Raw genomic sequence first — 72089 nt, forward strand, 5'->3', positions numbered from 1 at the left:
TTTGTTTAGTTTGCTGTCCTTCGACCGCACCTCCGTTAGCAGTTATTTTCACCCACGTGACTTTACCGAAAGAACCAAAGAGTATGGATCCTTGCAGTCACGAAAACTTCAAATCTAGAACAAAATCTTTGTAATTCCGACAACTCTCAGTAGGTGTCTCTTTGGAGCAAGCACAGTCAGCGATGCGTGGCATTCCCGCGAGACGCTGTCGGGCCCATGGGTGGGTGACCACCGTGCCATCGGGACAGGCGCTCTCTGTAGGGGGCATTGCTGTCCCTCGCTCCCTCCAACGCACCCTCAGAAAGTTGATCGATAAGCTGGCCGTGCGAAATTCGCCAGAATAATTCGTTGTTTTTTTTCAATTAATAATATTTGATTCGTGATTCTTGAGGTTATTAAAAAAAATAACTAAAGGGGAACGTGCAAGGGTTGGTGGGTCAGTACAGCAGCAACACCTGACGTTGTACTGCACTCCTGTGGTCGCGCCCGTCTAATATGCTCCGAGTTGCTGTGTGATTACCTTCATTAGGTGCTCGCTAACAGCACTTTCCCCGACAGACTGTTCATGCTATAAGGGCAGTGGGGGCGGGGTGGGGGGCTATTTGTATGATGACCACATCTCACAAAAAGCCACTGTGTGCCACTGTGAGCGTGGGAACAAACCGGCAGGACCTGCAGTGGTTCCCGGCATCATCATCGCTGCGTCCGTGCGGAGTAGCACGGAGCGGGGCTACGTCACCGCCCTGGGATTCCCCCCCCACACCCCCTGTGATGTCACCCAGTGACGAGACTCTCTCCCATATTTGGACATAACAACTTCAGGGTCCCCCACTCCTCCAGCACCACCACCTCCCTGCGAATTTGAAGCGATGTTATAAACAATCGGTCGGATGAATCGATTATTTACGCACCTGCGACGCGTGCGTTTGCCATCGTCATCATCATCAGCAGCAATGGTCTTATCCACTGCTGGATGAAGGCATGCCCTCGCCAAATCCCTTCACGGTTTCGCGATGCAACGCCAATGATCCAACATCACTGGCTCCTGCAGGCACACGAGCTGAATCCACTGCTCCATCTCCGGAGGGGTGGACGTTCTCCGGCGTCTTCCGTGCCGCGAGATCTCAGGCTATTATCTTACAGAGTCTTTGCAGAGCAGCAATGTTTGTGTGACGCCACGATACGGTACTTTAACCCCCCGGCTCTTGAACAACAACCACAACAAAAAACAGACTCCAGCTCCCAAAGCAAACACATCTATGTGTGTGTTGAACTTCTTTCGCACCGCACGTAGCCAAGCGTGCTATAATCGGAGGTGCGAGTGGGGGGCATGACAACAAAATAAACACAAACAGCAATTCTAAAGGCGCGAGTTCTCAATATAGGTGATTTTAAAGTGCATAGCTCCCAGTGGCTTCCGAGTATCGGAAGGAAGAGCATTCCAGACGGCCGCAGAGGAAGCGCATCTGAAAGAGCACGATGTAGTGACCGCCTTTGTTCAATGGCGTAGTAACTACATCATCAGTGGCGTAGTAACTACATTATTAGTGGTATAGTAACTACATTATTAGTGGCGTAGTGACTACATTACCAGTGGTGTAGGGACTATATTATCAGTGGTGTAGTAACTACATTATCAGTGGTGTAGTAACTACATTATCAGTGGTGTAGTAACTACATTATCAGTGGTGTAGTAACTACATTATCAGTGGTGTAGTAACTACATTATCAGTGGTGTAGTAACTACATTATCAGTGGTGTAGTAACTACATTATCAGTGGTGTAGTAACTACATTATCAGTGGTGTAGTAACTACATTATCAGTGGCGTAGTAACTACATTATCAGTGGTGTAGTAACTACATTATCAGTGGCGTAGTAACTACATTATCAGTGGTGTAGTAACTACATTATCAGTGGTGTAGCAACTACATTATCAGTGGCGTAGTAACTACATTATCAGTGGCGTAGTAACACATTATCAGTGGTGTAGTAACTACATTATCAGTGGTGTAGCAACTACATTATCAGTGGCGTAGTAACTACATTATCAGTGGTGTAGTAACTACATTATCAGTGGTGTAGTAACTACATTATCAGTGGTGTAGTAACTACATTATCAGTGGTGTAGTAACTACATTATCAGTGGTGTAGTAACTACATTATCAGTGGTGTAGTAACTACATTATCAGTGGTGTAGTAACTACATTATCAGTGGTGTAGTAACTACATTATCAGTGGTGTAGTAACTACATTATCAGTGGTGTAGTAACTACATTATCAGTGGCGTAGTAACTACATTATCAGTGGTGTAGTAACTACATTATCAGTAGTGTAGTAACTACATCATCAGTGATGTAGTAACTACATTATCAGTGGTGTAGTAACTACATTATCAGTGGCGTAGTAACTACATTATCAGTAGTGTAGTAACTACATCATCAGTGATGTAGTAACTACATTATCAGTAGTGTAGTAACTACATTATCAGTGATGTAGTAACTACATTATCAGTGGTGTAGTAACTACATTATCAGTAGTGTAGTAACTACATTATCAGTGGTGTAGTAACTACATTATCAGTGGCGTAGTAACTACATTATCAGTGGCGTAGTAACTACATTATCAGTGGTGTAGTAACTACATTATCAGTGGTGTAGTAACTACATTATCAGTGGCGTAGTAACTACATCATCAGTGATGTAGTAACTACATTATCAGTGGTGTAGTAACTACATTATCAGTAGTGTAGTAACTACATTATCAGTGATGTAGTAACTACATTATCAGTGGCGTAGTAACTACATCATCAGTGATGTAGTAACTACATTATCAGTGGTGTAGTAACTACATTATCAGTGATGTAGTAACTACATCATCAGTGATGTAGTAACTACATTATCAGTGATGTAGTAACTACATTATCAGTGGTGTAGTAACTACATTATCAGTAGTGTAGTAACTACATCATCAGTGATGTAGTAACTACATTATCAGTGGCGTAGTAACTACATTATCAGTGGCGTAGTAACTACATTATCAGTGGTGTAGTAACTACATTATCAGTGGTGTAGTAACTACATTATCAGTGGCATAGTAACTACATCATCAGTGGTGTAGTAACTACATTATCAGTGGCGTAGTGACTACATTATCAGTGGTGTAGTAACTACATTATCAGTGGCATAGTAACTACATTATCAGTGGCGTAGTAACTACATTATCAGTGGCGTAGTAACTACATTATCAGTGGTGTAGTAACTACATTATCAGTGGCATAGTAACTACATTATCAGTGGTGTAGTAACTACATTATCAGTGGCGTAGTAACTACATCATCAGTGATGTAGTAACTACATTATCAGTGGTGTAGTAACTACATTATCAGTGGCGTAGTAACTACATCATCAGTGGCGTAGTAACTACATTATCAGTGGCGTAGTAACTACATTATCAGTGGTGTAGTAACTACATTATCAGTGGCATAGTAACTACATTATCAGTGGTGTAGTAACTACATTACCAGTGGCGTAGTAACTACATTATCAGTGGCGTAGTAACTACATTATCAGTGGTGTAGTAACTACATTATCAGTGGCGTAGCAACTACATTATCAGTGGCATAGTAACTACATTATCAGTTGTGTAGTAACTACATCATCAGTGATGTAGTAACTACATTATCAGTGGTGTAGTAACTACATTATCAGTGGCGTAGTAACTACATTATCAGTGGTGTAGTAACTACATCATCAGTGATGTAGTAACTACATTATCAGTGGTCTAGTAACTACATTATCAGTGGTGTAGTAACTACATTATCAGTGGCGTAGTAACTACATTATCAGTGGTGTAGTAACTACATTATCAGTGGTGTAGTAACTACATTATCAGTGGTGTAGTAACTACATTATCAGTGGTGTAGTAACTACATTATCAGTGGCGTAGTAACTACATTATCAGTGGTGTAGTAACTACATTATCAGTGGTGTAGTAACTACATTATCAGTGGCGTAGTAACTACATTACCACGTGTTTTCTGAGAATGTTAATGGGGAGTCGCGAGACATCTGCACCACCCCGGAACATTAGAATTATTAACATTTCTCTCCATCCCTCACCCCACTCCCACATCCGCCCAAGGGCCTGGCTTGGAGTTGGACCACAGCTCCGTACGAGACGAGCTTCAAACGCTCCGAGGAATTTAGGGAGGGGGGTGTCTGCCGCGTCTGCTGTGGTTTTTTTTTACATTTCAACTCTCTTGGCATCCACCTTACGGGAAAGTGGAGCGGGAATTCCCGACAGACTTTGCGAAAAGTACATGTAATAATACACCTACGGGGATTATTACCTCTAAAAAAAAAAGTTAGCCACTTTATTATTTACAATTGCAATGGCACGATACTCATTTAATTTGCGGTGACGCAGAGGTTTGAATCGAGTGAGCCGAGTTGGATTTCCCGACCACAGCTAACAGCAGTGGAAAGTGGTGACCGGAACGGTCCCGGGGTTACTCCCTTCATCGTCTCGCGCTCACCGCAGGGTGCTGATGCACGGTGGAGCGAACACAAAACGCCTTCACCAAGCAGTGGAGTGACAATGGGATATAAATTGCGATTGTTAACAACAATCATAATCAGTGCCGGATTATCCTAGTAGCAAAAGTAGCTACATATGCCTCGGGCCCCGCACTTTCAAGGGCCCTGCCCTAAATGCTTTCAAGTTTTCAATTCGGGTTCAGTGATTCTGCACTTGCTCTATTACTATAGTACTATACTGCCTTCAACTTTCATGAACGACTGGGTGTTTAAGGTTAGCGATTTGTCGTATTATCTGGCTCTGCTTAGCCTTTTGGAGATCTGACAAGATTGGCTCATTTTGGATAATGAACGAGCCAATCTCGTACATCGCCAAGCGTAATAATCCGAGATGCGGGGTGAAGGAGATCAAACTAAACACAAAAATATATTTTTGATAGACGATGTCACCCCGTGATTACACGAAAAGACAAACACGTGCCTTTGAACAATGTAATTACGCTAAGTGGCTTTGAAATCCAACGACATATTCTCGAGACACGGGAGCAATAACATAATGTCAGAATTAAAGTTGCCATGAAGAACGAGTGAATGCAACAGACTGTGAAGGTACCTGCAATTGAGGCCACACACAGGACGCATTGATTATTGATCGATAATCAGAGTTCTTCATAAATATGGTAAGAACATCAATAACCTGGGTAATATCATTATATCATCAAGCTTATTGATCATAAAACTTCGTTTTTGTGCGTAGTTCGTTATCCTTCCCCCGCACCTCCGATTAGCACGGTCGGCTACGTATGGCGCGGAAGAAGTTCAACACGCACGTACACGCACGTACACGCACGTACACGCACAAAGATCCCCCATATAGCCTTAGCAGACTGTAGGGGCAAGTGCTGTTAGCGAGCACCTATGAAGGCCGCAACGGTACACGAGGGGGTGGGTGGCCAGCACCACGCCCGACCGCTACACTACCGCTTCCCCACACGTGCACACGCTCGTACACACACGCGACTAATCATCGGCTGTGATGCATCCACTGCTGGGCGAAGGTCTCCCGAAGCTGTTCGCCATCCCCGCACTCGAGACAGCTGGTTTTGGTGCGAGTTGCGTTGACGGTCGGTCCTCGCCGAACGCGGCGTGTGCACACGCTGCGTTGATTTCCACCGTGCCGGGATCGCCACCCCCCACGCCCGCGCCGTCAGCCGGTTTACCCGTCCAAATACGACGCCAGGCGCAGGGCCATGCGACGCTGGTCCGTTGGCACAAATGTAGGGGGCGTAGACGTGGAAGCATAGAAGTACAGGACAACAATGGGTTTGTGCTGCGCTGCCTTCTGCTGCCAACCACGTAACCCCACATGAGCTATGACAACCTGATGTGCATTTTGGTTTCCCATCCGAGCCCTATCCAGGCTTAAGCCTTCTTAGCTTGCTATAACCCACAAGATCGAGCACATTGTGAGTGACATAGTCAAAGCCACGCCTTGGCGCGTAGAACACGTACAAGTTATTTCCCAATCAGTAATTAGGAAGTGCGTCTCTCCTGGCGTAATGCAAGCTGGCTATCGCTGATTCATAATGCACAATTGTAACTTTTAGTTCCAATTAGCAAATGCAAAACTTTCCAATATGAATTCGACCAGCACTGAGCACACGTGGTTGCCTTTGCCTCCCAGCGTTGATGTTTATCTACCGCACCACGTAACCCATCGACGAATGAGTTGATCTAGGGGTGATGCCAAGCAGGTTCAGATTCAGTGTGCCACTGATGTTATCCGGGGCCGGGAATCGAACTCGGATCGTCGAGTTCAAAGCGTTGTGCACGAACCACTGTGACACGAGCCCCAACAACGACTACAGCCGCCGTTTGCCACTAATTGCTTGTGATGTCACCACAGCTTCTTGTGCCAGGCGAGGTGCACCTTGAGGCTATATGAGGTGTGCAAGGCTCGCTGGCAGTAGGTCACAGGGCAGAGCCAGGTGTTACGGGTTAACTGACTGAGATGGCTAACAAATGCACCTGCTCACACACGATGCATTCTGATGAGACTCAAGGACTGATCATAGGCAGGCGAGCCTGAATGCTTCAAGCCGGCTCAGGTTTCCCTACATATGGATCAATATTTTGCAAGCATAGAAAAGAGAAGGCATGCATGTGGTCCAGAAAACTCGGAGCTTCGTGCAGAGCACCTCCGATGAGCACGGTGGGTTACGTAGGGTGCGAACATACAAAGACAAAGATCCCCCGTATAGCCTTAACAGACTGTAGGGGCAAGTGCTGTTAGCGAACATACACACACACATACGGAATCCAGGTTGTTTACATCCGGTGTTACTCAGCTCATGAGAAGATGACGCCTCTCGACTGATTCCCGCTGGGACCAAACTGCAGCTGGCCATGAGCCAACTAACCCAGTATGTCACACCGACGCCGTCTGCACAAGCACTCCATTACTCATGAAGGTTTGAATGAGTGTGCGGAGTGTTTTATAACACGACGTATCCAGGCAGGAGTCTTGTATTTCGTGGTGTTGAAAGGAAGGTCCCACCCCTCTTTGTGACATACTCCACGTGCAGCAGCGGAGTTGCTGACGCCTCTCAGAGTGAGCTACAATTGTATTGCAATGGCTGACCACTCAGAAGCATTGATGAGTCTCACATTTGAACTGAACCAGATGCAAATTAGATTGGTACAGGCGTGGAAGACTTTTTTTTATAAAGATGTTAAAATAGGGAAGGAGCAGGAATACAGCCCGGTGGCACCCCAAGATGAACAGAGAATGCTTCTACCTGCTAGCCACACGAACTTCCTTCGCACCGTACATAACCAACCGTGCTAACCGGAGGTGTGGAAAGGCCATTAACGGTCGTGAACAGGTTCAGGGATCACGAAAGAACGAAGAACAATCCAAACATCTGGCTTCTTGATGACATTGGAGGCTTTAATCGGGTAAACAAAGCGGAATTGCAGGTCATAATCACATCTGACGAACGGCTGCTGTAGCAGACACACCGAGAACGGCATGGCGTCTGTGCATGGCCACTCCTGGCCTTAAACCACACCGAAGCCCTTCTTTCATCATACCCGGTAAAGCGATGTGGCAGAATTGTTGCCAGAACCTTTCCCGGCAATCTTAGAAGAGTATATGATAATCAACGGGGGGCATCTCTCTCCTTATATTAAGAAGAGGCACGCACACAGAGCCGTGCGTGTACGTTGCACGTGCAATACATACACATTAGATGTGAGTGCGCTTCCTGGCCACGGCCTTCCTTTGCGACCGTGGGTGACGGCCATGGACCGCGTCAGAACACCGCACTGATGCTGTGGGATGGCTTCCGCACGCACGGGCACTCAAGGACGCTCCGCCTTTGCCAACGTGGTGGTGACCAACTTCAAACAAAGGAATGACTGACCAGACAAATTGCTCACTGCTACTCATTCCCGGATGTTTACTGCATCTCCCGAAGCTCTTGACTGGATATCAACACTTCACACGACACCGTGAGATGCTTCGATTCCTCCAAACAAGATCATCATCATTTAAGGTCGAGATGTCATCATGGCCAAAAGCTGCTGATGACACTCAACCCCATCGCCAACGCCAAGTCTCGTGGCGGTCGCACAGACGACACGGGATCTGCACGTTCCAACGATCTGCTCTAAAGTCCTCCCCTTGATGACCGGAGGAGTCTCAGAGACGACGCCAATACCTGTCGCGGCTGTCAGCCAAACTCTACGCGTCACGCCGACCACAACATCCCTTCCCGAATCATATCCGATGCAGCATCATCATTGCCGATGCATAAACGAGGCCTGTTCAGAGAGAGCGTTTGGAGCACCGGGTGACTAAATCACGCGTCGAAAGTTTTCTGGATGGGGGATGAGGATTGTATCGGAGTTGAACTTTCTTCAAAAATCCGAGAGTAGTCTACACACGGCGAGTGGGAGCGTTGAGTCCAGCCGTCCCTATGGTAACGGCGAATCGGGGAGACCGCCCGAAGCCCCGCGCTTGGGGGGGGGGGGGCAACGCGCTTCGACGTCACGGCGTGAGAGGTGATAGTCCCGGTTTAGTTTGAAGGCGTCGGTGGGGGTTGGGGGGTGTGCACAGTGGGATTCGCCCCGGGCTCCGTAACCCACCTGGACGTGAGCATCTAACAGGCAATGGTTGACGGCTTGCTACCTGTTACACCACAGACACAAACACCCTTGCACTAGGCCAGCGGTCGACAACCTGCGGCTCCGCAGGACCGCGTGCGGCTCTTTGAGGACTGCCGCTTTGTGACGTCATCGTTTATTCAGGCCCACCGCCGTCTCGAACTCGGCACGCGCATTGCGGCTCTTGAAATGTTGAGGGAGGGTGGGGGGCGGTTTAACCGAATTCCAAATAAATATCTCTTCTTGTTATTGTGTTTCGCCAACCCCTGCCCTAGGCATTGCGAGATTTTTTGAAAAACAAATATAGTATTGAAAAAAAACGTTTTATTTTATTATTTGCATCGTATTGCGCAAAGCAGACTCGTGACGTAATGGAACTTTGGATATAAATAATGAAACACGCTTTAAACAATGATTGGTATGCCTAACGCGTGCTTGTGATAGTTGGCACGTACACAAGTCGGCAGTTGGTGTTGTCGTGGGCTTTTTTGTTTGCATCAGATGGGGCAACACCATCTCTGGGCACCTCCAGTTCCACGTGATTGTCGTCGTTGTTTTGTTATTGTTTAGTGTCCGATATGATGGAGTGGTGGCACAGTGGTGAGCGCAATGCATTACAAAAGCTGAGATGGATTCCCGTATCATGGCTAACATCAGTGGCGAGCGATGTCTGAACCGGTTCTGGTCCTCTCCTTGCCACCACTCCATGCTATCAGATATAAAACCAAGAACAAAACCACAACAACAACAACAACAATTAAACCACGTGGAACTGCACGTGACCAGAGATGTCGTCACCCCATGTGATGCAAACAAAGAGCCCACGGCAACACCAGCTGGTGTACGTGCCAACTTACACGACCACCTACACCGACCGGTGAAGTATGGTCAAACAGCCCCCCCCCCCCCCCCCCACATTGCCCAACACGGTGTGAGGGAGGCTTTCATCTCTAGGTAACTATTTGTACTACTACTAGAAGTACAGGTATTTTAATAAGTCAATATATTACTCTTGAAGTAACCAGCTACCGCTGCAATGCAGGCACACACACAATGATCCAAACACAAAGACCGAAGCTGATATTTCCACACTCCACCAGATACTCATTTAAGGCTGAGCAGATCTATGCCTGACTACTGATGTCACCACATTGCATGACATGCAAACACACACAGAGCCTCACACGGTGAATACAATTCTAAAGATGTTGTAAAGAAATAAGTAATATAAAAAAAAAACTTTTTTTTAAACACGCTTTCATGAAATGTACTAGTAATGGAAAAACTCCACCACTCCAGGAAGTGGCCCCGAAGCTTGCCATAACGTGAGGGACCGTGGCCAATCACAGCCAACGTCAGTTGGCCGTGGACAATTAGACCCAAGCCGAAACATAACATATAAAAAATAATGTTTAAAAATAGATATTTTATATATTTTTATGATATAATATAGTATTGTCATCAGTATGACATAAGTATACCAAGTTTGCAGTCGATATCACATTGGGAAGTGGGTTCAAATTGAGTTACAAGATTTGAAAGAAATGTCTCACTTTGAACTCATCACGTGCCCGAGTCACCTCGAAACCCACCATAATCGCACTTGGATATCAGCGTGAGTCAGTCAGTCGTATTCGTTGTTTGGCCAAGGGTTGATGATGTAAACCCGCTGAGCCCCGCGAAACGACAACGGCAACCTGGGTTACGTCCGGTAAGTTTTAGTACACGTTACGGCTGAAAACATTGTACATTTAACGTTTAAGCCAAATAATCCCCACGCAATGTTTAGGTGCTCGTTTTAGGTGTATTTTAGGTTACAGCGGGAAAAAAAACCCACTTGTAAACAATCCACAAACAACCGCACGCGATCAAGTCCCGAATGGCAAAGTCGGCGCGTCGACTCGGTACGACGAGCACGCGATAATACAAGGCGCGCGGAACGCGTCACATACAGACAGACATACAGACAGACACACAGACATACAGACATACACGCAGACAGACAGACAGGCATACAAATAGACAGATATACAGACAGACATACATACAGACAGGCAGACAGACAGGCAGACAGACAGACAGACATGCAGACAAACAGACAGACAGGCAGACAGACAGGCAGACAGAAATACAGACAGACAGACATGCAGACAGATAGACATACAGACAGAAATACAGACAGACAGGCAGACAGACAGACAGGCAGACCGACAGCCATACAGACAGACATACATACAGACAGGCAGACAGGCAGACAGACATGCAGACAGACAGACATGCAGACAAACAGACAGACAGGCAGACAGACAGACAGACAGACAGACAGACATGCAGACAGACAGACAGGCAGACAGGCAGACAGGCAGACAGACATGCAGACAGGCAGACAGACAGACATACATACAGACAGACGTACAGATATACAGACAGACACACGAACAAAACAAAACATTGATAACGCAAAGTCTGCAAAAAGGCCGAGCGACAAATTCCACGTGCGCTTGAACGGACGCGTTCGAGAAGCGAAAGTGTCGTCGTGGTTGAGGTGCATTGCTCAATTCTGGTAGTACCAGCGGAAGGCAAATCTCGAGAAAACTTTTGCGAGGCGTTCCAATTTGCGTATCACGAACTAATAACTCCGCGCTCGCTTGTTCCCCTAAGTGCAGACATCTGCTGTGAATATTTCGATGTCATTAAGGTCACCCAAGGCTGTTGGATGGTGTTGCACAAGTGTGCGTGAGTGACACATCGTTGTGGAGTGTTTTGAGTGGCCGCTGATGTAATTGCGAAGCATTTCCAGTATTGCTCCGAACGTTGCTTCATTTTACAGTTTAAGTACGCTTGAATGATAATAATTCTTGTTATTTTTATTGTTTTTGCATAGATTGCATGCCCATGGTCCGCGTGTGCGGCAAGACGAGTATTTCCGTGTTGATTTGTCATCTTAGTTTACGACTTCAAGCAGTTTTTTTAATGCAATTAAAGCTTTTTTTGGTCTAATATCATTAGCAGCCGTGAACTATCCACTGTTTTTTTTTGTCTTTTGCGATGTAACGATTCATCTCGGTCAGGGGTCCGCAACCTGTGGCCCCGCAGCCGTATGTGCCTCTTTAACGGCTGCTGCTATTTATTCGGAAGGACCGTCTCGTATCCATCACACCCATTGCGGCTCTTTAAAATTTGAGTTTTACCGAATTCCAATTTTGTTGTTGTTTTGATTGCCGGCCCCTTATCTCGGTCATGCTTGTTCCTTCATTTGGCTTGCCGTTCTATCTATAACCGCTGCTTGCTGACCATCGTTACTTGTAAATGGGCTCTGCCCAAGTCCTCTTCATTAACATGCGTCGACTCTTCCTGCATACGGCGTTTAAATCCGCGTGTTCCTAATTCCTATCTCTCCGTGTTAAATTCCAATGCTAATTCGCAAACATTCTCTTTGTTTTTTTTCAGTAAAGTCACGTAGGTACAAAATTTAAATAAATTAAATCACGACGTTTCGGGCTCAACACAAGCGTCATTCTTCAGGTGGGGACAACTTAGTGAAAGCACAATTGCACGTGCGCTTAAGCGGTTGTGCTTTCGCTAAGTGGTCCCCACCTGAAGAAGGACGCTTGTGTTACGCCCGAAACGTCGTGATTTAATTTAATTAAAAAATTTTACCTACGTGACTTCACCGAAAAAACCAAAGAGTGTGAATCCTTGCAGTCACGAAAACTTAAAATCTAGAACTAATTCGCAAAGCTAATACCTCGCCGCTGAGATCGCACTGCTGCTGCTGCTGTTGCCACACCCGTGGCATCTCACCCAGATCCAGAAGAACGCTGGCCTACAGTGGAACAACGAGGACGTCCAGAATAGACATCTCGTTCGAGACCCAAATATTGCACCTCCGGGCTTAGACATTCCTCCTCGAAGACACCGGTGGTGTGTCCATCAACTGCATCGGAACATCAACAAGACGATAAGAGCATCTCCTGCATGAATGGGCCATTAAAAGTGACGGGTTTGCTCTCCAACACACCATGTGCTGAAGTAGTTCCTCATTGGCACGTTCACAACCAATTAAAAAACAACACGGTATTGGGCCTCCCCTAGGCCGACTCAGCCTTAAGTGAGTACAGTACCTGGTGGGGTGTGTAAACATCGGCACTGGGGAGACAAAGGCGGTCCGGCCTGGTGCCGTATCGGCCTTCATAAGCGATGGCTAACAGCACTTGCTCAGACAGTCTGTTAAAGACGATACACAGTGCACGGGGACGGGAGAGGGATCGAGCAAGAGGGGAAGGCGAGAATGTGAAGCTGAAAAACGACCCCGGACAATGTTACCCTGCTGATATAAAAAAAAAACATCAATTGCCTCCGACCGAGGCGCGTGCGCTTGCTTGTGTGCTTAGCCTGCGTGCACCTGCAGGACGACGTTTTATGGCCAGACCTTTGCTAGCAGTGCCCCCGACGTTAACTGTGTCGCCCAGCGGGGCATTTATTTCCAAGTATGCGTGTTGACCTATGCCCACACCCCGGGAGGCGGGGGTCTTTAATGGCATCGCCGTGCACGCGTGTGGTATGGCTTGCAGGTTATAAAGTGACGCATGCACATTTTTTATTGGAATAGTCGTCTGTGTGTTTGTTCGTGGGGAACGGTGGCGCAGCGGTTAGCACGCTGCTGCGCTACCAACCCGGCGACCCGAGTTCGATTCCAGCTCACGGCCAACACCAGTGGCGGTTATCTGAACCAGTTCTGGGCCTCCTCTAGGTCGACTCAGCCTCAAATGAGTGCCTGGTGAGATGTGTGAACATCTCGATTTAAAGCTTTCGTGACTGCAGGGATTCATCTTCTTGGTTCTTTCGGTATAAAGTCACGTAGAAGGGAAATAATAAAATAATAAAAATACAACTTAATAAAATACAATTCTCATGACGTTTCGGCCACAACGCAAGCAGCCGTCCTCAGCTCAGATGAAGAACAGGTCTGTCGGAAAGACAGCATCAGAGACGCTATCTGCTGCTTGCGTTGTGGCCGAAACGTCGTGAGAATTGTATTTTATTATGTTTTATTTTTATTCTTTTATTATTTCCCTTCTACGTGACTTTACCGAAAGAACCAAGAAGATGTGTGAACATCGCCACGACAAAGACGACCGGGCGTGGTACTGACCACCCCGTGTGCCGTACCGGCATTCACTTGCGCTCGCTGACAGCACTCGTCCCGAGGAGTCTATGAAGGCTCTAAGGGGGAGGACGCGTTTGTTCGTGGGGAGCGGTGGCGCAGTGGTTATCACACGCATCTACACAACTTGGGCCACCCGATTTCGATTGCCGGCCACGGCTAACACGAGTGATGGTCGCGTCATTGACCTGTGGGTGTTCTCTAATCCACGTGTTCCTATTTTATGTTTCTCGGTGTAACTGCAAGCGGAGGTGGGTTGTCTCTCTCCACGCTTCCTTGCGCACTCATCATCAAAGTTCACATTGTTTGCGCCCATACCCACGGCTTTACGGTGTGTATATTAATTTTGATGTCTATTTATATATCTAGGGTATAGGGCAAATATTTGTATTTAAAATAAATGTGTACATACCTCATGAATGGCATCGTTGCGTATGGCGCAGTCAAACAACATTCCTTGCGTGCCCTTGAAATAAACTCGGCTCTGTAATTACATTCGACACGTAATTCATTTGCTTCTGGTCAATGTCCTCCTCCTCCTACAATCTCAGGTATGAATGGCATTGTGTATAAAGGTGGCCGTGCCGATTTATCCAGGGCAGATGTGCTGGGCCTCAAGACTCGCCCGCGCTACTTTGCCGTGTGTGAGCATCAGCACCGGGAAGACAAAGGTGGTAAGGCGTGCTGCTGGCCACACCATGCCTCTGGGTGCCTTAACAGGTGCTGGCTAACACCCCTTGCCCCAACAGTCCTGTTGAGGTTATACAGGAGACCTTTGCTGAAGACTAAGGTTCCCAGCACTTTACGCATGGTCTCACGATGCACCTAGCCTGGCACACGTGCGGTGGTGATGTCACCGCCACTTTACGGCCAGACTGTCGGTAAGCGATATTTGATTGACGAAAATTATGTAAATTTCGATTTAAACCTTTCGTGACTGCAGGGATTCATATTATTGGTTATTTCGGTAAAGTCACGTTTCTTCACCTGAGGACGGCTGCTTGCGTTGTGGCCGAAACGTCGTGAGAATTTTATTGTTTTATTTTTATTATTTTATTATTTTACTTTTACGTGACTTTACCGAAAGAACCAGAAAAATGATGCAATGCACGGCCCTTTATCCATCCACTCCTGTGCGAGGGACTTACCATCCCTTTCGGTCTTGGGGGGCTCTGGGGGTTATTTGACCATATTCCACCACACTGGACAGTTCGGCTTGATGAATTGGGAGGCGAGCCCCAGGTGTGTCCACAGCTGGTGTGAGCCATGGCTGGCAATCGACCTCATGGAAAAGCCGCACCGATCACCAGTGCATAGCGGTGCACTTGAAGATCGCAACACTTACTTTTGTAGCAAAGTGAACGGGTCAACTAACTTTGCCTGGGCGATGCCATCCAGAATCAGGATATGTATTCATACTGGAGGAATTCGATGAGCTGTAAAGTTATTTTTCACAGGTATCCGTCTCGAAATCTACGCTCACCCGCTATATCGAACTGCTGCTGCTGCTGTGTGATCCACTCGGCTTCGTAGGGCAGAATGAAGTGGTTCCTCTGTAGACCCGTGGTCTGGAATAGTCTCTGCCGACTGAACTCCGCTCAGCCGTGATAATCTGTGCTTTCAAGCCCGGATGAAAACATGTATTCTCTTCTCTACAGTTTAAATTCGTTTAATGGTCTCAGTGCCACCCACGCTTCCATCTCAGCCCGTTGCTAAATATAGCCGCGTTGTAAAGCTTGGGGTAATTTATTGGCCGTGTCTATAGGTAACGGAGTGCACTCACTGCCACTCCACCTACCCTTCACCCTTTCATTGACGTACGGCGCAATAAAATAGTAACAGGCAGGTTATGCCGTCGGCACTTCCACGTGTGTGCATCTTCACACACACACACACAAATATTGACTCTGCCGATTCTATCGCAGTGGAAAATACTGACTCGGTGCACACCCACCAAGGGTGTTGCTGCTGCTCGGTTACTCAACGTCACAATCACGCCACTCGAGTGTGCACAAGAGCCCATTGGTTCTTTGTTTGAACTTGCCACAGTCACCCTCGCTGTGTAAACGCGCGGCGCAATAGCACTTTCTTCAACGTGAGACATCGATCATCAACGTCAACCATGATCTATCCGCAGCCGGATGAAGGCCTCCCCCCCCGCCCCCCCAAACGTTGCAACAATCCACCCAACATCTCCACGCCAGATAATCCCGTCGCTCCGTCTCCGCGGTGGACGGCTGTGCAATCCCCTTGCACAGAATCGTGGTCGAGGTTTCGCGATTACGCGTGCGATCGCGGCGGTCGGTGAGAATCGTGACGCGCGTAATAGGCAAGAGGTGAGTAAAGATTCGAACTCCGGGGATCTGGCAGAAGGAAGAAAGCGATGGCGAGGTGGAGTGGCATCATTTGCAATGGCCGTGATGACCTCTTGATATTGACTTCATCTAATACATTGAAGATGACGACGATGATGATGACGATGATTTGATGATGTTAACAATAATAATTTCAACTTGGAACACGCCACACACTATCTGCTCGCTCTCGAAGAGAGAGAGAGAGAGCGACTGGGAGGGTGTGATGCACCACGGATACGCGGGAAGGCAGCCAGGGGACAACCATTACCCAAGCTATGTGGTGCTCTGCGTATTGCGACTTTGCTCAGCTGAATAATAAAATGAAACCAGTTCCACCAGGCGGTCAGAACTCAAGAGACCAGCGAGGAGTCTCAAGCGTAAGGGCGACATGGGTCAGCAACACGACAAAAGATAAACGAATAAAATTAAGTTAAGCAATTAACCTATATACATTTGATAAGAGCACGGGCGAGCTAATGACGAAGACGATCGTAATAATACTCTTCACTTGTTAAAATAAATGATGATGACATCTGTGGTGATGTGGATGAGCCCGCTACTAAGACTCAACCATGAACAACCTGAAGACATTATCACCGCACATCACCTGCATCACAAAACACACGGACACAGAAACACGATCACACATACCGACACAAAAATGTTCTCAATATAACAAACACAAATCTATCCTGTACAGCCTTAACAGTGATTTTAGAGAACACTTTGCAGGCCGCCGCTGTACACGATAGGGTGGGTGGCCAGAACCAGGCCAATAACCGGTTCAGATAATTGCCACTGGCGTTGGCTGTGAGTGGAAATCGATCTCGTTCACAGTGCAGCGCCATAACCGCTTACACGACCACTCCCCACTGCATCATAAAGACACACACGCGCACACCCACGCGCACGCACGCGAGCACGCATTCCTTTGTGCACGCCTTTAACCATCCACGTGGTTAACTTTATTTTTAACCCAGGGGGAAGCCCTCTGAGTCGGAAATGTATTGTTTGAGAGGGAAACCCTGGACACAAAACAACCAATGCACGTCGCAGATAAATAGCATTGTCAATATAGATGCCACCTTTGGTAGAGTCATTGCTTTTCTAAGCAACCGTATTATGGTTCGCTGGTGCGACTGGCGACACGCCACTCGTAGCTACAGGCACAGGGAGAGCCACAATGGACGTGGTGTGTGCGCTTGCAGAAACATTCATATCTCTGGGTCGCTGGAGTGGCCAGAGATGAAACCGGACTGGCAAAGCCGCAAATAAAATCATCGTTACGTTTCTCAACATTTGCAAGAGACCATGCTTTATTCCACACGCACACAGAGGCGTACCATTGGTGTAAAACTGTGCAAACAATACTGTGCATACAACTTGTCAGCAGAGTCACTGGTTAAACACAGCGTAATGTTTGTTACCAAGACGTTATTGATAAGAGCACTCCGTCCCTCGACGTCACATGGCACGCCAGGCTAAGGTGAACGAACGTCATAAAATGAATATGCAGCCCTATAAAGTCGTTGCTCACGCCACTGCTGGAGAAAGGGCGTCCGCGAGAGAGAGAGAACGGCCACGGGGTATTCAGGGACACGTCTTGCACGCTGGCCAGATGTCTCGGAGGAGGCGGTAGCGCCCACACTTTACCCCACCACACGCACGCGACTTGCCGCCGTTCGAGGGTGGTCACAGCGCGGTTGTGATGCGGGGTGGGCAGAGACGGCGGGGGGGTGTTGAAGGAAATGGGAACTGGTCGCGCATATGTTTGAAAAAGGCAGAGGTCAGGATTTCCATTCAATGAAAAAGGTCAAGTCTTGCAAATGCTCGCTCGGATCACTGCTGGTGGACGGGCTTCCACTCCAACTAACTCCCGGAGGGTATTTGGTCTACTCTTCCACGTTGGCCACACATTTTGCAAGAGTTGGGAGTCCCCACTCCTTACCCCACCACACGCGGCACGCCGTGACTGGGGGGGGGGGGGGCGTTGTAGTTGGCATTCAAGAAAGTTGCCCCATTGTTCCGTATGCCGCGCCGGGAGGTAGGACCCAAGCGTCAAACCTCTGGATTACAAATAGCCCCCCCCCCCGTGTGCTAACCAGCATCGATCACAATAGAGGGTCGCCTAAGCAACTGCGTTATGGAATCACGCACGTGCGGTCGGGCGCCACACACACGCGCGCGTGTGCGTCACTGCGGTCACACACGCACACACAGTACAACATACCGCGCGCACGTACACGTCGCTCGCCCTGGGCAAACGTTGCCTACGTTGCGTTGTGTGAGAGTTGTCAAGGACAGAATGTGCGTCAGCCGTGGGAAGGTGTGACGCGTTGCTACGTAGATATCCCCACCCCCACCGCTCTCTTTACGGAAAAAAAAGCTCTTCATCATAGAAACAATGAAAGAAGAATGCCATCAAACATTCACTGCACACCGCCACCCCGCTCCTCCTATTGGGATATTTGTAGCCGATGAGACCAAGCAGCATGACGAGCCCACGGTCTGGTCAGGGTTAGACGAAGGCATTCCCCCAAGCTGTCGTGATGCAACGAACAATCTCGCTCCTGCACACGACGACCGATTCAACCGTTCCGTCTCCGTGGTGGACGTGATTTTAAAGTCCCAACTTCCCTGACCCTCCTCCACCCCCCACCTCGCCATCTCCGTCATTCACTGCAGCGACGTGCCCAGCCCAAGTTACACTCTGTCCCACGCGTTCCCCTTTTGGCGCTTGATCAGACGCAAGGGCACTGTCGAGCAAAGCGGAACAGCGTGTGGAGAGGCACGCGCCCCGTCTATCCGCGCAAACTCCAGCGGGCTGTTGGGCTCTCAGTGGCGAGGAGCGGTGGCGCAGCGGTTGGCGCGCTACTGCTGCGCTACGAACCCGGCGACCCGAGTTCGATTCCCGCTCACGGCCACCACCGATGACCGGTGCTGGGACCCCCCGTTTGGCGAGGAGTCTTCGGATGCGCTGGAACTTCGCCATCACCCACGATCTCTATTTCGCACCACCCGATTAACACGGTTGGCTACGTACGGTGTGAAAGAAGTTCAACATACACCATCTGTCCACTGCTGGATGCGGTTGCATTTTGACTTCCTAATCGGAATTGTGTTGCGTACTATGCAGTAGGTGACGTGATTCGTTCTTCGTTTTAATCGATTTTTAAACATATTTTAGTATTCATTGCACCATCTTAGGGGTTTCATTTTGCTGCATGACGGTACAGCGCTTGATAGATTTCACTCAGCCACAGCTAACAGCAGCAGTGAGCGAAACCGGATCTGAAGCGGTCCCATCAGCTTTATTTTAACCAACATCCCCGGAGTAGGGAGGCCTTCATCCAGCAGTGGATTAAAAATGTTACCGTGCAGGCGTCTGTCCGTTGTGCGTATGCGTGCGTACAGAACATGTTACCTTGATGGGTGAGATCGCTGACGGAACTTGTCCCTAGAATACGTTCGAGGCTATACGGGTTGCCTTTGTGCACGTGCACGTGAGGTGGGTGGCGGTGACGTCAGTGTTTGGTCTTCTGGGTTCGACCGCGGGTCACGGCAACAGTGGCGAGCGCCATATGACAACCCCTTGGCTTCCCCCAAGATCGACTCGGTCTTAAATGAGTGCCGGGTTTGGCATTTATTGATCAGCACTGGGGGAAGACAAAGGCGGTCGGGATTGTTGGTGTTGATCACATCATCAACCCGCATTATAGATTCACGCTCACAGCACTTGCCCCAAAAGTCTGTTATGGTTATACGGGGGATCTTTGTATTTTGCGCTAGGCTGATCGTGGCGAGGTGAGCAGAGTCCGGAGATGCGAGGCTCTGCAGCTCAATAAACACGATCTGCCGCTAACGCGTTCGTCGCTCCTTGCAGATGTTTACGGTTCAAACTCCAGTGCACTAACCATGGCATTCGCGCCTCCCGCCCCACAATGGAGGGTAAAGTTCCCGCGGCTTAATTCGCAAGGGGAGGCCCGTTGCGTACGGACATCACGGTTCAAATCATAAAGATTGGACCCAGTGGCGTAACGAGCGCGGGGCAGGCAGGCGGGTGCCGTGTCCCTCCCCACCTCCTCCTCGCCCCTGGTGGCCGAAGCTACGAGTTGGGTCTCCCCCTTGACAACCAACATGAGATTTTTTTTTCAAACAACGGTGTAAACGAGCAAAAACGTATTTAAAACGCGGTTACAATTACAATTTTATGAAAATGCTCTCATCTTCTTGGTTATTTCGGTAAAGTCACGTAGAAGGGAAATAATAAAATAAAATTAAACATAATAAAATACAATTTATCATGTTTTATTTTTTATTATTATATTATTTCCCTTCTACGTGACTTTACCGAAAGAACCAACAAGATGAATCCCTGCAGTCACGAAAAGCTTTAAATCGAAATAAAATGCTTTCATTTATGTCCCACGTATTTAACTTTAATTAGAGCGGTAACGTGGTGTCGCAAAGAGGCACTGCTACGGAGCTGTAGTGGCTGCATTATGCGAAGACGGAGCGCCCCCACAGCGTTAAATGTTCGAGACCGCGAGCGTCACGACGACGTGGAGTAGGCGAGAGGAGCCGCGGTATAAGATAGCCTCGAGCTGCGACCGTGCGAGACAAATCACAATATTAGGGCCCCACCTGACCAGTTGCCTCGTCCCCCTTGAAGTTGATGAAGTGAATCCGCAAACAGAACGAATGAGACATCATGGTCATGCTTTAGGCCCAGATATGGATCAGGATGTGATATTTTGCATACAAAATATTTAATCGTCAACGTGAATGCTATCACCGTGATTCCTGGACCTAAAGAGATGATCTGACGCTGATTGGATTGCGTCCGCATTAACATGATGTGTCATTCATTCTCTCGCGGGTTCATTTTATCCTGTTACAGCGCCGCTGGTTGCACCGTTACGCAAGTGTTATTCTCCATCGCCCCCTACTGTGTAAATCTGACAGGACCCTCTTGAAAATGAGTCATGAGACTCAGCGAGCCTTTCCTCATTAAACAAGCGTTGTTATTTTAATAATATAGGAGACATTATTAAGAAACAAGTCCATGGGGGATAACTATTTTAGACGACGAACTTTTCCTCCTTGTATTTTAAATCAAAAGTTGGTGGTGGGGGGGGTGCGTCTTGTAATCGTGTAGGCGCGTGCGTCAGTGACCACATTCGGACAACTTCATTGACACAAGTTTAAGGTGCGTCTTGCTTACCGAATGGTCTCATAATCCGGGGAATACTCGAGCAAGCGTGCTGTGTCAGGTAGCCTGCTTAGGAGTGGTCTTTCTTTGGAGGCAAGGCATAAGGGGATCCGTCCAACCAGCTCTGGTGTGGAAATTGATGTCTAAGTACAGCAAGTAGGTTAGCGAACCACTCTTCGCTGGATTTTTTTTTATTGTTTTAATGGGTTTTATGGTTTTTCTTCCGGGATTCTGGTTTTCTCCCACACGAAGCAAAATAAGATTTTTTTGTTTGCAAAAAAGGGAAGTTGTCCAACATCCGAACGCTTCCTTACATATATATTTGAATGTTGCTCATGCAGTATTTGTAGACATTAGGAATATTATTTAACGGCTTAAATGCGTATTATATAATACACAGCCCTTTCACAATCCACTGCTAGATGAATGCCTGGCTCTCTGTCTTCATCTGGTGCAATGAAGATGATGGTGTGTCTCTGTGTCTGCCTTTCTCATTGGACCTCTATGTCTATCTCCGTGTCGATGTATGTCTCCGTGTCTGTGTCTCTTTCTGTGTTTGTCCCCTTTTTCTCGCTCCCTCCACGTCCCTCTCGATGACTTGATGTGCGCCTCACGAAATCTGTCTATCTCAGTGTTTGTCTATCTCTCTTATGTATATCTCCGTGATTATCTCTGTGTGTTGAGAGGAGCGGTGGCACAGTGGTTATCGCATTGCCCTGGGAACCCGGCACCCCAAGTTCGAGCCCCAAACACGGCCAACGCCAGTGACGAATATCTGAACTGGTCCTGGGCCTCCCACTGGTCGACTCAGCCTTAAATGAGTATCTGCTGCAGTGTGTAAACATCAGCATTGGGGAGACAAAGGCGGCCGAGCGTGGTGCTGGCCACCTCACCCCGTCGTTAGTCGTACCGGCCTTAATAGGTGTTCGCTCCCTGCGCGTGCCCCAACAGTCTATTAAGGCTACACGGGACATATTTGTCTTTGCGTTTCACGTGCTCTGTGGCCATCTCTGTCTCTCGCTATTCATGTAACTCGCCGACCCGGCCATACTGCACATCTGTGAAAAGGGATCTTCATAGCTCATTGGATCCCTCCTGCAGTCCAAATCACGATTATGAAAGGTTCTGATTCTGAATATCTCTGTAAAAGTCTTCATCTCTCCCCTCTGCGTCGATCTGCCTCGACGTTTCCCAGTCTCCGCGTGTGCGTCTCTCTTGCGAGAGTTAGAGACCTCGACCCGCCCGCGAAAGCGGAGCCACTTTACGACAACGTCACTCGTGCCATTTGGCAGCCTGGCTGTTCCTGGGCACGACTCGCCAATAAGCTGAACAAACAAAAATATCTATTTATATATATTTGTTTATATAACACGTTCAATAAATGTCACATCGCCGGATCGCGGGGCTTGTTGGAGGCGGCATTCATCCAGCGGTGGAGAGATACATCCAGCAGTGGATATTCAACAACATCTGCTGCTGCTGATAGTCACGATGAAAACTCCACACACTTTAATACCCAAGCTAAAGCTATTTTTTTTTCGATTTGCTTTATCGGCCAAATGACTGCACGCACTTCATCAATGACGAACAATCGCCGCCGACGTACATTTGCATGCGTCTTGGGCATATTGCTGAGTTCCCTCGCTATGCGTAAACGGTGCAGTCACGACGCTTTCGATATGACCATTTGTTATTCCCACAAACCGCAACATCGGTGGTGGGGGGGGGGAGGGGTATTGGTGGTGCTGGACGGGATTTGCCAGTTCGAACCGGGAATGCACGTGTTGTACAATGGGCTTTGCGCCGTGCCCCACCCCCCCGGGAACTCGCCGTGACTCACGAGGCTTGGCCACGCCTGCGTTCGTTGGCAATAAAGAGCACGAGTCGCCTTGCCGTGCCGCAGTAAGCTCAGAGGGGTTGAGGAAGGAACCAGCGAGACTATTCAGCCGGCTGTGTACGACAGCTCTCAACGTATTTTGACATTTACGTGTCAAAGCGGAGAAATATAGTCTAACAAGTACCAAAGTCCATCACTGCTATACTACTAAACACAGGTAAGGTTCTTTGTGAAAGACACTGTTATACGTGGGCTGTTAGTCAGCGTTGTCATGATTGTGGTTACGTGGTGTGTGTGCGCTGTGCTTGCCGCTCACGGCACTTGCTCGAACGGTCCGGTCAGGCTATCTGGGGGGGGCTTTGTCTTTGTGTGCGGTTGTAAAGCCAGGCAGAGACGCCTGTGGTCTACGTGGTACTTGATACGTACAGACAGACGCGCCTGCCACTAGACACACGCTAAAATTGTACAGTACCTACATTATTTACATGTAAACACACCATGCATACGTCTTGCTGTGTGTACATACGCACGTTATATATGTTAACGCGCACACACTGTGGATGCATGCACACGTTAAACACACACACACACATACCCAATCGTACTACTGCGGATAGTACGTTTATAATGAACACGTCTGGAACGCCGCTGGCACTATGCACTTTTAGCTCGCCTGTATTGAGCACGAATTTCTTGAGAACTGCTGTTTGTGTTTAGTTTGTCCATCCCCGCCCCCGCACCTCCGATTAGCACGGTTGGTTACGTACGGTGCGAACAAAGTTCAACATAAATAAATTGGTTAATTGCATTCGCAATTTGTTTGCTTTCGAGTTTAAAACTCGGATAATTAACTCGGCTTGACACCACGGGCTCCCCTCCCCCCTCCGCCCCGAACTTGTGATCGAAAGGCAACGGCTCTTCACGTAGGAGCTGGCCACATTTGTGCGATCGGCAGCTGCGGGGTGCGACGTTTTGGGACGGCAGACGGCGATTTAAACAGAAACATCCACTTGGCCAGCCTACTGCTGGATGAAACCCCCCCCCCCCACAACACGCTTTGTCGCTCATGGGGGGAAGGTTGCTTTACTTACTTCACCGCGTCGGTCAGCGTGGAAATATCACCCGGTCCCATCGGGTTCACGACGCAACGCGCTCAACCGTTGTGCCACCGCTCCCAACTTGGCCTCTTCTTAGCCGTGCGGCGGCCGATGCACGTCCGCCGTGAATGTGCAGCGCCCCTGGGGATGCGGGTCGCCGAGGCTGGGAGGGCTATTGGTTGATCCGTACTTGTACACGGGGGTCGCCAGCCTGTGGCTCCGCTACCACATGCAACTCTTGAAGGACCGCTGGCTGCTTATTCTACGTTATTCTATGAAGGACGTTATTCTATGAAGGACAATCACCGTCTCGTATATTCACCACCGCAGCGCATTGCGGCTCTGGAAATATAGAGGGTTTTTTTTTAAAAATACCGAATTCGAAAGAAAAAACATATCTGCTTGTTATTTTGGTTTCTGACCCATGGTAGAGTAATAGCGTGTGTTAAACCACGCGGGTGTGTGTGAATTGTGGGGAGCGGTAGTGTAGCGGTTAGCGCGCTGCGCTACGAACTCGGCGACCCGAGCTCACGGCCACCAACACCGGTGACGATTATCTGAACCGGTCGTTCCCCCCCCCCCCCCGAGGTCGACTCGGCCTCAAATGAGTACCTGGTGCAGTGCATAAACATCGCCACTGTGGAGACAAAGGCGGCCGGGCGTGCTGTTGGCCACCCACCCCCTCGTGTGCCGTGCCGGCCTTCATAGGTGTTCGCTAACAGCACTTACCCCAACAGTCTGTTGAGGCTTTACGGGGGTGGAGGGCTTTGTCTTTGTCTTTGCTGCGTATTCAAGGTGTGTGTGTGTGCTTGTTGCCACCTTCTTAGATGGAGAACAAACCCGAAATGCGCAGGGACTCTAATGTGCTTGCCAACCGGGAACTGGAGACGAAAGTTCGCGTCTTGGAGGAGCAGAAGCGAGAGGTGAGAGCCAGGAGTGATTGTTTTACCCCCCCCCTCTCTCTCACTTCCGATCGACAGGGAACTGAAAGTCCAAGGGAACTGCACGGTTATTTGTTTTGCTTTAAATCACTTCGGTTATTTCACAAACAATGCTTTTGGGCTGGTTTCTCAAGGCAGAAATATCGGAGTTTCATTTCCGACGGGACAGTCCGTTTCCGGGATGCTGTTCCGAGAATTTACATCGGCTCGCCACCACACGCTTCACCTTTGCTCGGACGTTGCTTGCGGTTACCAGATGTCTGTTTAATACAGGGTCGTCCTAGTGGGTAGGCGTAACTGGCTTGTACGCCAGCGGCCGTCACTTATGCTGATAATCGCAACGCCATTCCGTGCAAGGAGATACCAAGCGAGATATTAAGCCCTTGGCGTGATCCGCCAGTGCGATGTTTTGTGCAAACCGCGTAGGTATTCAATTCGCGGGTTGTGTATTACGTTGAGCGTTTTGGTGCCGCGATTTTCAAAAGCCATGCGGGTAGCTGGCTGCACGCCTATATGCCTGCGTGCACTGTACTGAACTCAAAGACGAACTTTATTACAGATCAGATCAGAACACTTTACGTGTGTGTGTGTAATGTCATAATAGTGCAGTGAGATGGGAGGGGCAGAAGTAGGCTGACAGAAGACTGAGAGTTGGAGGCCGTGTTTGATATTTCCACACCAAGTAAAGGAGCTGCAAGAGAGTTGACACGTGGATAAGTGGCCACTGGCACTTTTGTCGTCAAATTTGTAAAAGCTTATACATATGCGTTGCTGTTCTCTCTTCCAGCTTTTGGACGTCAACATTGCCTGGGATAAGCAGTACCACCTGATGAAGGAATGCTACGAGAAAAAGGTAGGCGTCTCTTCAGAACGTACGCACGCAGTACACTGGGAATATTCCCGAAAACTGTCCTGGCCCTCCCCTAGGTCGACTTTGGCATTAATCGAGCGCCCAGTGCCACGTATGTAAACATCAGCACCTGGCCACATTACCCTCCTTCTTGTACCCTGGTGGCCTTCATAGGTGCTCGCTTATGACACGGGGGTATCTTTAGCTATGTATCTGCATCGGGGTGTATGGGCACGTGTATCATGTCCGTCTGTAAACATCTAAGTACGTGTCTGTCCACTGTCTTTCAAAGCGAGCCCGTCCATTATATTCATCATACGGAGAGACGTAGAGCAAGTGTGCTGTTGTTCTTGTTCTGGATGTCCTTAGCAAACTAGCTGGGTAATTGGCTATAATATGGGATTTACCATGTAACAAATAGGAACACTCAAATTAATTATTTCTCACCATGATGATTGTTACTAAATCGTCAACCGTCTTGTTGCGCGCCGCAGGTACGGGAACTGAGGCAGAAACTGCACGACGCTCGCTCAGCTTCAGCCGAGCCGGAGTTCAGCCGACAGCAACCCAGCCACCAGGTGAGCCCCACTTGCCCCATTCCATATGGCCCCACTCTCTCCAAACCACACTCATAGGGTAATTGCCCTCCTTGTGGAATTTCCAGTGTGTAGAAAAAAGATGCCTGTTAGGGCTTGTGTTGGCCTGCTCCGAATTCCTTACATATGGACATGGTGCACATTTAACACCCCCCTCCCCCACGCACTCCCTCTGCTGCCCGGCCAAAAATGGGAAAATCCAAAAGCTTAGCTCGACTTCCTGAGCTGGGGCACTTATCAGATGTCTCGTCCAGCGGTGAAATATTTTGGCTCCAGGCTTTCTGCGCTGGCCGCCAGAAAATTTCCCAACCTCGCGTGTTTTTTTATTTTTGTTCTACGCCGTCCCATTTCCTCCCCACCCCACCCCCACCTTACGGAGCCCCGCAGTTCATTTTCTTTCGCTGTCTGAAAAGCCCCTTCCCCCCGCACGTCGGGCGATTTTTCCTTGCAACTCCTCTGAGTTTGTGCTCAGATTGATGATGTGGGAAAGTTTATGAAATAAGACCTGTCTCTGTCAACCAGGGAGTGTGAATGGATATGTTATAATATGTAACCACGCTGGCTAAGACATCTTCCAAGATGTGTGGCATGCGTTGAAGCGTCGGTCACAACGCCCTCTGGTGGAGCTCTCTACCCCTGCCTCTTGTGGAGGCCCTTCTGCCAGCAGTGGCGTGAGATGATTAATTGAAGGGGCTGCACCTTTACCGTCTTACCCACAACTTCTTTCTAACAAAAAAACACCCGTCTTCTCCAGCCACCCTAGCACCTCCTCCTATCGCTCTGAATATTAAAAATGTCTCGAACAAGACGTATATTTCTTTGACCACTGGGACCGTTTGCGTCTACATCGATCCCTGTGCCCATCTCCGCATTGCAGAACCCTTAGTGCTGGAACAACGGAGGGTTTGGCTTCTCTGGGGCCACGCTGCCTTGGGTGCACCGTTTTGGACACGTGCGAAGGTCTCGCTGACATCTCGCTGACGTCTCTTGCCCCCCCCACCCCCTTCTTGTTCCCGCAGCAGCAGCAGCAGCAGCAGCGGAGAGAGATGGAGGCATCTAAAGACGAGCAGCTGGAGGCGGCCCTGGATCGCGAGAGTCGTTTGGTGCTCGAAGTGGCTCGGCTCAACCGGGTGAGAGCCACTTGGCCGCTCACGGCATGAAGGCGACGCGGCGCGGTCACCCAGGAATACTTGGCGCCCGATAGCAATACTTGCAGCAGCCCCCTTTCGTAAAAATCCACCGCTGGACAATGACACGGAGAGAGCAAGACGGTGCAAATGATGGTGAACAGGACTGCCGAGCAATGATACAAATGTGCCGATTGTATCTGTGTACGTTGAACTTCTTTCGCACCGTACGTAGCCAACCGTGCTAGTCGGAGGTGCGGGGGAAGGGTAACAAACGCAGACGCCCCGTGCTCACGCGCCCATTGCTGTTTTTCACAGGCTCTGGGGGATGCGCTGACTCTGCCCCAGCCTCAGCACGCATGCGTGGCCGCACCCGAGCCGACCTCGCACTGGGAGGAGATCGAAACGCAGAACGAGCTGCTCCGACAGCAGGTAATCGATCGCACCTCTACACCGGTCTATTAAACTATTAAGTTTTTTTTAGTTTGCCAGGTAAGGCCCACTGAGCTCCATAGCCCCTTTTCAGAAGCCACCTGGCCACAAATGATAGCTCAACGAAGTAGCTTATCAGTTGAAAATGTATAATCCACACGATTAAAAAAAGTACAGGCTTTATGGTCGGGATCAAACCCACGATCTCTTGTATAGCAGGCGAGGTAGTCAACTTCTTGCCACCATGGTGCCCCAGGCACTTGGGTCGGGAGGGGAGAGAAAAAAATAAAAATAAGATTACGCTCGTCACCGGCGCTGTGACTCATGTTTTAAAGGCTTGACGATAACTGTGAATTTCTGTGCAATACCGTCAACGTCTGTGCTGAGAAACTGGAGCACGGTCATGGGTTGTTGAGAATTAGCCGCGACGTTTGTGAGGGCTGCAACGGAATATCGTTAATCATAAAATTGCACCAAAATTCCCAAAGTGTGTGATCGGCATCGTACAGAGAGAATGTGTTTGGGGTTTAAGTTTACAAGTGCTTTCGTGACCAGATTACGAACGTCACCCGTTCAAAAAAATGTTTAAGTGGCATTAAGTAATAGGATTCTCTGCTGTGATAAGTAATAATGATGACAATTATTTACCCAAGAAAGCCTGAGTCTCAAGACTGTTATTTCCGGGAGGGTCATAGTTCAATTCGGATGTTTGGCCAATTCCATTCATGACTTCGCACGTGGGTTGGAAATCAGAGTAACCGATGAAAACCCACCACGTAATACAAGGGAGATGACGCTCAATAGACCCACACAGATGCATTCGTCAGCCTACCGCCGTCTGTGCCGTCTCCTGGCCACCTCCAAACGCCCCCCCCAATCCCCCCTCTCCTCGGTTCCACGCTGACCTACGCGCGTTTGGTCCTTGTGTTGCTCGTCCAGGTGAAGTGCTACGAGGAGGACTTCGCCATGGAAAAGAAGGAGCACAAGAAAACGTGCGGCGAGCGCAATGCCCTGCGTGCCAATGTGGGCAAGGCACAGGAGAAGATCATGGCCTTGAACTGGCAGGTAAGGTTACGATGCCACCACTGTGCGTGGCGTGCATGCGGCCCTGCACTAAGTTGAGAACCCTCGCAAATCAAAGACTCAAGGAAGGGAGGGGGTTTATTGAGGGCAGCTTTGATGACGCAAAAACTGGGCATTGTCTCCATTTCCAGCAGTCGTCAAGATGGGAATGGTTACCCGTAAACCGTTTGAGTTTCATCAGTGTAGATGCGACGTCTGCGTAGACGCGATGTTATCGTAGATACACGACCAGCTGGCTATGAGTGGCATACCTATCAAGTGTGCAGGTGGTGCAACTGCTCCATGCCCCACGGGTCAGAGTGGCCGAGTTAATGGGCTAAAGAGTGGAGGGGAGTTTAGACACAGGGTGGGTGAGGGGGGGTGGTGGGGGGGGAGGTCAGGGGCAAGAGGGCGGAATTTCCTTTCTTACAACCACAGCCCGTTCAGACCCACGGTACACCCTTGCTGGCTACAATCCAAACAATACAACCCAAACACACACTGTTACCCTGGATTATGGAGGCGTGGAGTTTATGGAAAGATCCCGGGGGAAGTAACATAGCAAGAGCCGCCACCGCCGCATACGGAAAGCAGGGTGCGGGGTGGTAATTTTTAGAAACCGCAACCCACCTGCGGTCACATGTGGATGCATGCGGGTGCATGCCATCGTTACGCATCCTGACGTATGTCGGGACATCGTAGTAGTTGTTGTGGTAACACGATGATGCGTCTCGCGCGCTGGGTTCGTGCCGCAGAGGGCGCACCAATAGGGACGCACTGCTTGATAACGCTTGGAATGCATCAACGTAGCACTGTCCTAATAGGGTGATGTGAGTCATTCAAGTTGCGGCATCGCCGCGTGCATTACGGCTGCCAGTTACGTTGGTTTGAACTTTTTTTTGGCTTCACAATTGGCACATCGCATTCAAAAAACTGGTCGAAGCATTTGGCGTCGGGCATGGGTGGTGGTGGTCCCACAGTTAAGTAAATGGTTTGCATTCACTAAGAGGGCCCCCCCCCCCCCCCCCCCCCCCATTTAAAGCCTCTAGCAGGCCCGGGCCCCCATTGAATTGGGCCCTGGTGCGACACCGCAAGTCCTGGGAATGCGCGGAGCTCTAACCGATCGCCCTCTGTGTCATCCGCACGCACGCAGGTGACCGCGTACGTGGCGCTCTGCAAGAAGGAGCGTGAGGAGAGGAAGAGGCTGCAGGCTCTGCTAGGCCAAGACGCTGCCTACTTGGTACCCCGCGGATAAAACATGGCGGAAACATCGTCGCAACGACGTCGCAACGCGCCAGATGCCCCACTCGGACTGGGTGTTTGGTGGGGTTTCTTTTTTTTGTATGATGTACCGATGTAAAATGGTATATAATATATCATTATTTATTTTTTAAAATCCTTAACGGGTCATCGCTGAAATAGTTTACGAATGCTACCACTGTGCAGGGATTTTGCGTTGTGCTGTTCAGCGCTTCATTGTGAACCCTCGTGCATAATTTTTTTCTGTAGAAGCTCCCACGACGTGACTTGCCATTCACTATGAATGATCCCTAAGGGAACCCTCAAGTAAAACAAGCAACAACTGAATTCAGTTCCTGATTAAGCTTCCCAGCATGCGGACTAAATATCGGACATTGTACCGAACAACGAGTGGTGCAGTGCTACAAACGCATCATGGAGAGCCATTGGAAATATTAATGTTTATATATATTTTTTAGGTCTATTAAATTTCAGGCAGGGTCATTTTCTGCCCCTGTAACGAAGAGCTGCCCCAGCCGTAGTCGCGGAGTTTACAGAAAGTAAACAAAAGCGAAATAAAGGAAACTCGGCCGCTCTGCCCGTGCCAATGTCTGTTTCCCCGCAGTAGTTTGTTGGGGTTTTTTTTCTTTTAAAGCCGAGCGGCGCGTGATGTGCAACGCCTGCCAGCTATGCTGCGGGCGAAGTATCGTCAACATTGCCATCGCCCGCACGACCTTCGTTGGCGGTCGCTCGCGTCCTGCGCCAATGACCGGGAGGGACTAGCCGCGTAACTTCATTCGTTCATTCGCTCCCCTGCCGCTCTGATCGCCGGAGTTTCGGGAGGGGGAGAAGCGGTGTGGTGATCACGATTCAAGTTCGAGAACCTGTTAAAAAAAAAATTGCCATCGTGATTGTCCTTTAGTGGCTCTGAGTTTTATTAAGATGACTTCATCAGCGAAATGATAACCCGGGACGGCAGCTGGGTGAGGCTGCCGATGTGAGTGACTGACCGACCAGGTGCTCTGTGTTGTTGCACTGCTGCCTGTGCAGAAGAGAGAGCTGTGGCAATGACAAACGATCCCAAAACGCGGCTTCTCAAACTCAGCGAAAGGGTGTTAAGTAAAATATCTAATAAATATAATTTATGGGGTTGTTTTTTCCAGGACTCCCCATCGATTTGTCAATCGGAAAGAACCGAGGCGTGCACCTGTGGTTCCGCCGTTGTATTAATTGATGAACGGCACTTGGCCGATTTTTATGACTTGGCCGTGACCTTGGCTATTCACCTGAAAGCAAAGTGCCGTGATTTTATTTTTTTATATTATATATATTACAAGTGCAATATACATGTCAGTACGGAGATTGATGAAGTCAATGTTAACTTATATTTTTATACACAGATTTAACGTATGGTATATATATATACACATGAATATAAAATACAGTATAGACAACCGCACTGCTATTATGAACACTTTTAAAAGACGAGAGTTTACAATTCGTGACAAAATAAATGTCAAATAAGTTGTTAAAGGAGACATTTCTTAGGTTTATCAATCAAAAAAGGCCATCCCGCTCACCAGGTCGGCCGTGGGGAGTTGATTGACCAAACTTCCCCGTGCTGGTCGTGCGGGTGCGGTGAATGGGTATCGGTGTAGATGTCACTCGCCACTGATGTTATCCGTGGTTGAGTCTAACTCTGGTATCTGGTGGCTAGGGGTCATGATGAAGTACGCTAACCACTGTGATACCGCTCCCCATGTTGTTACGATTAACGCATACAGCTCCACGTTTGTGTCCGTTAAGTTTTAACAACCGTCGAAATGTTGAGTGTATTGCCCTCGTTATCTATCGTCTACTAATTTAAATCGTGTGTCGTAAATGACCGTGGTGAATTCAAGTTTGAATTCGTCTGATCGGCAGAAATCATCATCAGATGAATACATTTCAGCTTTAAATGCGCGTGCGATTTTATTTATGTGCGCTAAAACTTTAGCACGACTGTTCTTGAAAATAGCAGAAGATGTGTGCTTGTCGAATTTGGACGGCAAGAAGTGGAGACTTGACTGTGAAGTTTCACGAGAAATGTCTGTGATACAGGTACAACACTAATGTGTATTAAAATATAATATATTATATATTTATGACCAGTGAAAAAAACTATTGCACTCAGGAAAATCACCATGAACTAGCTGCTACTGTTTACAATCCTTCATCGCAAACGAATTTGGAACGTTATGTTCTTGATGATGAAGGGCGATATCGTTTGGACTCGTGCAATCTGTAATGTGGTTTTTGCCATTATGACGCGTGGAAATACCAATTTATATATTTTTTGTTACATGTGTATTTTTTGTAAAAAACTTTCGGTATTTTTTTGTTGGTTTCCAATCAAATAAAGGTATTTTTTTCAACGACATATTCGGTTGCCAATTTTTGTGTTACATATTATTTTTGGCCATGTGCCACGATAGCCCGTTTAAATGTTTATCCAAACGCCCGCATTTGCCACCGAGACAGACCTGCGGTGGGTGACTCAGAGGTGGCTGCTGTGAGCTGTCATGTCCGGAAACATGTTCATGGGAAACATTGCTTCGTTACAAAACTTCTGTTGTGGTGTAAGGGGCTAAGGCACCTGACACTGGTCAGGTGCCTTAGCCCCTTCCACCCTGCCCCCCACCACAAATCGACTGCATGAATGTGCGCACCGCAGTCGGTTCATCAGCAAGCCTGGGTACTCCCCTACCTCTGCTACACCCCCGCCAACATTTCTGGCTCAACGTGGGAGGAATAGACCAAGCACCCTCTGGAGGGGCCTCGGCACCGGGCTACGAATAGGGGAGAAAGGGAGATATTTGACTGGAGCCCTGCCCCCCCCCCCCGCCATAATGAAGATCGTAGCGCCTCTGTATTGTCGCTGTAGGTTACGTGACGATGGGGCGATTAAAAACAAAAGTGCACCGCCGAGCTCCACGTTGGGATAAACGCATCGAATGGGGCGCGTGAGATTCGGCGGTGTGCGTGCAATGCAAAGGATATGCAAATTATCCATGGGATGATGATGGGGCAGAAGACGGAACTAGGCAGAGCAAAATGAGATAAAAGCGAAAGACAATGCACATGAAAAGGTACAAACGGCACGAAACGCGAGACTCAACAGCTCACAACATACACACGAATGGATTTGAATACACTATGTAACACAATTTTTGTTACTAGGTAGTAAGTGTTAATTCGTTATTGCTTATGCCTAAAAAGTATAGAAAATGGCCATTATTCCCTGTAAACTTTGCTTTTGTGACCAAGGCAGTGATATTTTTAAATTTACCTATTTTCAATGAGAAAATTGGCGAATTTGTGTCTTTTCGTTCACATAAAGTGAGAAAAAATCATGAATCAAAATTAAAATGTATTTATAGTAAAGTAATAAAAAAAATTCCTACTAAATATTTAGAAGTGAGTAGCTTTTCGAGATTTACGAGTATACTGTAAATCACTTTCACGAATCAGCCCCCAAATGTAGTCTCCCATCATGTTCGCGTTATACTGTCCTTGATAGCGGCATTCAAAGTTCAGTATATCCCGTTGGAAGTGCTCGCCTTGCTCCTCCGAGTACGCTCCCATGTTCTCCTTGAATTTATCAAGATGAGCATCAAGGATATGGACTTTGAGGGACATCCTACAGCCCATTGTGCCGTAGTTCTTCACCTAGAGTCTCAACCAGCTCCACATAGTTGTCGTCCTTGTGATTGCCCAGGAAGCCACGAACCACTGCGACAAAGCTGTTCCAACCCGCTTTCTTCTTTCGAGTGAGCTTCTTGGGAAATTCATTGCAGTCCAGGATCTTCTTCATCTGTGGTCCGACGAAGACACCGGCTTTGACCTTCGCCTCACACAGCGTAGGAAGCTGGAACTAAACTGAACTGGTGGGCTTAAGGCCACCTGTATTTACACGACTATTTATATTACTGGAAAGTTCCAGAATGTTCTAGAAGTTACTCCAAGTTTACTCAGCACTGAATCTATCTGGAATGTTCTGGAAAATAGGTAAATTTCAAAATATCAATGTCCTGGTCACAAAAAAAAATTGAGGGGAATAATAGCCATTTTCTGTACTTTTGAGGCATAAGCAATAACACTACACAGGAACAAAAAATTACGTTCCACAATGATATCATGTGTTGAGCATTTTCAAATCACTTGCAACACCGGTCAAAAAATGCGTAGTTTCTTATTCGATGCGTGCACTTGTCGATAGACCTTATCATCTAAATTAATCGATTAATCAACGATTAGTTTATGTCTTCTCCTGGCTTAGCGCGCGCGTGCGATGGCTCTGGAGAGACGAAAAGACGTCGACGAGAGACCATCGGCGAGCGAGACGTCATTCTGACTGTCGCGAAAAGGACGGCGCCACAGTGGTGAGATGTTAACTACCTCGCCTGGTGTACAGGAGGTCGTGGGTTCGATCTCGACCTTGACGCCTGCTGTGCAATTGTAGTTTGCATGCTCTTTCCCGTGTTCGCGTGGATTTTTCTCCGGGTCCTCTGGGTTTTTCACCCCCACATTCAGAATCAAAATTCGTTTCGAGTATTTGGCCGCTATACATTTCAATATAAGCCAGGTCGCTTCTGTAAAAAAAGCTGTGTAGCTCAGTGAGCCTTCCCTTGTAAAATAATAAAAGTTAACAGTTTAGTAGTTAAGTTTGTGAGCCTGAGCAGACACGTCGCTACAAGGAATGCAGTCCTCTTATCGAGACAATCGACGGAATGACCGCCGAAGGAAGCAGACACGCCAGACAGCTCGTGTGTCAGAGCTCGTATCATGACCTCTCTATGTGCTGTTGCAGAATGGTCATTTCCCGAAGCGTTGCCCATTCTATACTTGTTTTTTTCTTTCTCTTCAAGGCCTCGGTGTTATTGACGAACGTGTTGGCTTTGTTGCTGTTGTTGCATGTTGATTGTGTTGCATCACAAGACGTCGAGGGATGGTCCGGTGCCGGCCGCTGCAACCTTTAGACGCGGGACATTAAAGAGGCAGTCAACAGCCGTGGGGTTGTGGTCATGCAACTCACCCTACGGACCGCACAGTAAGCCCATAGAGACACACAGAGATGCACAGAGACTCAGAGGAGATTCACAGAGACCCATGGAGACGCGTAGATGACCCATCGAGTTGCACAGGAATACGTTAAAGACAAGCCACGATCGTGCAATTGCGGCCTAGCAACCCACAACTATGGGCTGTATAGTAAACCACTGTGGCCTGCGCTCCTCCAATGGAAGAGGAGGAGCAGCACTTCAACACGAACTCTCTTTCTGCTGAAGCCCCCTTCGTACTGCCATGCGCAATAGCGTAGACTCGTCTGTGAGATCTAGCGGGTGGAAGGAAGCGATGGAGTTATCATTACGGCTCAGCGATCGGCTCGTGCGCTGGGTGATGTGGGAGCCAAGGCACCTCGTAAGATTCTTTGTTGAATATTGCGAGTATCTGTTGCAACACCGTTCGCCACGAGTCCCGCTATCGACCACACTGACACACGTGGGCGGCTGTGGCGTAACGCAGACCAGGCCACATCTATGTTGACCACGTGCACCCCTGGACGCGCCTATGTACCGATGAGCGACATCGCCAGGGCTCGAGATCGCGGCCAGATGAATTGCGTCGGGAGTAGCTGAGGGTGTCGTCGCTGTCAGAGGGATGTACACATGCGTGTGTGATGAACGTGGTTCGGGCCGTCCGTAGCCAACCGTTCTAATCGGAGGTGCGGTGGAAGGACAACAAATACGGTTCGGGGCAGTAGATATATCATGGCTGCTGCTGCTGATGATGATGATGCTGCTGCTGATGCTGCTGCTGATGATGATGGTTTTCTCGCTATCGTCACCCGCGCTGGCGCGTGGCACGCGTTGCGCAGTGAGCACGGGGACAGAGGAAGTTGGTGCGAGCGTGCGAGCGTCATTGCCAAACCAGCAGCGACCTCTTCCTCACCACCATTACTTCTACCACCCCCACGATGACCACCAGCAGCAGCAGCAGCAGCGGCGACTCCAGAACAACAACAACAACAAGGACCACCACCACAGGAACAACCGCAACACTTGAGGGTCACGGCGAAGGCAAATCCTGCCGCATTACGCGATTCTGTGTACAATGCGGCGTTGTTGTTGTTGTTTTAAAGCTGTTATGAAATGTTATGTCAGCCACGATCTATCCACTGCTAGATTAAGCGCCGCCCCCCCACGCCCTCTCCTCTCCAAGCCGCCGCTATCCCTCCCACGCCTCGCCGTGCGAGCATCGTCCCAGTTGCTGCACACGAGACGATGTCTTTCCCCCATCTGTGCGGTGAACGTCGTCTCTTTCTCTCTCTGTCTCTCTCTCTGTCTCTCTCTGTCTCTCTCTCTGTCTCTCTCTCTATCTCTCTCTCCAGTACTTATGCTGCCAGCAGCTCAAACCAATGTTCCGCCTTTTGGGGGACATCTTTAAGAAACTGGGGGTGCCCTTTTACAACAGCAGCTTCGTATATGGGGTGGTGCCTTACCTGGCTAACAAGCGCCATGACCTCGCCAACTTCGCCTGTGCTCAGGCGAAGTTGGCGGTGTACAGAACGAGGAAAAAGATGCTGGAAGGTGGCGCTGACGGCTGCTTTGTGCTGCTTCCAGTGTTCAGGGGCCTGCTCAAGGCGCGGCTCCGGCTAGAGCACGCGTACCACACACATGCCGGTGATGTGCACGTCTTCTTCGAACGCTGGGGAGCCGGACAAGCCCCTCTCTGTACCAGCGTGGACGGCACCCTCGTGGTGTTCACCTTCTGAAGCGCTCGCTCGTCACCGTGGCGTGCGCGATGACCACCACCACCACCACGTGGCTTTTATTTCGTGTTGTGCACGCTGCATTTAGCGCCACAGCGCGTGGATTTGGAGCGTTTAATTCAATGTGTTTGCTGGTGACTTTGTGTGTTTCATATCGGAATTACCTCCAGTGCTGTTGTTGCTTGCGGCAATAAAAGTTGTTTAAAAGTCAAAGTCTGTCTCTCTCTGTCTCTCTCTCTCTGTCTGTCTCTCTCTGTCTGTCTCTCTCTGTCTCACTCTCTGTCATCTGTCCTTTGGGCTGCCTCTCCGTCGTGAGTCTCTATAACCGGTCGTCACCCCACCACCGCCGCCGCCTCTTCACATCCAGGATCTGATGTCTCTAACGTGCGTATGTCCCTAACTCGCTTCCTCTTTCTTCTCTCTCTCAAGAGCCTTTCCCGGCAGGCATCTCTGCGCGGATTGCTTGCGCAACCTTACTCGGAGGGGTGCACTTCTCCCACGGCAGTCGTTGGCACATCGTTACGTTGCTTTTAATCGTCAGCCGTGTTTTCCCAACACCGTAGCAGTATAGGTACACACATCTCTTAACTCTCTCACCCACCTCGCTATATATCGTGTACGCAGGGCCGTCCATGGGGGGGGGGGGGTGCGGGGCCCGGGGCGAATCACAATGTGCCTCCCACCCCTCTACGCCTTCAGATTAACCCGGGGGTGGGGGGGGGGGTATTACTCTTGACACCGTGATGTCGAAGAGCGTGGTCCCCCAACGCGCGGGGCCCGGGGCGATCGCCCTGGAACGGCTCTGCGTATTCGTTTGATCCCGGTCCGTCTTCAAGAACCAACGGCCCCAGCGATAGATCCTCTCGCCGGGTTTTTTCTCCAGCTGTGCTCTTCCTTGAAGGGCGATCTCAGTGCTGCGAGCTCGTTCTATGCACTCTCCGAGACCTGCCGTAGTGCTCCACGCGTCACTCGCATCGCGTCCTCAACACACTTTGCAAGTGGCAATTACACTTTTGGCGATGTGTAACTATTTATTCTGGAACATGAACGCAATGTTTCATTAAATAAACCTACTTTGATCCGTACACTCGGCTTTTTATTCCTCGGGTAAGAATGGCTTATTTCGGTGAAAAGCGACAGCACACGATTGAGAATGCGTTTTTGTTTCACTGTTCGCCCAAGTGGCGGTCGATGGGATACGACGGAGGCGCCGCTGATGGAAGGGGAACTCGCCCCGACCGTCGGGACGTCGACCGCGGAGATGGAGCGATTAAGAATCAGATCGTGCATCTGAAAGGCCAATTTCGTTTTCATCGCAGGAGCTTGAGAGACGAGGGCAGCTTGTGGAGATGGAGAGAGACGGGGAGCGGGGAGGGAGCGGAGGAAGTTATCCATAATCACAAAATGTATTGAGACTGGAGGAATCCGATGAGTTATGAAGCTCTTTTTCACAGATGTCCAGTAGAAGCAGCGGATATACGGTGGCTGATTACGATGATGACGATGGCGGTGGTGATGATGTTGATGCTCGTGTGAAAACGATCTTGAAAAACCGCGTTCTGCGTTTAGTTTGTTGTGTTTCCCCTGCACCTCCGACTAGCACGGTTGGCTCCGTACGGTGCGAAAGAAGTTCAAGTACAGCAGAGGTCGCAACCGGGTACCCGATACCCGTACCCTACCCGATACCCGGCAGGTACCCGTTTGCGACCCTGGTGCGGCCGGGTACGGGTAGGCCGTGAGTCACTGGTGAGTAACCGTTTGTCACTCATTTTCCAACGTCTTGTCTCTTCTCACAATTAAAGTTCCTAGAATCAACCCACCCGCGCCTGCAACATGGCTTCATCCCAGAGGTCGCAATCGGGTACCCGTACCCTACCCGATCTCCGGCCGGGTACGGGTAGCCGGGTATCGGGTAGGGTACGGGTACCCGTTTGCGACCCTGGTGCGGCCGGGTACGGGTAAGGAATCAAAACCCGTTTGCGACCTCTGACGTACAGACACACACGTGGGGTACATTCCTCGTCACTGGAAACCCATCGAGGGCTCTGCCTTTCGCTGTGTGCCAGTGGCTCACGAGGGTGAGCGTGACTCGAGGACCCTCTTCCTGCTCCCCACACCGTCTACCAGCCCCCCATCAGCTGTCCACGTGGCCCTACCAGCACGGATGCTGTGTTTGTATTATTGCAGAAACACAATTAAATACTTTTGCCAGGCCAGCATTCCTCTTACATTTGCACTCAACTCTGAACTCCTATATAACTAACACGGAAGATGTATTGTAATAATAATAATAGTGTTGTCGTAATATTTAATTGTGTTAAAATTGTATTCGATAAACATCCCTAATCGCCCCATATACTTCCACCCGCGACTAGCCCTATAAAGACGTGGCACTTACCCGGCGTCCCCGTGGGTCACGCGATACCACAGGTTGGGATCCGCTGCCTGAGACGAATTCGCTTTGTAAATGAAACAAACATCTACGTTCCCACACACTATGTGTCTCCACGTAAAACATATGTTTCACACATCAGCGTCCTTTGGACGTGACCGTTCATCCCTCCGCCCCCCCGCCCCCCCCTACAGCCAGCCAGCAAAACTTGTGTTTAATATGGTGCATCGGCGGCCACGTGGTTTTCTGGGATGGCACCTTTATCATCAGCTTTGGATTTCACAAGCAAACTCTGGACCGGTTTCTATATTTAGTTACTCATCGGCAGAGCCAATCTTGTCTAGAACCACTGTTGGATAACTTCTCCGATCTGTGCCCGAATTCGACCGAATACTATTTACGATACACACCACGCGTGTGCCCTGGGGCATCGTGGAACAAAGAAAGCAATGAGCGCAACTCTATTCTGCCTCCGCATATTAAAACAAACATTGTCTAACTCCTACGCGTCTTCTTTCACGCGCCAATTTTACAAAAGTTCAGCTCACGCGAGAACTAAGCGTTTGTTAAACACGTGGTGGTGGTGGTGATGACGACGCAGGCCGTAATCTCCAGCGACACGTCGTATGTATAATATTGTCGGAGTTTGTGCTTAAGATGTCAACATTCCGGTTTTGCTGACAGACCAATTCAAATGGCGTGTGCCCGTGTGTTGAATTTCTTTCGCACCGCACGTAGTCGACCGTGCTAATCGGAGGTGCGGGGGAAGGACAACAAAACAAACACAAAAGTCAGTTCTAGAGAAATTCGTTCTCAATCTAGCTGATGATTTAAAACTTCAAGCTCCAGTGGCTTCCTAATATCGGAAGCAAAGAGCGTTCCAGACGGCCGCAGAAGCCCCACGTGACACGCTGATTTGATTGGCTCTGTCGGTCGTTTGAGGGTTATAGTAAAACAACAAACAACACAACCGTCTAAACCCGAAAGTAACGAATTATGAATCATTGTGTCACGTCAGTCCATCGGCCTCTGGGGGGCTGTTTCTGATGTCTTGTTTCGGAAAGCGAAAATCAACCCGCGCGATGACTCCCTCTGCCCGCAGAGGGCGCCACCGGACATAGCTGCGGGCCCCACTGCGTCACGTTCACAGAGGAGGCAACGAAAAACCCCGCTCGCTCAGCCGCTGATGCTGCTGCTGATGGTTGTGCGATTTTTCTTTTTTTACGCCACCAAAATCGCCGTGGGTGTAACCAGAGAAACCCTCAATGTGGGGATTGTCCCGTCATTGATGCTCGCAACAACGTGACCTCGCCCTGACCTTGACAGCCCGCCTGCCTGACCCCTCCACTCCACTGCGAGACTTCTGCTTTCTGTTTTGCTTGCTTTGTTTACGTTTTGCGTTATTGTTTTGTTTAGGGGCCGTCCATAAATGACGTCACGCGATTTTGGACGATTTTTTACCACCCTACCCCCTCGTCACACGGCGTCACAAAAAATCAGACCCCCCTCAAATATGACGTCACAAAGTTTATTGTTTCCGAAATGTTAGAGCGCGGATTTCCCTTATTTGTTTTAATCGGAATCGTTTATTTCCGACAGAAATCATCTGTCGGAGACACAAAGCTGGAACACGCGCCGAGGGATGTCGCTGTCGGTAGCCACTTACCCAGAGCAGACATTGCAGGCGGACCGAGATCAACGTTGATGATGTTAAATACGTTTGAGATCTCAGTGCAGTGTGTGCGTGTTCATGTGTTCCACGTGTGTGCGTGTTCATGTGTTCCACGTGTGTGCGTGTTCATGTGTTCCACGTGTGTGCGTGTTCATGTGTTCCACGTGTGTGCGTATTCATGTGTTCCACGTGTGCGTGTTCATGTGTTCCACGTGTGCGTGTTCATGTGTTCCACGTGTGCGTGTTCATGTGTTCCACGTGCGCGTGTTCATGTGTTCCACGTGTGTGTGTTCATGTGTTCCACGTGTGTGTGTTCATGTGTTCCACGTGTGTGTGTGTTCACGTGTTCCACGTGTGCGCGTGATGCACGTGTCGCAGACAGCGTTCATTGCTTAGCGCGTGGGACGTGTTTAACAATCATCAGACGCGTGCAGCGTGTATTTGAATGGGAGGAGTCGATTGGCAAACGCGGAGAGACGTCGCGTGGTGGCGGCTCGCGAGGAGGACCCGAGATCGGGAGGGACCCTGGGATTCGCCAACTCGCTGCGTGCGTTTCTGAGTTTGCATCCGGCTCGTAGTTGCCGTTAGGTGGCGCTATCGATACGCAGCCTGAGCAATCCGAGCTTGAACTGCGCAGCGCCTTGGCAATCCACTGCTGGATGGAGAAAACTATCTCAATGTCGAGCAGTTGGTGGTGCTTTAGTTGACCATGCGTGAACCGCCCTGGCCAGATTCTTGTTGGTGAAACATGCGGGCATGGGGGGGGGGTGGCAGAACCCGCGCTGATATCATTCGCTACTGATGTTAGCCGTGACCGGGAGGAGAGCACGGGTTCGTGGGTTCATGCCGCTGCGCTCCTCCGCGGTGTACACATCACGGAGGGTGGCAGAACCAGTTCAGGGCGTTCGCCGTGGTCGGGTTCGTATCTGAGTGCGCTAACCACTGCACCACCGCTCCCCACACCACAGCATGATGTATTATTATTAATGTGAATGACCTCGAGGCTTTTTTTGTAATCAGAAAAAAATAATCATGCATTCTTATGTTTGCATTCACCGACAGTGGCGAATAATTAGATATTCTAACAGAGTTAATTATCATTAATCATTATCATCAGCATAATCATCATCTCATGCCTCCACACACCCCCCCCCCCCCCATGGATGCTAATCAAAAACCGATTTGTACAAGTCAGAGGCGAGCAGTCGGAATCGAATGCAGAGACGTGGGGGGCAGGGGGGGCGCGAAGGGAGGGGGCGGTGTGGGGGCATCAGCACAGACACTGGACATGTGACAAAGAGCTTCATCGCTCATCGGATTCCTCCTGCAGTCTAAACAAAGATTCCGATTCTCAAGACTCAAAGACACGCAAACGTTGATCAAACGTAACACCGGTTAAAACGCACGCACGGACACACGAAGCTAATTTTAAGCATTATACATTTAGAGTGAAATATTACGACCAATTAAGTGCGTTGGCGAGTCTGTATGTCCAACTTCATTGGCGCCGCGCGTAGCTAAGCGCGCAAGTCGGAGGTGCGGGAGGTGATGATGGAAGCGAACGCCGTGGCACGGAGCGAGTGCGGGGTGCGATGCCGTCTGCCCACAGCCACCTGCTGGCCGCATCACGGGAGGTCTCACATCGTCACCACGGACGCATGGCCGTGCGCCGTACGTTGAAGTCCATTCGCACCGTTACGGAGCCAAGCGTGCCGTCCATAAATGACGTCACGCGATTTTGGACGATTTTTGACCAACCCCCCCCCCCCCACTTGGTCACACGGCGTCACAAAATGTCAGACCCCCCCTCAAATATGACGTCACAAAGCTCTGCTCCCCCCCCCCAAATATAAAACATGCTTAAAATCGCTTTAAACTGTTGACATTGTAGTGCGTATTTAATGTGGCGCTGCACTCTGATGTTGTTGATTAACCCTGCACTGAGCCAAGGTTGACTGGGTTTACTGGGGTAGAAAGGGGCGTGGGGGGGAGTAGAGTGAGGTGAGGGGGAAGAGGTAGGAGAGTGTGTGGAGGGGAGTAGAGTGAGTTGAGGGGGAGAGGTAGGGGAGTGCGTGGAGGGGAGTAGAGTGAGACGAGAGGGGAGAGGCAGGAGAGTGCGTGGAGGGGAGTGGAGTGAGATGAGAGGGGAGAGGTAGGGGAGTGCGTGGAGGGGAGTAGAGTGAGATGAGAGGGGAGAGGTAGGGGAGTGCGTGGAGGGGAGTGGAGTGAGATGAGAGGGGAGAGGTAGGAGAGTGCGTGGAGGGGAGTAGAGTGAGATGAGAGGGGAGAGGCAGGAGAGTGCGTGGAGGGGAGTGGAGTGAGATGAGAGGGGAGAGGTAGGAGAGTGCGTGGAGGGGAGTAGAGTGAGATGAGAGGGGGGAGGTAGGAGAGTGCGTGGAGGGGAGTAGAGTGAGATGAGAGGGGAGAGGTAGGAGAGTGCGTGGAGGGGAGTAGAGTGAGATGAGAGGGGAGAGGTAGGAGAGTGCGTGGAGGGGAGTAGAGTGAGATGAGAGGGGAGAGGTAGGAGAGTGCGTGGAGGGGAGTAGAGTGAGATGAGAGGGGAGAGGTAGGAGAGTGCGTGGAGGGGAGTAGAGTGAGATGAGAGGGGAGAGGTAGGAGAGTGCGTGGAGGGGTGTACAGTGAGATGAGAGGGGAGAGGTAGGAGAGTGCGTGGAGGGGAGTAGAGTGAGATGAGAGGGGAGAGGTAGGAGAGTGTGTGGAGGGGAGTGGAGTGAGATGAGAGGGGAGAGGTAGGAGAGTGCGTGGAGGGGAGTAGAGTGAGATGAGAGGGGAGAGGTAGGCGAACACTAGGGGGCGGTGTTTGAACACTTTTTTCAAATTTTCTTGCTGTGGTTTTCACACCTGATGATGATTGCTTGTGTTGCAGTCGAAACGTCGTGATAATTTTATTGTTTTATATTTTTCTTATTTTATTGTTTCCCTTCTACGTGACTTTACCGAAAGAACCAATAACACTAGGGGGCGCTGTTTGAACAGTACGGGGCGCTGCTTCGTCGAACATCCCAATTCCATGCGGATGATGATCTTCCAGAAAGTCGAAGGACCGTCCGCCGGGTTTCGCAACGTTGGAGTTGCCAGACACGCAGTGGTCGAACGCGAACATGACGGCGCCGCACCACACGAACCATCCGCCACTGCGCGATTCGTCGCAGAGTTTGTGGTGGGGACTACGCCTCAGATTCCCACCGGGAAGGGGAGTAGAGGGGAGGGGTCCTTGCCAATCAGACGCCTGGCAGTTGACCAGAGAGCACTGGTATATCTGCATTTGTCATCAACATGCTAAATTCCTCTGCTGATATGTAAACTCCTTTGTCAAGGCACTCTGCTCCTCCCACCCAGCTTAAATACGCTGCCAGGCTCAGCAGTGTCCTAATTAGGACGCTGTCTTTCCGACAGCTCTGTTCTTCACCTGAGGATGGCTGCTTGCGTTGTGGCCGAAACGCCGTGAGAATTTCACGATGTGTAAATAAAATAGAAACGGTACTGTACTGTTACTTTGTACGTTGATACTTTTCCGGATATGGGAAGGAGGCGTGGTGATTTTTTTTTGTTTACCCGATATGTCTGCTCAGCCCATCGCAAATAGGTACATGGCAACTAAAATTCCACACTCCTCTGTCAACATCGCACCTTTTTGGCAGCATCAAAGTATAAAAAAACAAGAATAGGTTTTACACTTTCTTTAGCGTTCTCTGATCTAACACTGGTGAGACTAGGTTCTCAATAAGGCTGTCTCTGGCTTAGACCAATCAGTTTCAAAGACAATGGCAAATATTATCAGAGCATGTTTTTGTTTGCATGTTCACCACAAGTATCGTTTGTTGTCAGTGCAGTACTTGATTCCTTGAAAAAAGTTTCTATCTGGTGTTTGAACATCTTAACACAACTCCTAATTTGTTGCCAGAAAGGGTAAACACGTATTCTTAGTCTTGTGTCAATCCCGTGGCCGGATGAAGGCTTACATGCGCTTCTCGACGGTACAAAGTTGTGTATATCGTTGTTTGACCACACTCGCGCGCACTGGTTCACTGGCTCAGTGCGCGCGAGTGATCGATCCATAGCATCGCTCGCCACTCGTGTTTACTGCGACCGCGACATGCGACTCGAGTTGTGGAGTCCACGGTGCCGTCTGCTCGCGCCGCTGCGGCACCACCGCTCCACCCCTCTTACCGGGGGACCACTGCTTGGAATGACCTCTTCACATTTGGCACTTTCACACTGCCGGATGAAGCAGGTGCGGGGCCTGTCGCATATTTTATAAAGGGGCCCTAAATAATAATAAAAAACTGAAATATTAAAAACAAGATTTTAACTTGCGTAGTAGAGTAATTGTATTTTTTCATTTGCTACACAGACAGATAATATGACAAATCGCTAACCTTAAACACCCAGTCGTTCATAAAAGTTGAAGGCAGTATAGTACTATAGCAATAGAGCAAGTGCAGAATCACTGAACCGGAATTGATAGCTTGAAAGCGTTTAGCGCGGGGCCCTTGAACGTGCGGGGCCCGTAGCTACACGTGTAGCTACTTGTGCCACGAGGATGATCCGGCACGGACTCCTCCTCACACGTGCACAAGCGCAGGCGTGTGTCGATCCCTCACACCTAATGCGACCATACTTCACCAGCGTGGATTGGCGAAGGCAATGAAGCATAAAAGTTCCACGTCTCTCCCACGGAAGCACAGAATCGACGTGGAGGCCGTTCGCCACGTAGCGACCCCGCCGCACCGATGGCAACCTGTTGTGCACGGTGCTCGCCCATCCAAGCACTATACAGGCTCAACGCCTGCTTAGCTTCCGAGATCTGGCGAGTTCGGACGCATTCCCGATTGATTAGTTTTTTTTCAATGGCTTCTTTCTTAGCCGGTCAAGGACCTCAGCTGCTCCACGTGTCACGGCAAGCAGTGGCAGGGGACAGTGACAACGCAAATGGAACGAGAGCTGACAAGTGCGCAAAGTATAGCGTGGAGATGCGCGTGCACTCTGGGCTCGCACTGGGAGGAGACAGGGGGACGCCCGGAGTCACAGTACACAAGCAAGGCGGACACATCATACGGACTGTCAAGGAGTGTTTTTTAAGGGGTGGTTGCTCAGAACACGTGGCTATAGAGGGAACAAGGACACTGTGGTCGAGACTAACAGCAGAGTGGCAGCGCAGCGCGAAGATGTAGCGATCAGCGCAGCTAGCAGGTGGAGTGACCAGGTCAGCTAGGGGGTGGAGTGATGAGGTCAGCTATGAGGTGGAGTGATCAGGTCAGCTCAGCACGTGTTCACCACGTAGGAGACACGTGCTCACCACGTATGAGACACGTGCTCACCACGTAGAAGGCACGTGTTCACCACGTAAGAGCCACGTGTTCACCACGTAGGTGACACGTGTTCACCACGTAGGAGACACGTGTTCACCACGTAGGAGACACGTGTTCACCACGTAGGAGACATATGTTCACCATTTAGAAGTCCACACAGACGGCGGAAGGCGTCGACAGAGAAGAGAGCGAACGGGCGGTGGGGGCGGTGCGAGATTAATTATTAACGCGACGCTCCATCGCCTTACAAAACTCGGCATCAATAATTCAAGTTAATGGGCGCCGCGTCCAGCCTAATTGTGTTATTGACGATTGGAGGCAATTTGCTATGTTCCCTCCAGGAAAGCAAATTTAATCAGGCTAATAACTCGCTATGTGCGCGTGTGTTTCTCTCTCTCTCTCCTTATTCTTGCTCTCCCCTTACCCCTCTCCCTCCTCTCTCTCCCGATATCTCGCTCACTCCTCGCTCGCTCCTCCGCCACTCGTGTGCGTTTGTCTCGCCGACGTTCTCCGTGATTGCCACTCTATCGGCTTTCATTCGCGGTGCTTGATAATTGGCGCTCCTCTCAACGGGAGCGGCCGAGACTTGGCAACTGTAACTTTGTAGCGAGTCTATTACGAAGATCATCAGCCGTGAAGGTGGCGAGGCTACATTAATATCCACGCTGGTTCACAGGATATATAAAAAACTAAAATAACTATTTTTTATTTAACCCAGGTAAGGCCTCCACTGAGCTATGCAGCTCTTGTTCAGAAGCGATCCGGCCACAAATGAAAGCGCAACGAAGTGGTGTATCGTCATGTGGAAATGTAGAGCAGTAATATACTCAAGACGCGTGATGTTGATTCTAAATGTGGAGGGGAAAACCGGAGGACCCGGAGAACAATCCACGCGACCACAGGGAGAGAGACACCGCAAACTCGAAATATACAGCAGCAGGCGTCAGGGTCGGGGTCGAATCCACGACCTCCTGTACACCAGGCGAGGTAGTTAACATCTCCTAGCCACCGTGGTCAAGGTACAGCCATGGAAAATCTTGGAGACGACACTGCTACCAAATACATGAAGACCATTTATAATACTGCAAATGAATGTTTTTGTTAATATATCTCACACACTATGTACAAATCTATAAAATATGATATTGTACAGCCGTTTGTCAATGCACGGTTGCGTGCAGGCCTCCCCTGGTCGCGTGGGTCTTGGAGGTTGTGTGACCATACTTCACCACTCCGGTCAGCGGGTGGGAGGATGGGCCCAGCACCTGATTGGTGATCACGCTCGCCACTGATGCTCGCCGTGACCAGAAATCGATCTCAAATCGCCGGGCTCAAGGCGCTAACCATTGCGCCACTCATCCACCCCGAGCTGATACTTTGGATAAATTACCAAAAAAAACACGCGCAAGTTGTGACTCATTTCTCAATACATTTGTTTCTAATCAACTGCAGGACTTGCCCCGTGACGCTCGGAAGTGATAACGTCACTGGAGTTTTTTTTTCTAAAGCTCGTTCGCTCAGAGACGGGAAATCAAAATGAGATTATTGAAAGAGGCGGAACCGGTGACAGGAAGCGACTTTAAATTCCTGCCCGATTGGGGGTGCAAGACACCGATGGGGGGGGGGGGGGGTCCACAACACCGATGGGGATGCACGACACCGGCTCGCCGACGGCTTTTCCCACGCACGCACACGCCACGTTATTCATTAAAGACGAAGTGGTCAGGAAGCACAGGTGTTGACAGGTGCTTTGTGTGTCTTTGTGTGCAGGTGTGCGTGTGTGCGTATGTATGAGTGTGCGTGTGTTTGTATGTATGAGTGTGCGTATGTGTGTATGTATGAGTGTGTGTGTATGTATGAGTGTGTGTGATGGGGAGCGGTGGTGTAGCGGTTAGCGCGCTGCGCTATGAACCCGGCGACACGGGTTCGATTCCCGCTCACGGCCAACACCAGTGACGATTATTTGAACCGGTCCCGGTCCGGAGCCTCCACTAGGTCGACTCAGCCTCAAATGAGTACCTGGTGCCGTGCGTAAACATCGCCACTGGGGAGACAAAGGCGGTCGGGTGTGGTGCTGGCTACCCACTCCCTCGTGTGCTGTGCCGGCCTTCATAGGTGCTCGCTAACAGCACTTGCCCCAACAGTCTGTTGTAGGCTATAAGAAGGGATTTTGTATTTTGTGTGTGTATGGAGCGGTGGCTCACGACCAATACCAGTGTTGAATGTTTGCACCGGCCCTGTGCCTCCCCTGGGTCGATTTAGCTTTAAAAATAAATAAAGAGTAACTGATACGGTGCATGAACATCGACACTAGGGAGACAAAGACGGCCGGACGTGGTGCTGGCCACTTCACAACGTGCTCGCTAACTGCACTTGCCCCAACTGTCCGACGAAGGCTATCCGGGGGATCTTCGTCTGTGTGTCCGTTGTATGAGTGGATGTGTTTCTGTGATCGGAGGTGTTTTGTGTTGTGTGGGCGGTTGTTGTTTTGTTCGCGTCTGCTTTCAACAGGCAGACGCGTCGCTTCTATTATTTACGAGGTGTCAACAGACGCGTGTTCTAAGGGAGATTATGTGTACGGCTCAGGAACAGGAAAAGTCAGCTTTGGAGTGAGGTTAGGTCGTGAGTGCCCGCTGGGGGGCGCTGATGGTGAACAGCTTTGTTCTAATCGATAAAGTTGGTTAACCCCAGGCGACGCAGCACAAAACAATATAAATATTATCTACGGGACCTTTTGCCAGTATGGAAATGATTAAATGATTATTACAGGAGGTGTTAATACACCAAATTGGTATTTAATGCAAGGCATCAGGTCTGCGTTAACCACACATATCTGTGGTTAAACATGTAAACAAACATGTTCTGATAATAAATGCTTTGTTATAGCTATAACTGCTAAACCCGAGCTATTTACATTTTGAGACTTGCATGGCGCTTGTGCTGTTCGCCTTTTGGCGTTCTCTGGTCTAAACATATCAAAACAGGCATACGTATTTAAAATTAGACATTGAAGCCTTTCGTCGTATCGCTGCTAACGGTTCGTCGACCACACTTGAGCACACACGGCTCAGTGCACGATGTTGGCAGGTCAGATGTCACTCGGCACTGATACGAGCCGTGGTCTGAATCGAATGAAAAATCACCAAATAACCATCAGCGTCGTTGTGAAGATTATAAAGAACAAAAGCAAAATATAGGCAGACAATGTCTTCTTCGTTTATCTGTCCATTCACGTACAACACAACTATGAGTATGTATATGTAGGTGTGTGTCTTTCGCACCGTACACGGCCACCCGTGCTAATCGGCGGTGTGGCAGAAGGACAACAAAAACACAGTTCTAGAACTCAACAATGGGCAAAAAGCTTCGCGTATTGTCTAGGATGCCTGCTATTCAGGTTTCATATACAGAGAGGTTTGCTATTGATGTTTTATATACAGAGACGTTTGCTATTCATGTTCACATTCTGTCGGTATTTTCACGTAACTTTCTTAGAATTTTTCCCCGATGCGATATTCTCTTTTTAAGCATAATATCGTAGAGGGATGTTGATTTACAGTTAAAACGGTTCGAGGGAATTATTGGTAGCCTCGGCCACCTTGATTGGTACCAACGACCCATTCTCGGGCCAAAGGGCTCATGGACCCATACGTGACAGTAGAGAGATAAATATTTACAGACCTACATAGTATGACCTGGGGTCCTATACATATGGGCCTTGCGTCTCTTTATAACCCATTTGCAGCGTTATTGCATCCATCCCCGTCTCCCGCAATGCGATATAAAATACAATTACATTCTCTTAGAACAAGCGGGTAATAAAGCCATTCATTCATCGCGGGGCATTATTTATGACTGACAACACAGATCTGGAGCAGGCACGGGCATAATCTCGGAACGCAGAATTAATTCTGAACGTTAAGCGCGCGCGCCGATACAATAGTCAGAACTGCTGTTATTGTTTGTACAGTGCAATGAGTATATCCCGATGGTGTTGTTCAGCTGCGTAAATTATACATCTGCCGAAAATAAATATAAACACGTCCAGCTCAACGCAATAACACGATCGTTTGATTAGCTTCGTCACCGTTATCATTGTCACGAGGCATGCCCTATCCACCGCCGGATTAAGGCCTCCCCGATGATCCACTGAGCCAGCGCTGCCCACACACAGCACGCACAAAAGACAAAGACACCCCGTGTAGCCTTAACAGACTGTTGGGGCAAGTGCTGTTAGCGAGCACCTATGAAGGCCGTCACGGCACACGAAGAGGTGGGTGTCCAGCATCACGCCCAGTCGCGATGATTCTACACACCGCACTAGGTACTCATTTGAGGCTGAGTCGACCTAGGGGGAGGCCCATGACCGGCTCAGACAATCGTCACAGCTGGCTCGTGACGCCGTACGCGACACAAGCGGCGCGCATCAACGCTGCGTGAAGACGCGTACGCGTCAAGCGAGTGTCGCACGTGACGTTTAATTCGTCAACGCAATGCACAATTGAGCGTTAACACGAGGCAGCAATGCGCAATCCACATCGGTATTTGTCTGTAGTTGTCTAAATACATAACTTGAGTCGCGGCCCTTCGTCAATCTACTGCTGGATGGAGGAACGCCCCCTCCACGTCGTAGGGAGTTTCACCATAACCTCTTCACGCTGGTCAGTGCGAGTTGGTGAAGTGTGCGCCACTGTTCCATCCACGCAGATAACATTCGCCCGGTCGATAATAAACTCGAGGCAACATCTCATTCGTCGATTAAATGGGCGACGAGTAACTTTTGTAACCGTGGCTGCACACGCCGGGAAGGTGAGTCGAGTCAATGATGTAATGAATGGGGAACGAGAAAGGATCGGGAAAGGGAAGAGGATACTTTTTGACTTTTTAAACAACTTTTATTGCCGCCAGCAGCAAAAGCACTGGAGGCGATTTCAATATGAAATACACAGTCACCAGTAAACAAATGAAAATAAACGCTACAAATCGACGCGCTGTGGCGCTAAAAGCACCGCGCACAATACAAATACAATTCTCGTGGTTGTGGTGTCATCGCGCATGCCATGGTGATGAGCGAGCGCTTCAGAAGGTGAACACGAGGGTGCCGTCCACGCTGGTACAGAGGGCTTTTCCGGCTCCCCAGCGTTCGAAGAAGACGTGCACATCACCAACATGATGAGAGAAGAGGAGAGAGAGAGAGAGGGGAGTGGGGAATGAAAGGAGGAAACGAGATGGGAAAGGAACGGAGGAAAGGAAGAAGAGGGTGAGTAAAGATGAGGACGAGAGAGGAAGAGGCTCGACACGAGCCTCGACGCTGCTGGGCGGAGCAGCGTCTGTTTTCACATGGGGCGGGGCGAAGAGAGATGTTCAGAGTGGGTGTGGTCCCACAGCCAAGTCACGTGATTTACGAGAGCCTTAAGGCTGATTTAGATAGCTGTAGACAGCATTTGCAGCTGACAAATAACATTGTAGGACCTAAAACGTCTGTATTTGTTTCGTAACGTACAGATGCACAGCATTAACTGGCAGCGTGGTGCAGTGGTAACACTCGTGCCTCGCATCAAGAAGCGCCTGGGTTCGATTCCCGACTCGAGCGCCTTAATGCGATGACTTTGTTCGTCCTCATCATGTCCTGCGTGGGTTTCTTCTGGCTTCTTCGGTTTTCCTCCCGTGGTTAAAACAAAACCGTGCAACGTGACATCCCCGAATGCTTCATTGAAAATGACTCAATTGGGATTTCACAGCGGCAACATTGGCCGCCGACTGTAAACACGTGGCAGGACCCTCCTGAAAATAAAAACATAACGACGAGTCTTAAGACGCATTGAAACTTTCCTCGGTAAAAAGACGGAAAAAAATAAACGATTGAATGCATTCCCCGTGCCGTGTAGGCTTTGCGCGAGCTAATTATTCGGCTCATGAACACATTCAACAAATAAGATTACTTCTTCAATATCACAACACTAACGACAAACGTCTTAATGCTTTCCCCGTCGTGTCTGATTAGTCGGCGTGCAATGATTGACGTACTGTAATCATCGATCAATATTGATTCTTTTGGCTCGCGATGCGATTCCGTTCACGTAAGTGATATGTAAACGACTCCCTAATGTCAGACGCGTGCTAATGGCGAGGGACAGAGCGAGTCCCGTCTCCTGCACGTGCTATAGAAACAAACCAAACTCAGGAGACACACTACTAATGAGAATGCATGAACGAAACAAAAACAATTTATGGATTTTTTTTTATTAGGAACGAGACAATGCATGGAATTGCCGGGGGAGAGGAGTGGAGGTATTGACATGGCAGCCTCTACGTATTCATCTCTGTGGCTTCGTGCAACGCGCGCTCACGGAGATGAACACGGAGATGAACACGCGAGATGAACACACGAGTTCGCAATCTAATTACAGACAGCAGTGACTAGCGCGCTAATGGGTACGGGTTTACTTTCTGCTGTGTTGCGCCCAGTGGCGGCTCCTGCAAAATCTCTCAGGGGGGGCAAATGTCTGGATGATTTATAAGGATAAGGTCCACCCATGCAAAGGATAAATTAACAGCTTAAGCATGTGTAATGCGGGCGAAAGCGACCTTCCGGATGTGACGTCACGAGGAGGCGGAGCCAGGTGACGTGGGTGAAAGGTAGGGGGTCCTTAAGCGCGTAAACCGGAAGGAGAAGTCAGTCGGGGTGTGAGCGGAAAAGAGTGAGGCCACGCGGGCGAGTGTGGAGAGGGGGGGCGCCGACGGCCATCGGGAGCCAACCCCGAAGATAAGGGGAGCTGCGGAGTGGTGTGCAGCTGCAGAGGAGACAGCCAGGAGGGCTGCGTGTTAGAGGCAGCGGTGTGGCTGCCAGGAGGAGCTGCGGAGAGAGAGAGAGAGAGGGCTGCATGTTAGAGGCAGCGGTGTGGCTGCCAGGAGGAGCTGCGGAGAGAGAGAGAGAGAGCAAGAAGCTGTGAGAGCTGCGGAGGGAGAAGAGCAGCAGCGAGTACAGCCAAGGGGGGCTGTGTGAGAGAAACAGCAGCGGAGCTGCTGTTGTGGATTGGGCCGACAGTGGAGTCAGCACCGTGGAGAAGCTACAGAGTAAAGACAGCCGTGTGGGTGTACAGCACGAACCGAATAATAAAGGACACTGAGCCAGACATCGTGGTCCAGTCGTTTATTACACATGTAAAGGCAACTTCACTTCTTTAATATTAATGAAAAATATAGTGACTTTTACAATACATCTTGTTTGTTTCTATACTCACTATTAATATACAATCCACTCAAGTTTCTTTTATTAAAGATTCCACTAGGTGGCGACAAATAATATTGTTGGATGCAACGTGCTTACGTATGATGACGTAAGCACGTTAGTGCGAGCCCTCCCGGAAGCCATAGAGAATGCATTGCAGCGCCCCCCGTTAGAAAAAAAAAACATCTTTGAATGTAAGTCTATGGGGCCACTCGGGGCGATTCTCAGCGGGATTGAAATCGCCCAAAAAGAGGCGGTACTCCACAGAACGTGACATGACGCTGATTGGACTATATCCAGAGGCACAGTGACGGCTAGCGTGACTCTGTGGTTGAATGACATTGATGGTGCGTCGCCCAATCGCCCTAATGAAGAAACCGCCCCTGGTTGCGCCACCACGCCGTTCTTACCTCGGCCACAACGAAGCCACCAACTTAACACGAACCCACCGCGAATCGCCTCCAGTTTCCGGCGGTGGAGGAAGCGTTGGGTAGGTCCTTGAGTGTGTGCGATGAGTCCAGTGTGTGTGTGTGTCGCTGTGTGTATGTGTGTCACTCTGTGTGTGTATGGGGAGCGGTGGCGTAGCGGTTAGCGCGCTGCGCTATGAACCCGGCCAACCGGGTTCGTTCCAGCTCACGGCCAACACCAGTGACGATTATCTGAACCGGTCCCGGGCCTCCTCTAGGTCGACTTAACCTCAAATGAGAATGTATGTTGAGCTTAATCTAGATTTGATTCAAAACCATCACGTTACCATACATAGCAGGCGTTACCAAAAAGATTTCCAAAATCGTAAACAAACACAAGATCCAGGTCCGATTTAGTACAGTACACAAAATCAGTGATCTAATCCCATCTGTGAAGGATGCCATTCCTGACATGCAATATCCTGGAGTCTACAAACTAAGTTGCCCCTTTGGTGGCTGTTACATTGGGGAAACGAAACAACATATCTCGGACCGTGTTTGCGAGCACAAGTCAGATCTGAAACACGGCGGCAGAACTAATACCTCCGCCGTGGCTGACCATTGCTATAACGCTGTGGGCTCGCATGATATTGTGTTTTCCGCGACCAAGGTACTCTGCAAACCTTCGGGCTACTATCAAAGATTTGTTCATGAAGCCATCCAGATATATAAACATAGACATAACTTCAACCGGGAAGATGGATACAAATTGAGCAATCATTGGAAGGATGTTATTAACCAGGTAAAACCTTAACTGCCTTATGGTGTTGCCTTCATATCCGCATCTCCAGTTTCTTCAGCCTCCCACTCCCAGCCCCGCCCACTCCCCCCCTCCCCCCCCCGGTATGTTGTTCTTGCTCGACCATTAATCCCTCCAGTGAGCAGCACCACTCCCCCCCTACCCCACACCCCCACCCTCTCTATCTCTCCTCCCTGGCTCCTCCCCCCTTTCTTACCTTTCTAGCCTCTTATCACAGCAGCCCTTTTGCCCACTTCAGCAATTGTTTCTTGCTGTGGATGTCCCACCTGATGACGGACGCTTGTGTTGTGCCCGAAACGTCGTGATTTAATTTAATTTATTTTATACCTACGTGACTTTGCCGAAATAACCAAAGAGTATGTTGAGCTTCTTTTTGCACCGTACGTACGAGTATTTGTCTCCGTATGTGCGTAGTCTGTGATGTTGTGTGGCATGTGTATGCCATATTTTCTGTGTTAAATACTGTCTCTCTCTCTGGCTGTCTCTAGGTGTCTCTGTGTGCAACGTGGAGTGACGAATCAGTGGTTTTGCGCCCTGCACTCTCAACTCGACCACCAGCCCGTGTCCCGGTCAACAGCTATCACCATGTGAAAGTGCTATCAACATATCATATGCACCTCGTCTCGACAGACACGGCCTCACGCGAGTTCCACGCGTTGCGTGTGCTGGTCACGGATGTTGACCGTGAGCAGGAATCGAACTCGGGTCACCGAGGTTCGTAGCGCAACGCGCTAACCACGACACCTCCGCCCTCCCCCCTCTTCTCCACACATTTCAAATAGCCAAACACGAGGCAGGGCTGAATATACAGTCAGTTATACGTTTTATTTAAAGTCTCGCGTATACTTTAATACAAGGGTACGACGTGAACAATCCCAGTGGAATCTGCGTGAAGCAAAGCCACGGTGAACTAAGCCACCACGTGATTGTGGGCGCCACGGTGGCTAGGAGATGTTAACTACCTCGCCTGGTATGCAGGAGGTCGTGGGTTCGATCCCGACCCTGACGCCTGCTGCAGCATATTTGGAGTTTGCGTGTGTGTCTCTCTCTCTCTCATCATAACCACGGTGGCTAGGAGATGTTAACTACCTCGCCTGGTATGCAGGAGGTCGTGGGTTCGATCCCGACCCTGACGCCTGCTGCTGCTGTATATTTGGAGTTTGCGTGCGTCTCTCTCCCCGTGGTCGCGTGGATTTTTCTCCGGGTCCTCCGATGTTCCCCTCCACATTTAGAATTGAACATCATGCGTTTAGAGTATTTGGCCGCGATACATTTCCACGTGACGATAAGCCACTTCGTTGAGCTATCATTTGTGGCCAGGTCGCTTCTGAAAAAAGAAGAGCTATTTAGTTCAGTGGGCCTTACCTGGCCAAAATAAAACATAGTTAAATAGCTTAAGTTGTATCAGTTGCTGGCAACGATTACCAACAAGCAACGTGGGTCCCACACATCGCGTGCCGATTCAAGTGACAGAGAAACCCAAAGCATTCGTCAAATAACACCGCCGTAACAATATACAGGGTGCTTCAAAAAAATGTTAACTCTTACATGGGACTATCGATTTTAGCGGAAAAAGAACGGATAATACACTGTAGCATGATAACAAATGTGATGTTAGTAGCTTCCAAAAGTCTCCACTTTTTCGCCATCGTTGTCAAAGCGTGTCTGGAACCTTCTCGAGTCCGTCTCCAGAGCCCGGAGGCACATTTCTTGTGGCGTTGTTGCAAATTCTCAGAAGTGTTAAAACATATTTGAGGCACCCTGTATATTAGGCGACGTTTTGAGCCATGGCCCTTGGTCATAACACATACACGAATGGCCCCTTCTTTGTATTACCTGCCGTATTTTGCTTTGAAGAGGGGCCGTGACATGAAACGTCGCCTATTATACACCCCTTTCTCCCCATTGAAGGCAACCCGTGTGATCGAATGTGTCGAGTTGATTGTAATGTTCTTCTCGGTGCACCACTGCTAAAGCAGCAGCAGCAGCAGCATCGCCGCCAAATCACGTGAGTCCAGTAAAGCGCAGAGGGGTCTCGTGCACGTCAGAAGCAGCAGGTTGCAAACAAATAACAACACCAACAACAACAAAAACCTTGCCTGCTCACTCCGGCGAAACTCCTCCAATCCGCGACAGGAATACCCAGGCAGACCCTCGCTTAGCGAGAACCCCTCGTAGAATGCCCGTGTCGTTATGAGCGCTCCCTGAACGCATCTTGAGCGCTAAGCGAGGTCTAGCCTGTGCGTTCTTGTCTGCTGCAGCCAGAATCGATTTGCTCCCACCCCCCCCGCCCCCTGTCACCCCCAATTATCTGCGACCTTCTCGCGGATTAGAGGGAGCCACACTTAAATTTCGATTTAAAGCTTTCGTGACTGCAGGGATTCATCTTCTTGGTTGTTTCGGTAAAGTCACGTAGAAGGGAAATAATAAAATAATAATAATGAAACATAATACAATACAATTCTCACCACTGTATTTTATTATGTTTTATTTTTATTATTATTTTTATTTTATTTTATTATTTTATTATTATTTATTATTTCCCTTCTACGTGACTTTACCGAAACAACCAAGAAGATGGAGCCACACTTGTTAGTGGCGGCACATCAATCCTATTATCCGCGATCAAGATGCGCGAGTTAACATCTCCGCGGGTGAGATCGCTCTCTTAGCGGACATTTGAATAAGCGACCTCGACATTTGTCGTGTGGGTTGGAGAGTGCAACGCGTTCGGTGGCGGTCGCGTCGTGTTTACATTTGCTTTGGACGCGTATTTTCCAAACATCTGGAGACCACCGTGACCCTCTTATGAACTGCGTTGCGAATTAATTCACGACGGGGCAAAAAAAAAACAGTTACCCTCTTCAGGATCAATAAACAACAGCACCCAGATATTCCGATCAAAAAAAATAAACGACGGTGGAGACATACTCTTTGGTTCGTTCGGGAGTCACGTAGGTAGAAAATGAAATAGATTAAATCACGACGTTTCGATCGCAACACAAGCAATCATCATCAGGTGGGAAAACCACAGCAAGACATTTTTTTTCTAAAGTGGAATTTAAATTATTTTATTTTATACCTACGTGACTTTATCGAAGGAACCAAAGAGTATGGATCTCTGCAGTCAAGAAAACTACAAATCTAGCGGAGACATATTTCGTCACGCCAATCACCTGCACGACAGAATTCCAAACGCGAAGGAGATTGATGATTATAATGGGCGGCATCGATGCTCGCCGCAGCCACCAGCTGCTACGAGGGGATCTTTGTTGTGGACGCGATCCTGGTGGAACGCGACGGGTCCCGTAGGACGTTGATCGACGCCTGCAGTGGGTTGCGGAGTTAAGGGGGGCGGGCGATCAGGGCAGCCGTCCAGAGTGCAAAGCTGTAGAGGGGGTGAGCTGCACTGACATTGTCCGTGGGGGTGCCAACAAAAACATCTCAGACGGTGAGTGAGAGATAAGACATTGCGCAGAGACAAACGCAGAGCGACACAGATATACGGAGACAGAGAGACAGCCACGAGCAACACAGATTGGCGTGGAATAGTACAATCGTAGAGACTCGTAGAGAGACAGACAGAGCGACAGAGAAAGACACACCAGGGAAATATACAGAGACAGACAGTGACACGTAGAGAGACGCACGTGGACACGGGAAACATAACGACACAGAGACAGCGATCATCAGCCGCCCCCCCCCCCCCCCCGGTCAGATGTGTCCAGAGTTGGGCAAATATTATTTTTTATTTAAATTTGTTTTAATGTACTCTCAATGGACGAGGCTTGGTGTGCGATCACAGTTCATGGTCGCTACCGCTGCTGCTGCTGCTGTCTCTGGCTTGCAAGCTCCTTGCGTTCTCACCAGGAGCCGGACGGTCAGAGGAGGCCACTGCTGTCACCAGCGTCGGAGTGCAGTTTGGATCCATCAATCCAGCAATGCCGCTGCCGATGCTGCCAGACGCCAGCTCCTGGTGGATGCTCGATGGGGCCATTGGGTGCAGGATGCTGCGGAGAGCTGGCGGCTTCAGAGGTTGTCGCAATAGCAAGGCAGTTTGCTGCATGTGCTGCTGCATCTGCTGCTGCATGTGCTGCTGCATCTGTGCGCTACCTTCACCGCTGCCCACGTGATTACGCGTGGAGGACAGGTGAACTCCAGAATCTACGAGTCCCGGTGGCGACGACGATGATATTGTTGTTGCTGATGATGATGACGATAATGACACTGCTGCTGCTGCTACTGCTGCTGCAGCTGCTGCTGCGGACGTGGCAGGAGGTGCGTGCCGAGGAGGAGGAGGAGGGAGACCAAACGATGGGCCCAGGTTCAGGTTTAAGTTGAGCCCGAGGCTCTGTGCACGGAGCATCGACACGTGCGCTCCGGCCGAGTGAGCGGGGTCAGCCGAGGGCATCAGGCGGGCAGTGTGCTGCAGAAGGGCAGCCGCGTGCTCCCGGGCGCGCAGGCGAAGGGCAGCGACGCTGGCGTTGCGCTGCGGGGCCGGGCAGCCGTAGGGCAGCATCGGGGGCAGCGGTCCGGCCAAAGGGTCGGCCACGCAGCACGGGCAGAAGACACCACCTCCTGCTCGCGAGCGCGGGGAGAAGCATGGGGAGAGGAGGAGTTGCTGCTGTAAAAGGGGTCACGCGCGCGGACGCGGTCGCATCTCCGTTGGGTTAACGCGCCCGGTCGCAATGGATCTGTGGTGCTAAGCAAAGCCTGGTCAGTGGGGTATTTGGATGGGTGGAGTGGTGACCCTCTCCTGTAGCAGCCTGCACTGACCTGCGTGGTAAAGTATGGTCACAACTGCACCCCCCCCCCCCCCCTCCAGCCTCTACCGGTGATCAACCTGGCTTGGGGTGTTAGTCCATTGACGGATTGAGAATGGTTGGAATTGAGTATTGGATGTGAGATTGCCTGGGGGTGCCAGGTGTTGTAAGTATGGGATGCAAGTGGGCCAGGTAAATGGGCAGTTACAGTCAGCAATGGATTATTGAATCTATCTGTGCAGAGATTCGAGTGTCCATGCAGCCAACGTGTCGTACTGCCATCTCCTGGTCACCTCGCAGTCCAGCAAGTTTTGAATGTTCAACAAACGTCTGCGTGACCCACCAACCCTTAGCCCAAAGTGCAGGGTCACAGGCGCGCGCTTTGTGTTATCGGTGTGGTGTGAGGCATTGTGCAGTTGTCAGTCATCTGTTGTCAGGTGGAACATGCGTGACTGCCTTGTGTCTCCACGTGCCTGAACCGTTTGTCTCAACTGGCTGATCGAATGGTTTATTGACTGAAAAAAAAGAACCGACTGACCAAGTGACTGTTATATTGACTCGCCTGTTGATTGATCGTCCCACCGACCAATTGAATGCTTCATTAATGTACCGACGTGTTCATTGTCGAGAAAATCTACCAACTGTTGAGCTGACTCTGTGGTTGATTGGACATCCTTTCATCAGACTGACCGACTGTCCAGACAACGGATCCAATAACTGCCCGAGTATGAATCCGACAGATTTTTTATTTATTAATGACCGACCGACTGACTGACTGACCGACTATTTGATTGACTGACTGAATCGATTTCCTGATTGACATTAATTCACCTTATAGTTCACCGACTTATTGAATAACCGACTGACTGGGCAACCGGTTAACTGACCGGGGAAATCCCCATAATTGACCAAGTATTTGAGCGACCCTTTGACCGATCGACTTTGACTGGCCAAGTGAATTTGTCCGACTATTTACGCATCTCTGTTGACCGATCCACTGTCAGCCTATGCCCTGATTAGCTGACCAACTATGGCAATGGGCGCCTTGGCGACGATATGTTAACTACCTCGCCTGGTATACAGAAGGTCGTGGGTTTGATCCCGACGCCCACACCTGCTGTAGATCTGGAGTTGGCTTGCCCCTCTCTCCCGCGGTCGCGTGGGTTGTTTCTCCGGGTCTTCCAAATCTCCCCTCCACATTTAGTATCAACATCACGCGTTTAGAGCATTTGGCCGCCGCTAAAACATTTCCACGTGACAAGCCACTCGGTTGAGCTATCGTTGGCGATGGCCAGGTCGCTTCTGAAAAAGAGTTACGCAGCTCAAAGCCCCTTAACCCGGTGATCTAAAACGCGTCGACAAGTGTTGGTAGTTTATAGCGGGGACTGGTCGACTGAGCGATGGACAAATGCCGAGAGGTCGCACCTTTGCCGGGTGGGGGGCCGGGCTGAGCGAGGGCGCGCGCGTACGATGCCGTGCTCAGCGCCAGCATCGCGGGGAAGCACGCGGGCGGCGGGAACGGAGACGGCCCCACGCTCACTCGACCCCCGCTGCAGTGGGGGGGGGGGATGGAGGGGAGGGGGGCAGGGGGGCAGGGGGGCGGGGTCGAACCGTGAGTAACAAGGTCGAGGGAGGCATTGAGCGTGGATAACCAGGGGTGGTGGGCGTTAGAGAAGTGATGGCAGAATTTGATTCGGGCTTTAAAACAGTGTATTGTTTAGGGGCAATGCAATTACAAAGATCCTCGTATAGTCTTTAATATACTCTTGGGGCAAGTGTCGTTAACGAGCACCTATGAAGGCCAGGACCACTCCCGGCCGCCTTCGTCTCCCCAGTACTGATGTTTTTAACACATCACACCAGGTACTCATTTAAGGCCAAGTCGACCTAGGGGAGGCCTAAGACCGGCTCGGACAATCGTCACTGGTGTTGGTCGTGAGCGGGAATCGAACTGGGGCCGCCGGGTTCGTAGACGCAGCGCGCTAACCGCTACATTACCGCTCCCCACCACACACACAGACAGACACACACAGACACACAGACACACATACAAACAAATACACACACAGACACACACAGTCACAGACATACACACAGACACACACAGACACACATACACACACAGACACACACAGTCACAGACATACACACAGACACACACACAGACACACAAACACAGACAGACACACACACAGACACACACAGACATACACACAGACACACAGACACACATACACACACAGACACACACAGTCACAGACATACACACATACACACACACAGACACACAAACACAGACAGACACACACACAGACACACACAGACATACACACAGACACACACAGACACACATACACACACAGACACACACAGTCACAGACATACACACAGACACACACACAGACACACAAACACAGACAGACACACAAACACAGACAGACACACACACAGACACACACAGACATACACACAGACACACAGACACACATACACACACAGACACACACAGTCACAGACATACACACAGACACACACACAGACACACAAACACAGACAGACACACAAACACAGACAGACACACACACACAGACACACACAGACACACACAGACACACATACACACACAGACACACACAGTCACAGACATACACACAGACACACACATAGACACACACACACACACAGACACACAAACACAGACAGACACACACAGACACACAGACAGAGACAGATCTCACCTGGGCTGGCTGGGGTTCGCCTCCCTGCGATGCCGCGGGGGCTCGGGGCTGGAGGCTCGAGCCTTGGGCGCCCCCGCTGCCCCCCCCGCTGCCCCCGCCGCCTCCCCCCCAGGGCTCTCCCGGTCCCCGTCAGTGTCTCCGCTGCCCCGCTCCGTCTTGCGCCACTTGGCGCGCCGGTTCTGGAACCAAACCTTGTGGCGGAGCCGGGGGGCGGATGGGTGAGCGAGTGAGTGAGTCGGTGGGTGAGCGCACGTGAGTTGTTGGTGAGTGATGAGTGGGTGAGTCGGTAAATGAGTGGTCGGTGTGCGTGGATTCGTGAATGGGCGAGTGAGTCGATGGGTGGGTAAAGGTGTGGGTAAGCGAGTTGGTGAGTGAACAGGTGGGTGGTGAGTGTGGAGAGTGAGTGAGCGAGGGGTGGGTGCGAGCGAGCGAGTGACGTTGGGATTGTGGGAAGGATGATGATGAGTGAATATTTCCGTGGGTGAACACGCAGCATAGCGAGGGACGTGACGGTGTGATGGAGAGCGAGGATGCGAGCGAGCGAGATTCGGGGTCCGTTCGCGTGAGAGGAGCGTGGCGCGAGTGTAGGATTGCGAGACGTCACATGGGACGCATCAATTCCAACAAACCCCGACCACTTTTTCAGCCGCGTGGATATTTTGTGACTGCGCGTGCATCATCACGGAACCTCATGCGCGGCTCGACGAGGCAACCCACCGGCTAATCCGTCGTGCCTCGAGACAATCGATGCGTCAGAGTTACACATGCAGAGTTACACACACAGAGTTATACACACATCGAGTTACACACACGCAGAGTTACACACGCAAAGTTACACACACAGAGTTACACACGCAGAGTTACACACATTCAGTTACAACAACAACCGCCATTCGCCACCAAGTGGCGGTGACGTCACCACGACACTTGTGCCAGGCTATGTGCACGTTGCGGCCACGTGAAGTTTCGAACGCCCGCTGACACGAGGTTACGGGACAGACCCAGGTGCCACGGGTAAACTGACTGATATGACTGGTTGATGCACCACCTGTGCCCCCTACTGTGAAAACTTGCGGTGCTTTAGCCACCCGGCGCTCCGCTCGTTGTTGTGAGCGTCGCTCCGCCGCCCTCCGTTGTTGTTGGAGGGCGACTGCCTCAAACTGCCCAGTAGCTGGTACCAGTCATCGTCAAGTCCACTCAGCTGCACATCCTCCTGTACAACATTACTCCATCTCTTCTCTAGCCTGTGCCGCGCCCGTTTAGCCCCTTCGATCCGGCCAAACAAAAGCTGTTTAGGCATGCGGTGGCTGGGCATGCGGCTAGTTACCCAGCCAACGCAGCCTTGCCTGCCGGAGGAGCTCACCGATGGGACTTTGTCCAGATCTTTCAAGGATTTGTGAGCTCCTCACACAATCCAGCCTGGTTAAACCTAGGATGGATCGTAGGCAGGCCAGCCTAAATGTTTCTAACAGGCGAAGATGTTCCATTAGGGGGTCCACGTTTCGCAAGCGTAGAGAAGGGAAGGAATGACCGTGGCCGAGAAGACCTGAAGCTTCGTGCGGAGCGACAGACCAGGTAGCTTCCACACAGCGTTATGCAACCGATGAAAAGATAATGCCGCTCGACTGATTCGGAGTGAGACCTCTGCTGTAAAACCGGAGCCGGTCATGAGCACACTGCCCAGGTATGGGAAACTCTCCACTCTCTCCACAACTGCCCTATCACCAATTGGGAGTTGTGGGGGTGGAGTGTCCGATGGTACAAAATACCAAGGCAGGTGCTTAGTTTTGGTGGGGCTGATGATAAGGCCCCACCTCTTAGTGGAAAGCTCCAGGTTCAGCAGCAGCGCCTCCAACTCCTTCTTCGAGTTACACACACACAGAGTTGCACACACACAGTTACACACACAGAGTCACACACACACAGAGTCACACACACAGTCACACACAGAATTACACACACACAGAGTCACACACAGAATTACACACACACATAGTCACACACAGAATTACACACACACAGAGTCACTCACACAGAGAGTCACACACAGAATTACACACACACAGAGTCACACACACAGAGAGTCACACACAGAATTACACACACACAGAGTTGCACACATACAGAGTTACACACGCACAAAGTTACACACGCACAAAGTTACACACACAGTTACACACACAGAGTCACACACACACAGAGTCACACACACAGTCACACACAGAATTACACACACACAGAGTCACACACAGAATTACACACACACATAGTCACACACAGAATTACACACACACAGAGTCACTCACACAGAGAGTCACACACAGAATTACACACACACAGAGTCACACACACAGAGAGTCACACACAGAATTACACACACACAGAGTTGCACACATACAGAGTTACACACGCACAAAGTTACACACGCACAAAGTTACACACACAGTTACACACACAGAGTCACACACACAGAGTCACACACAGAATTACACACACACAGAGTCACACACAGAATTGCGCACACACACAGAGACACACACACAGAGAGTCACACACAGAATTACACACACACAGAGTTGCACACATAGAGTTACACACGCACAATGTTACACATGCACAAAGTTACACACACAGAGTTACACACACAGAACACACACACCGAGTCACACGCACACAGATTTACACACACACAGAGTCACACACACACACACACAGTCACACACACACACGCACAGCGCCTATGACAGAATCACCCGGAACGAAGGCGATCTCGTCGGATCTGTCCACGCGAGTGTTATTAGGTTAGCGACTTATGTTTAATTTAAGCTCGATAATGGCTGGTCTTGGGGGAGAGAAAGAGAGTGACAGAGCGGTGGGGCAGTGGTGTGCGCACTGCACTATGAACCGACGTCATCGGTCCGATCTTCCGGCGCGGCAGTCGAAATAAATAATTGTGTGAGTGTCTTAACCCCTCCCCCCCCACCATTCACCCCGCCCCTGTCCACCCAGCCGTATACAGCACATGGGTAACCCATCGCTGGTGCCGTCACGCAGGTCGCGTGCCCTGGGGTACAATTGTGAGTAACTGCCAGAGGTGGGACAAAGTCATTGTTATGCAAGTCCAAGTCGAGTCGCAAGTCATCAAATTCATGACTCGAGTCTGACTCGAGTCCAAGTCACATGACTCGAGTCCACATCTCATAGGTGGGACAAAGTCATTGTTATGCAAGTCCAAGTCGAGTCGCAAGTCATCAAATTCATGACTCGAGTCTGACTCGAGTCCAAGTCACATGACTCGAGTCCACATCTCATAGGTGGGACAAAGTCATTGTTATGCAAGTCCAAGTCGAGTCGCAAGTCATCAAATTCATGACTCGAGTCTGACTCGAGTCCAAGTCACATGACTCGAGTCCACATCTCAGAGGTGGGACAAAGTCATTGTTATGCAAGTCCAAGTCGAGTCGCAAGTCATCAAATTCATGACTCGAGTCTGACTCGAGTCCAAGTCACATGACTCGAGTCCACATCTCATAGGTGGGACAAAGTCATTGTTATGCAAGTCCAAGTCGAGTCGCAAGTCATCAAATTCATGACTCGAGTCTGACTCGAGTCCAAGTCACATGACTCGAGTCCACATCTCAGAGGTGGGACAAAGTCATTGTTATGCAAGTCCAAGTCGAGTCGCAAGTCATCAAATTCATGACTCGAGTCTGACTCGAGTCCAAGTCACATGACTCGAGTCCACATCTCATAGGTGGGACAAAGTCATTGTTATGCAAGTCCAAGTCGAGTCGCAAGTCATCAAATTCATGACTCGAGTCTGACTCGAGTCCAAGTCACATGACTCGAGTCCACATCTCAGAGGTGGGACAAAGTCATTGTTATGCAAGTCCAAGTCGAGTCGCAAGTCATCAAATTCATGACTCGAGTCTGACTCGAGTCCAAGTCACATGACTCGAGTCCACATCTCATAGGTGGGACAAAGTCATTGTTATGCAAGTCCAAGTCGAGTCGCAAGTCATCAAATTCATGACTCGAGTCTGACTCGAGTCCAAGTCACATGACTCGAGTCCACATCTCAGAGGTGGGACAAAGTCATTGTTATGCAAGTCCAAGTCGAGTCGCAAGTCATCAAATTCATGACTCGAGTCTGACTCGAGTCCAAGTCACATGACTCGAGTCCACATCTCATAGGTGGGACAAAGTCATTGTTATGCAAGTCCAAGTCGAGTCGCAAGTCATCAAATTCATGACTCGAGTCTGACTCGAGTCCAAGTCACATGACTCGAGTCCACATCTCAGAGGTGGGACAAAGTCATTGTTATGCAAGTCCAAGTCGAGTCGCAAGTCATCAAATTCATGACTCGAGTCTGACTCGAGTCCAAGTCACATGACTCGAGTCCACATCTCATAGGTGGGACAAAGTCATTGTTATGCAAGTCCAAGTCGAGTCGCAAGTCATCAAATTCATGACTCGAGTCTGACTCGAGTCCAAGTCACATGACTCGAGTCCACATCTCATAGGTGGGACAAAGTCATTGTTATGCAAGTCCAAGTCGAGTCGCAAGTCATCAAATTCATGACTCGAGTCTGACTCGAGTCCAAGTCACATGACTCGAGTCCACATCTCATAGGTGGGACAAAGTCATTGTTATGCAAGTCCAAGTCGAGTCGCAAGTCATCAAATTCATGACTCGAGTCTGACTCGAGTCCAAGTCACATGACTCGAGTCCACACCTCTGGTAACTTCCACCACTTGGGAGACGTTTGGCCATCGTGTCACGTGGTGACACCGCCCATAACTGGACCATCTGTGAGAGAGAATACAAATAAAAGCTTCGTGGCTTATCTGATTCCTCCGACAGTCTCAATCAAGATGCTGATCGTGACGATGTCCTCTCCTCTCCAGGAGAAACTCGGCAAAGCTCCCTCCGGAGTGAGGCTCTTCCGTCAGCGGCGGCTTGAGCGACAACATTGCAGGGATGCCCCTTTAGCCTCTCACCCACTCCCCCGCTTATCCCCGGTGCAAGCTCCCTCTCGAGTCGGCGGTAATGGTATCGCTCCGCACTCCGCGTAACTTCCCTGCCACGAGCGGGGGCATCTAATTCAATAAACGATCCTCTCCTCCCCACTCTCCCCCTCTCTCTCTCTCTCTCCTGGCTTCTTTTCTTGCTATATTTATATTACATTTCAATATTCAAGGCTATTAATGCGAGCAATTTTCTTCCATTACGTTTGCGTTTATGACATTTTAATGACGTTCGGGCATAGTCTGCAAGTACGGTGGGGTAAGAGACGTCGAGAGGGGGGCGGAGGAGGGCGGGAGGGGGGGGGGAGATGGGAAGGAATGGTGAGAGGGGGAAGGAAGGAGATGAGAAGGAATGATGGGAGGGGAAGGGGGGGGGATAAGGGGGGAGGGGGGCGAAATGCAAACATGTCTGCTGAGATTGATGGAGGCGTTTAATCGCTGGGCAGGCGTCAGAGACAATTAGCGCCAGCGAACGGCTCGGCATTTATCAATATCTCGAAAGCGCGGCGCTGGGAAATGATCATGCATCACTCATTAGCGCGCCTTAGTTATTCATTATCGCTTTGCTTGGCCTCTAATTATTCGCTTCTTGTTAATATTGGGAGCGTTTGTTCAGCCCCCCCCCCCCCCACTGATTTATTTCCATAGACCCCCCCCCCCGCTACTAATATGCGAGCGATGTTTACTCTGAGAGCGCGCGAGCAGTGAGCGAGCGTGCAAGCGGCATCTGTCACCAGTCACGCGCCACGCGTTGTTGGTGTGCGCGCGCGTTCCATGGACGTCAACTTCACCGCTAGGGAGACAAAGGCGGTCCGGGCGCACGCGGGTACGTAGTTGACCCCAAGGCTGCCAACAACAACAACAACAACGATCGCAACAACAGCCGCCATTCGACACTAAAGCGGTGGTGATATCACGACGGCGGCTTGGTGCCAGGCTAGGTTCACTTTGAAGCCACCACCACCACCTTTACTATCAATACCACAACCAACCACTCCCCTTCGTGTGCCGTGCCTCCCTCTGATGAAGAAGAGTTCCCTAACTGCACTGAACGTCGGCAGATTTCAGGCTTGTTTTTTGAATAAATGTTGATAGAGAAAAAAAATCACTCCCCCATGTTGGCTTTACAATTGCGGGCGGAGCGGTGGCGACATGGTTAGCGCACTGCACTTACGAACCCAGACGACCTCAGTTCGATTCCGCGCCACGGCTAATTCCCGAGCGATATCCGACCGGTTGTGGGCTCCCCCCCCACCCGTCACCGCCCCACGCCGAGCAGCGTGGTGAAGTATGGTCAAACAGTCCACTAAGATCGATACGACAGAGCGATGCCTTCATCCAGCAGTCGATTGACAAAAGTCTGATTATGATTATTACGACTCATCTAACTGCGGCATGCAGCCATTAAGTTATTACACGCGTGGAGTCTACGGTTTGCTGCAATTCATCATCAATATTATGACCTATGATCAATGCACAGCTGGATGACTGCACAGCGAATATGCACGGTGCCTACAACAGCTGTTGTAAGGCGCACAGCAATCACACCGATGACAGTTGGAGTGCTTTGCGAAACTAAATTGGATCATAATACAAAAAAGTTGTATCGATTGTTTCATAGCGACCACAAAAACAAAACAGCGACAGGAGAATCCATTTGGATCTGTCGCAGAGAGCAGTGGAGCACTCAAAGAACGGCCCGCTGAAGCAGATTTCACAGAGCCACGCGCGAGAACATTTGAAGCGACCTCTGATCGACACCTCGCCGAGAGAGGGCCACAACTTTGTCCAGCCGCCGTGCCGCACCAGGAGGAGTGTCCGTCGCGTGGCAGTCCAACCGATATTTGCAATTCCTTAGAAGCTCGGATTTAGGCAAAATTCTGTTTCAGACGCAAATTAATGGGATGGGAGTTTTTTTTGTGTGGAGAAGAGGGGAGGGCTGGCTGGGGTGGGGGGAGCAGTAATTATTATATATTTATATCGATGTTTTTATATCGCATGGTGGACTTTGCGATGTCCAAAAAAACAATGAAATACGGGATATTTCGCTTACAGTTGTTCCCGACCTCCTCAATAAAGGCGAGTGTAGAGTAATGCGATAAAATACAACACAAACCCGATAAGGCGAAATCAAATCACGCGCAGAAATATTCGGCGCGCGCACACACACACGCACACGCGCGCACGATATGAGAAATATATATATACAACACTGCGCGGTACATTCCCCTATATTTAAACAATATATAAAATAACAAAGTAAAATAAATAACACTGAAATGAAATCAGCTGTGCGAGCAGAGGGAGGTGGAGGTTGAATGTGCGGGCAGAGTGTAACGCGGTTTGAGCGACACTGTGACATGGAGAGTGTGAGGAGGAGGAGGATGGGAGGGAGGGGGGGGTGATGTGCGGTGTAGGGGATGTGTGGGTGGTAATGTGATGTGGAGATTGGTGATGTGGAGGTGGTGTATGGTTTGATATGTGTGTTGGGGGGGGGGGGTATATGAAGGGTAGGTTGACGTTTCGGGCAATAGCCCCCCTTTAGGGTATAGGAAGTGCAGAGTGATTGCCTCAATATCTGGAGATCGCATTTTTTGAAGTCTCTGTAAATATCTCCACCTTCTCTCTCGACTCCGAAGAAGGGCCACTGCCAGAAACGTCAATTTATTATACACTTATCTATAAAGAATTTGGGTTAATTAGGAATGTGTCACGACCATCGTAACTTCTTGTTAAAATGCACTTTCATACTCGCAGCCACTCATACAAAAACTCACGTCCTTTAATGTTTATCTGATTTAAACACCCATATTGTACATATGTACAAAGTATACAGTATTTACATGTCATATATGTATACTGTACTTAATGCAGGGTAGGTGGAGCGGTGGGACAGCCGTCGGCACACTAAGCTACACCCAGGGTCCCCTGAGTTCGATTCCCAGCCACGGTTAATAGCTGTGCCAAGCGCTGGGCAGGTAAACATCTACCTCGAGTCTAATTTTGACACTTCCGTCAATGAATTGACTTTAAACGCAGTGTTCCACTTCTTCCTAAGATTGTTAAACTACCACACACACGCTGACATGCGACAGACAAATAAATAATGTATTCGCACACATACATAATTATCGAACACTAATCAATAGGTTCGTTTAAAAATAATTAAAATGTTTCTTTTTTTTTACTGCCATTAAGAGCAAAGAAAGACATCGACGTTTCGGGCGACTCGCCTTTATCAGTTAATAAAATAATTCGCCTACCATGGAGTGTGACGGTGAGGCCGATAAAAAGCGGCTTATAACTGCTTCCGTGTACAAGCATCATGATAATCACAGTGCCGACACATCCACCGTCGCAATCAGGGCATTGCATTTGCCGTGAAATACTTGTTGGAACCCCATCAACAACAGAGCAGGGGGCTGAAAAAAAATCTCTTCTTCAGGAGCTCAGCCCTGGACAGCTCCGGCTGAAATCGAGCCGCTGACGTCTACCACCGCCGCCCCAAAACTTCCACAAACCGCGCGCCTGCACAATTTTTCAATTCTTCTTTAAAACCCAATCGAGTTTTTTTTTTGCGCTCTACAATTCTATTAGAGTAACCTTGTTAAGCCATCTCAACGCCTTGGGTCATTATCAGGCGATTTCCTGACACGCTCCCGAATTGAGTTAGGTCTTAATACGCGATTCTCGCGTCGGGCGCGGCCCCTACGCCCCAAAGCAGTTTTGTGGCGGATAACAGTGAGGCCGTTTCGCTGTCTAACGCTGTTAGCCAGCGCGTAACCGAGTTAGCGGAGCCGCGAAAATTGCGTTAGCAGTTTATCATTCACCCTCTCCTCCCTCTCCAACCTCCCTCTACCCCCCCCCCACTCCTGCACCCACCCCCCCCACCCCCTGCTCCCCCGCCTTCCTCCCTCACTCTTCTCGTCCCACACTCCAACACCGCGTCTCAAACGCGTGTCTCCCCGTGTCCACCTTCCCCGTGTCCACCTTATCTCGCTGCTTGCATCCTTCCATTCCTAACCTCAGCTCCCCAAGGCCCTGGTCTCCCCCTCCCCGTGTGTGACCAATATCTTGTTGGTCTTGCTCGCGTCTCCGCGCGCATCCAACTGTCTCTCCCTTATCTAACTCACCTAATCGCCTCTTCTCCTGCCTATAGTTGTATTGTTGTATTCTCTTCTCCCCATTGCTGCCTCTCCGTGTCTTGCTGTGGGTTCCCCCGTCTCCCCGTGTCGGCCCCGCCTCCCCCAATGGTTCCGTGTCTCTCAGCGT

The 72089-nt window shown here is 49.8% G+C and overlaps 1 protein-coding gene across 4 annotated transcripts; it reads left to right on the forward strand.

Annotated features, from left to right (window-relative positions):
* The first annotated feature begins 23345 nt into the window (after positions 1-23345).
* On the forward strand, positions 23346-33038 carry LOC144934105 (TNFAIP3-interacting protein 3-like). Of its 4 annotated transcripts, none has more exons than XM_078859502.1 (8): positions 23346-23494; positions 25202-25297; positions 26103-26168; positions 26660-26743; positions 27781-27891; positions 28207-28320; positions 29260-29385; positions 30536-33038. In XM_078859502.1, exons 2-8 carry the CDS (start codon positions 25202-25204, stop codon positions 30635-30637), a joined length of 699 nt encoding a protein of 232 aa, XP_078715628.1. In that variant the 5' UTR covers positions 23346-23494; the 3' UTR covers positions 30638-33038. The 4 variants fall into 4 exon arrangements, with proteins under 4 accessions (XP_078715628.1, XP_078715629.1, XP_078715626.1 ...); XM_078859503.1 differs by having other exon boundaries at positions 27787-27891; XM_078859500.1 differs by having other exon boundaries at positions 26660-26742; positions 27777-27891.
* The last annotated feature ends 39051 nt before the right edge of the window (positions 33039-72089 follow it).

Source organism: Lampetra fluviatilis, chromosome 9, assembly GCF_964198595.1.
Source record: "Lampetra fluviatilis chromosome 9, kcLamFluv1.1, whole genome shotgun sequence".
Lineage (NCBI taxonomy): Eukaryota > Metazoa > Chordata > Hyperoartia > Petromyzontiformes > Petromyzontidae > Lampetra > Lampetra fluviatilis.

Coding starts and splice junctions, on each gene's coding strand:
- LOC144934105 (XM_078859500.1), top strand. CDS start 25,202: ATGGAGAACAAACCCGAAATGCGCAGGGACTCTAATGTGCTTGCCAAC. Junction 25,298..26,102: donor TGGAGGAGCAGAAGCGAGAG/GTGAGAGCCAGG, acceptor TCTCTCTTCCAG/CTTTTGGACGTCAACATTGC. Junction 26,743..27,776: donor CGACAGCAACCCAGCCACCA/GGTGAGCCCCAC, acceptor CTTCTTGTTCCC/GCAGCAGCAGCAGCAGCAGC.